The sequence below is a fragment of the Lytechinus pictus genome, chromosome 5 (assembly GCF_037042905.1).
Source record: "Lytechinus pictus isolate F3 Inbred chromosome 5, Lp3.0, whole genome shotgun sequence".
NCBI classification, from domain to species: Eukaryota; Metazoa; Echinodermata; class Echinoidea; order Temnopleuroida; family Toxopneustidae; genus Lytechinus; species Lytechinus pictus.
In genome coordinates, this window is record NC_087249.1 from 429,154 (window position 1) to 480,441 (window position 51,288).

Consider the following 51,288-nt stretch of genomic DNA (forward strand, 5'->3'; position numbering starts at 1 on the left):
AAGGACTGCAGCAGGGTAAGGTGAAAACATGTCACTGGCCTTGACCTTTGACCTTTTGATCTCAAAATCAATAGGCTTTCTGTGATCCATGCTCGTATCATACAAACCAAATTTTATGAGCCTAGGTTAAGTTAAACTGAAGTTATCGCGTTTACAAGGACTTCAGAAGTGTACGATGCAAATACGTCACTGTGACCTTGACCTTTGACCTTTTGACCTCAAAATCAATAGGCTTCATGGGATCTATGCTAGTATCATACACACCAAATTATATGAGCCTAGGTTAAGTTAAACTGAAGTTATCGCGTTTACAAAGAAAAGTTAAGGGACGGACGGACGGACACCGAGCGTGATATCATAAAACGTCCCATCGAGACGGTCGTATAATAAAAAAGGAAAAGGGAAAGTAAGGTCATACTGTAAATAATTGCTTAATGATATGCAAACATGTACATTCCTTTCATCTACATGTAAATACGAAATTCAAATTCCTTACATAATTTTTGTTTTGTATCAGATTTAGATGAAATTCATGTTGCTGTGCTTGTTTATTTATTTTTTCTTTCTTTCTTTTAAATTATATCAATTGTGGAAAGTTGTTGCATTTAAGTTCCTCTGTATCCACTTTACCAGGATACCTGTATAGTAAGGAATCCATTAACTGTGTTTTTATGATTTACAAGGAAATTGAAAAATGGGGTTAATACAAATTTTCAACAAAATGAAAAAAGAAACCTTCATGGAGCTCACACAAATGTGAAAAAAGACAGGATTAAAACATTGTATATAAAACAAACTAAACATACAGTATTACAATATTCAAGTAAATAACAAGCAAAATGTATATCAATAACATTTCCTTTTAAAAATCCTCTTTTGATCTTGGAAATTACATGGCAGATACAACAAAATTATATTATCCTTCATGTACTTATTACATTTAATAAATGTACCATTTTGTCTACCTAAAAATAAGTTTGATATCACAATAAAGAGCATTTCTTTAGTAAAATATACATTCTTTATTTTCAAAGTGCTTGCCACCTTTTCAAATTTCTGCATAGTATACATGGATGAGAAAAACTATATTGTATACCTGCAGGCTGTACAAAACTAAACAAGTAATTTACTGGAAATAAACGTACCTGTCCACATTTCAGAGAGAAAAAAAATAAGATTCTAATTATACATAGAGCTTTCTCACCCCCTGGTAATTGCTTGCCAACCAATATCCATTTATTAAACATAAACAAAATACAGTATATACATGAACATTGTAGTGTTGCTGGGGTGATAAACCTGATTATCAAAATTTAAACAAAAACATGGAGGACTGCTCAGGAAAAAAAAATGTAAATGACATCAGCAGCAAGCTTCTTCTACCTAGAAAAATTTATCTGCAGGAAATGAGAGGGGGTTTTTCCAGACAATATTAGGCTCCACATCTGCCATATTAAAAAAATACAGCCTCTTTCTGAGCTAAATGTACATGTACCCTTATTTTTGTTTATGAATTTGAGATACAAGGTTTTTAACAACTCAGCAACGATATGTTCTTTTGTGCTTCATGCAAACAAAAATAAACACTCGTGTCCATGGTATGATTTTTCTAAGTATTACTCTTAGTCCCACATTAACAAATTTTCAATGAATTTGTAACAATATCCGAGTGATAAATCAATACAATGGTACAATGTACAGTTGTGCTCAAAAATTGGTGAACCTAACCACAAAAGGCACGCCTTCAAGCTTTAGTGTTGAATGAAGACAACACTACAATGTTTGGCATGCCAAGAGAAACAGACTTAAGTTTATTGAATGTAATAATATCACCTGACTTCACAACATGACAGAACTTTGACAATTCCAATATGTTAATTTTCTGGTTGGATTCACTAACATTTGAGTACCCAGGGCTTGACATTAGCAGTGGCCCAGGGCAACCTAAAATGAGAGTCAGGCCACAAAATTTCTGTAAAAGCTCACACTTGGTGGCCCGGTCGCTGAATGAACAACGTTGTTATATTGGATTGTGCGGGATTTTCATTATATTCATTGTATATTTTCATAATTTTTGGCCTGAATGCTTGCATGTTCTGGGAAATTCTGAGAATACCGGGATTTGTCTTTTTCTGTTTTGCAAAACCTGGGGAGATTAATAAAAGGTATCAAAATTATGCTTTAAATAAAGCATTTATAGTAGAACAGATAGTTTAGCATCCTTTGTACAGCTATATCAAAAACAATATTAAAATAAAGGACAATTATCTAGACATCTCCATATACTGTATATGACTTTGTTATACTACATGTATGTTTTTTAAAGATCTGAAAAACCCCAGATATATCCACATACTGAGAGCAACTGGATGATTTGAAAGGAAATGTGTTAGATTATTTACATGTACATAGAAAATGTGGGATTTCCAAAATATCACACCCATATCTGAAGGAAGATAAAAGACTCAAATTACCCAAGGCTTGAACCTTGCACCTTTGAAGTACTTTATTTCAATTTCAATTAGAACCAAGGTAAAATGTATCTTGATGTACATGTAAGTATAGAGTGCACCAACAAATTATGAATGTACATTGTACACTTCACATTAGCCCAGGGCTGGCCTGAATGTTATTCCCTTTTTCAATAGAAATGTGTAAATATAATATTCAATTCAATTCAATTTATTTTCCATATATTGAACTTGTTAACTCCATATGAAACCAAGTCTTTTTATCTTTAGTAATTCAACAAATCTGTATGGAGATTATGGGACAAGGCAGGCAACTTTCAACCTTCTATAAAATATGAAGCTTAGCAGAAACATTTTCCAGTGTTCATTGACATTTGTATGTACATGTATAATACACAAGGCAGTATGCAATGTACAGAGGTCGCCAGTAAAGGAGTTGAAGACAAGTAAAATAGGTTGTCATCTGCACATTGTACTTAATCATGTACTTGAAAAGTACATGTAAATTTGACTGACTTGAATAAAATGGTGGATAGTTTGTGCTGCTGATGGAAAAAAAAAGGTTCAGTGTGTGAAGTCTGGCCAAGAAGTCAAACAAGGAAAATTAACTATAGAAACAACTACAGGTGAATCTTATGTACAGAGGTCTACAAAACTGTATTCATATTTTACCTTTCTCCTTCACAAAAGAAATAAATGGAAAATTACTTGGAATAATGTGCTGCTGTTATATGATCCTTCAAAGTTCATTTGCGGTCATCCGAACCGTTGTATCACACATACAACGGTGCAAACCCATTTCACAGAGAAAATCGACTTCAAAGTATACCATAATTTTCACACTTAGTTCCCCAGCCTGACCACATATTCATTGCTTGAAAAATACATGGTTGGAAAGACCAAGAAACTTGCTTGACATTGGTATCTTTATTTTTACACAAAAGGATCCAAGAAAATATGGCAAAAGAGCTACATGCTTGTAATTTCGGTTTCAGCGACTTAGATTTTCCCTACACAAAAACGCCATAGGGAAAACGCGATACGTTTTGACTGACCGCGATTTCAATGTGCACGATCAGTCAAAACGTCGTATCGCTTTTCACATGCAAAGTCAATGCAGTGCCCAGTGCCGATATGACGGTTTGGTTGACCGCGCGCATCGATATTGTGGTCAGTCATAACGTCGTATCTTATTTTACCAATGGGATTTGTGCATTTTATTAAAAATTTGTATGGCATCGCCGTGAAAATCCTCTAATATCTCAGAAAAGAAAATAAATTGCTGTCTAAAAATTTAGTTATGAATAGAGTTGGACTTGTACTTTCATTTTCTGCAAAAACCTAAAAATTGATTTTTGTTTAAAACCAAAATTGACTGATAGTCGGTTCTGATGACCGCCGACGATATAGGTGATCACTGACACATGACAGCTTCAACAACAAATAAAGGGAAAAGCTTTCATTAAGTGCCTTTCATACACCCTATCTTCCCATTTCATTTTCAAAATATTCTATTTACACATACAGGTATCTCCATTCTTCCATGTCATAATGTGGCTTGGTAAGATAGCTTCAGTGGTATATGATTGCATCTTCCCTGTTAGACGGCTAGTTTGCTGATCTCTGATGACTGCTTTCTATGATGAATAGAGTCTGGTGTTGGGATAGCCTCACCGGTTGGTTTAGGAGCAGAAGGGATCCCACCAGGTTTACCACTCAATGGGCGCCTACCCAGCTTACCAGACTGCTTCGCCATGTTGTAATCACCAGAATCAAAGTACTTCATCTGCAGGTGGTCAAAGACCAAACAACCAAAATAGAAATTTTTAAAGAATCAAATACCAAGAGTGATGGATAGAAAAAGATTCAGCAATAAATTGGTGTTTCCTTCAGCAATAATCAGTAACATACACGTAGAGGGCTCATAAATTCTAAAGCTTCTTCTAAGTTTGTAATATCTCTTGAAATTGATCACAGGATGCACCTGAAAAGTAATAAACAAATGCCAGGGAACAATTTTGCTTAATAAATTTGAATAGCATTTTTGGTCATAAGAGAAAAGCCCTCTATGAAAAATATGACTTTATGCATTGCAGTCTTTCAATTGCGATGCGATACCAGGTAAATGATTGCCTGAATGCAAATCCATATAAGTCCTAAAACTGTAATGTCGTACATGATATGATATAAAAACAAGTATTTACCCACAAATACTAGTCCTAATTATAAATTTGACTCAGCAACGCTTTAAGACGATTTAGGCTGCGTTTATGCGACCTCAAGCCAGAATCATGATTTGAATCATGATTCGAATCATGATTCAAAACACAAACATGAATCACAATATCACAGAATCAGCGTTTAGACGACCTTCATTCCAATGCTGTTTCTCCTCAGATTCGGGCCAATCCAGTGCGCATCACTAGTGCGCAGTTTGACAGAGGAAGTTTTTTTCGCACGTGTTTCGGCTCTCGAAAAATCTTTTGCTTCCAGAATTCAGTCTATACCTCATTTTGTTTACTTCTATCATATAGGGTCCATATGCTTCTATTCATCTTGTTAGTTTATCCAAAATGGTGTTCGGAAATGAATTTCAGCGTAGATTCAATTTAATATTGGTACTGTATACTCAACAACTGGGATCATTGTCTGTCCAGTTAATTCATTTACTAGAACTTGAAGTTGAAGACATGACCAAAAAATGAAAAGTAGTGGACGATGCGATGACCAACACAGAACTTGAACACGACAAGAAATGCATGCGTAGTACCTAATCATGTGCATACAATGAGCATGTAGAGTGCCTTGAGCTTGGCAAGAGTCAAACCGAAAGTAGCCCGACACAACAGTGAGGTCATAGAATCATGATTGTAATCACGATATCGTTTATTCGAACATTTTCGTACGTGATTCTGCAGAAACGTCTTTCCAAACGCCCCTTTTTTCGTGTTTCATGTTTGTGATTCTAATCATGATTATATTCAATTTCGACTAAACGCAATCGTGATTCTGCAGAATCATGATTTGAATCATGATTCTAGGGTAAAAAAGTGGCGGATAAACGCACCCTTATACTCTGATACTCAACCACAAGCATAATTTTTGGAGCTCCTCGATCATCATGTTGTAGAGCATGATCGGTTAAGGGTTAGCATTGAGGTGAAATTTTTTTTTTTAGATATTTCTATCAAAATTGCTTTTAAGATAATCTTTGATATCTCAGGTTTCAAAGAACTCAGTTTCATGAAGATTGATAAATCCGAAAGTACTGGAATAGTCCATTTTATTCGTGGGGGTGTTATTACCTCTCATCACGGACGGACATTTTTACTTAAATTAAATTCTCTCTAGTTTTATTGTTTTTAAAGTTATTCTAATTTGGTTTGGATGTTCTTGCACTTTGAACATTAATCTATTATCAAACATAAATTAGTAGAAAAAAAATATTGAGAAGTACTTTTTTTTGGTAGGTGTGAACATTTCCATTTTGAAATTTCCGTCCGTGATGAAAAAAAATATAAAAAGTTTTTTTATTTTTTATCAGAATAGAAATAAAAAATAAAAAGGTGTAGAGGTATCTCACTAAACACTGTACATCATTTTATTTGAACATAGCTGAAATCCATACATTTTATCCATATCATAATCTCAATCAAAAATGATCACGGACGGACATTAATTTCATCACGGACGGACAATGTAAATTCACTCAAATTCAATTCACTCTAGTTTTATTGTTTTCAAAGTAATTCCAATTTGGTTTGGATTTTCTTGTACTCTGAAGATTAATCTATCATCAAACATAAATTAGTAGAAAAATATGGGAGGTAAACTTTTCTGGTAGATCTTAACATTCCATTTTGAAATTTCCATCCGTGATGAAATTAATTTCCGTCCGTGATCATTTTTATTGAGTTTATGATATGGATAATATGTATGGATTCAGCTTTTTATTCTTTATCAGAATAGAAACAAAAATAAAAGTGTGTAGAAGCATCTCACAAGACACTGTACATCATTTCATAATTTATATAGCTAAAATCCATACATTTTATCCATATTATAAATCAATCAAAATAATCGCAGATGGACATTAAATTCATCACGGACAGACAATGAGCAAATACTGAGCAGATTATGAATTTAATTTTAGTTCCAATTTGCAGTGAAAAATCATACTGAGAATTATTCAGAACTCAAAAGGATGGAAACCTAAAACTCTTTACAATTTTTGTGAAGTCCTTCTTTGGCTGTTATTGGGGCTTAATTGTTGTAAGGAATTTTTTTTAAAAACATAATTGGAATGCAGATAGAGTTGGAAGCTACATGTATGCCAAAAAGCAGGAAATGAAATACAGCAAGAATAGGTCAAAAGCTACATATTTCATCAACTGAAGCTTGCAGAAAGTGATGGAAAAGAAGAAAGTAGAATGCATATTCTGATAAGCAGAAAAAAAAAATCATTTTTTCCATGTACAAACCTATGGATTCACAATGCTTCTAATACCCTTTTCATAAACCCATCCTCCAATTAGCCGCCTAAGAGTAATGCGGATAATTCAATAAAAATTGCGTTCACAAACTCCAAAAATTATCCGCATTATTTTTACGAGGCCCGTCCTGAAAAAGGCGGATTATCGTCATGGCAACCACACACACCCCCTCCGATGCAGCTGTGTTGGAAAAGGGTGACCTTGTGACCGCACCATGGCAATCATCCGCATTACTTTGGAATGCGTTCATAAAGTCAAAATCTTGTCCAGATGCCGCTATTATGCGGATAATAGCAGCATCAAAATAATGCGGATAACTCTGGTCCTCCTACGATTTTACGACCAAATTATGCTGCCATTAGCCGCATAATTGTGTTTATGAAAGGAGTATAACAGAACATGGCATCATGTCCTTGAGGCTTGTGAAAAGTACAAGAATTCCTTTTTTTTAAGTCCATTTTGGAGCTAATTGCTGATCTGGTAATCTGAAAATGCATACAATTCATATAAAGCTTGCACTGCAGTGTTTAGAAGTTTAATTGGTATTTGATTTCAATTTTGGATTCGGTCAGGGCCTAAATACATGAGGACTGTTGATGTGAAGGGGTGTCTCCACTTTAATATGGACAAAAGATGAATTTGAAGAGAGCCTGGACAAGTGTTGTGGTCGTACTTGATCCACCAAACAAGCATAATGATCAGCAACCTGTGAATCTTATGGATTTACTTAATGGACATAAAAAAAATATGTGCTCTTCGAAAATGAATGCCTAAAAATGTATGAACATGTATCATAATGATATATCATAAAAAGTATCAACATGATCATTGATCCACTGGATGTTGATTTGGTACCAACTATTCTCTAAATTGAAAAGAAGACAATGTGCATTAGGATATTTGATTTTGAAAAGAACTGTGTTTAAAAGCAATCATATGCCTTATTTTGTGTGTCTAGCATAGAAACAATGTTGCTACAACTTAAATCAAGTTGTAGCAACTTGATTGTGCAACTAATATTATTTAATCATATATAAAAATGTACAAATCATCAATACAATAGCATTTGTTCCCCCAAACAAGTAATAAGAACTTCTTACAAGGTACTTCCAATGTATTTTAATTGTGTCCGTCCGTGATGTCCGTCCGAGATGTCCGTCCGAGATGGAAAATATTTGCAATTCTCTCAGAAGTTTGATATTGGTTAAGAATTCAATATGCTGAACATAGAAGCTAACATACCTGAGTATAAGTTGCATTAACAATTATTGGTCAAAGTTAAGCTATTTAGATAGAAACAATAAAAATGTTCAAAAATTCTGAAAACCACATTTCTATCATGTCCGTCCGTGATATGGCACATTTAGTGGCTACCTATGTTTGTAGGTAACCATGGCAACAAACTTTTTTCATCATTCAGCATACTTTGTCCTACCCTTCACTATAAAACACAAAGGAACCATGTTCATCTTATTCTTCATTTGTTACAAGCCTTCAAAGTTTTCAAAATCTATCAAATGTCCGTCCGTGATGAACCGATCATGCTCTGTACAGCTTTGACATTAATGATTTTGACGTTGATGTTTAATATTGCCAAATAAAGTCAATTCAATATCAAATAATACTTACATGTAATAATAATATAATAATTATAACAAACATTACACACAATGTAGAAATCATACAAATGGTTTTAATACTTACGCCTTTATTAAGCCTCTTTTGGAGAAACTGAGACCCTCCTGGCTTTGACAGTCCTCCAAACTTTGCTTTCAGCTTGGCTTCCTCCATTTGTTCTATGGACTATAACAAAAAAAGATATAAGAAACTTAAAATTAATGGAAATCTCTTCTGAATGTATTGGTCAACTTCTCATCCGGTAGTACACATATGTATGTCATAAGGTGGTATAATTTTGTTTCATAGTCTAAATGGGCAAAATTCATATTTTTATATATATGTACATGTAGGCAGTGTTAGTGCGTCACCCTCTTTTCCATTCAAACAAGTTTTATGTACTAATTAGTGATCAGGTTTTCCATAGGCACCCATGTATGATGTAAATATCAAATTTTAAACAGGTTTTCTCAAAATAACCCTTTTGCACAAAATCATGAGTGAAATTTGATATTGCAGAAGTTACAAGAGATTTAGATGGAATAAATACCACTAGAAAACTGACTATCAATTACATTCACATTTTCAAATACTGTTGGGGAGAGTGGGGTAAATAAGGCCACCTTTTTTATAATTCCAATTGTATCTTTTTAATGTCAAGCAGTAGTAACATGTCTATTTACTCTAGAGTAGACCACATTTTCTATCAGAAATTTAAAAAACTAATCAGCCTAATTTGCATATTAATGAGCCATAGATTTTTGTCAGGTGGCCTTATTGGCCCCACCGAAATGGAGCAATTGAGGCCGCCTGATTTAAACCTATTTTATGTAGCTACAGAAAGTAAAAATAGTTAATTTGATACAATCACTTAACATTTACTAGTAATTATTAACATTTACTTATTTACCAAAACAGAAAACACCCCCATTTTACGATTTATTTATTAATCCTATCCAATCTTATAGAAAGAAAAAAGATTCTAGGATGGTGTTTTCTACTGTCAGTTATATCATTATATCTACATGTTTTATTGGTAGTGGACACATACATTCGATATACATGTAACCAAATGTGGTGATGTCTACACTGAATTTTAAAGTTTTAACAGATCTATGTACATGTACATGTAACCATAGAGCCTAATGTATTAATCCCAGTGGCCTCATTTGCCCCCATGCCATGTTGAGTTCATAAGCATCCAGTCAGAAAAAAGAAGAAAAGTAGTTCTCTGGCATGCACAATAAATACCTAAAGTAAACTAAGATAAAAGTTAATACACATTACTAGGTATATGTACAGTACATGTACTTTGCTCTCTTAAGTGGCAATGCTACTTTCAAACTATTGCAAAGAAGGGTTCACATCTTTAGTAAATCATACTGTGAATAGTTCCCTATTTAAATGAGAATTCATTGTTAAATTCAGAAAAAGATTATAGGATGAGCATTTACTCACAGATGTAATTGTCACCATCTTGTCTTTGTTATTGTAGCCTACCTACAAGACGCATATACATGTAGAGGGCAGCAACTGGTAGAGCGTGCGGGATATTTTAGCATCAAGGTGAAATTGATATTTATCGGCCAATGTACATATTTTTCATCTAGCTCAGGATGTTGTTGCCATTTACACGTCTCGTAGGTGTAGCTACTGTAGGCTACAATAACAAAGACGACAAGATGGCGATAATAACATCTGTGAGTATAATAACATGCTCATCTTCTTATAATCTTTTTTTCGAATTGAACGAAGAAATTTCATTAAATAAGGGAACTATTACATATGTACATGTAGTGCCTAACGGGGATGAACTTTGTAGCCCATTTACATAAATTAGGGCTAGAAATCATAAGTTGAGATTTTGAGGAGGCTTAATCATGGGAATAACGGTGTGTGTACATGAATGAGGTGCAATCCTTGGCTCCGTGGATATTAAGCACATATCAACTTTAATAATCTCTTAACGTTAGGATCCTCCTGGCTTCTCTAGACTACATCTTACTTACAACATGTAGATAAACATGTGGCAGAGGCTATTTCTCTTTTTATCTATTTTTTTTTGAGAAACCTCATGTCACTGGCGGATCCAGGGGGGGGGGGGGGGCAAAGCCAGCCCTACCTCGGGCGATGTTCGTGCAGGCTCCACTCCACTTCACTACCGCTACACTCCGCTCCACCTACCCGGACATCGGGACCGTGAACCATTTCGGATATACCGAGTCACAAAGGTGGGATGGCAATCATGATAATCGTAAAAATTAAACAAAAAAATATAACGAAAAAGATGATTGACTTAATATCTTACTCTACACACGTATTTCACTCTGTTTCCATCCTCCGGTTATCTTCAAAATTTGTGATTTTGGAAAGTATCTTTTTCCTCACACTTATTATTCATGGCCGATTTCAAAACATCGCATGCGATCGGTTTGACCTGCGACCAATCGCGATCGCATGCGATGTTTTGAAATCGGCCGTGAATAATACGTGAGGAAAAAGATACTGGCCCAAAATCACCAATTTTGAGGATAACCGGAGGATGGAAACGGAGTGAAATACGGGTGAAGAGTAAGATGTTAAGTCAATCATCTTTTTTGTTATATTTTTTTGGTTTAATTTTTACCATTACCATGATTGCCATCCCACCTTTGTGACTCGGTATATCCGAAATGGTTCACGGTCCCGATGTTTGGGTAGGTGGAGCGGTGGTGAAGTGGAGCCTGCACGAACATCGCCCGAGGTAAGCCAGCCCATCCCCCCCCCCCCTTTTGAGAGGCACAATTAAAGTAGTGTACGTACTGCAAAAATGCCGTTAACCCCCCCCCCCCCCCCCCTTTTGATAGTGAAGACAGCCGAAGGCCTTTTTTTTTTTCCTTGTCAAATTTTTCCTTTGGAAAATGTGCCCCCCCCCCCCCTTGGAAAATCCTGGTCTGGATCCGCCCTTGCCTCATGTTTATCATTTCTCTTTCCAAAAATTCCAGCTCCATTCATCTCAAGACAGTTTAACTTTAGGCCTAGGCCTACTTTATCTTTTTTGTTTTATAGTTTTAACCGACATACAGGCAGCAGGGTGCAGTTTTAACGTTAAAGTTTAGGTTAAGTTGTTTTCACTGTAATTATTTTTTTAACTTTAAGACAATTCAGTTTACCTGTTTTGATGGTCTGTCTGTCTGAATTGTTTTTGGAACAGGAGGCTTGATAACTGGTTGAGCTGGCCTGATAAATTTTCCAGTGTCTGTCTTTGGAATATTTTGATTTGATTCTGTCATTACAGGCTGCGATGGTGTTGTTTCTGCTGTTGGTGTGGTTTCTGGTGGTGGTGTAGTTGTCTGCGAAGGAGCAGATTCCGTTGTGTCGGTGGCGGCAGGTGCCGCAGGCGTAGTGTCCATGCACTCTTCCTCAGCAAGAGCTTGCACTTCCGTCCCCGGAGCTTCGGCGGGAGTAGACTGCGTTTCCTCCGCTGAAGACATCTTTCTGTCCGTTCGGTAGTTGAGTAGACTCTGTCTCTGACTGTAGAGATCGATTCAGGTCACCTTAAATGTTGTTGAGGCACATAAAATAGCTTAGCTACATACAATTTGATACACTGGAATGTATTATAATGACATGGAATTACCGTGTCTGTAATTTGCAACCATCTGCGAGTAATTAACTAAATGTGTTTTTTTTCTGTGAAAACCGAGGATTCTGAAACACGGCTCAGCTGAATAATGGCGGTGTATGACGTCATGAGAAGTTATGTTTACAACGAGCTCCGCGAGAGGGGGCTCTCGACAACGTGATTTCACGTTTTGCTCACGCCAGCTGCCATGGCTGCTAGAGATGAATTTGTTTTTCAGCTCTCTCGAATTTCGGGTTGTGTCGAAGACAGAGGCGGTGAAACCGGGGCAGGCCAGGAGGTCCCCCCCCCCCGAAAAAAATTTATCGTAGGAAATAATCCCTATTTTTCAAAATGCCCTATTTTCAAAATGGAATGTGCCCTTTTTCAAAATGATACAATACCCTTTTTCAGGGGCGGATCCAGCCTTCGCCAATAAGGGGGGGGGGGCGGAATTTTTCAGCCATATTTTCCCCGATCGGCCGCTCGAAGATGATTTTTTTGGTTTATTTGAAGGGGAATCTTGAAAAAGATGTGTCTGCAACTAAATGATTACAACGAACCGAAACGCGAGCAGCAATGAATTGATGGAAAGGGTACCTGCGCGTTAAAGACTGCGTGCAGTTAGCCATGAAGACGTATATATTTTTAAAATCAAATAATGCGAGCGCGAAGCGCGAGCTTATATTTTTTAACATTTTTACCTAAACAATGGAAATTCTAAGCACTTTTTGTAACTTAAACAGAATAGGTATATAACTAAACAATTGATGCGAGCGGAAAATTTCGAGATTTAGACCTACTGAACGAGACACTTTATTCATGTTTTGTAAATCATGAAAAGGACGAGTAATTGGGGATCATCCTTACATTAATAATGTGAGCGCAAAGCGCGAGCAGAAATTTTTTATGTACGTTTTGAACTGATCGAAACGGGTACCTGTTAAGGACTGCTTGCACTTAGCCATGAAGACGTTACATATTTCAACAATCAATGCGAGTGCGAAGCGCGAGCTGAAAAATTATGACATTTCTACATAAAGAGTCGAAAATTTTAATCAATTTTTTGTAATCGTTAGCAGGATAACTATATAACTAAACAATTGATGCGAACGCGAAGCGCGAAAAAAATCAAGATTTAGACCTAACAATGGGACACTCTATTCATGTTTCGTAAATCATGAAAAGAATGAGTAATAGGGAATCTTCCTACGAGAACAGAGCGCGAGCAGAACATTTTTTATATTGTGATCTGAAACTGGATAATGATTTAAAAAGAGAACAAGTTGAGTGTATGAGTAAGCATGCGCGCGCGTGTTTCATATTTAGACAAGAATCTATAGGCATTCTAAATACATCTTTTATCATAAAAATCAAAACGAGCGCGAAGCGCGAGCTTAAATTATTTTGGTATCAGCTCTATATTTGAGCACCCATATTGTGAGGTAAATATGGATCTTAATAAAGAGCTGATATTTTTCATTATAATTACTTTGAGTTTTGACATAGGACCGGGACATCCTTTCATGTATATGAAAATGATGGCTGTCTTCCTATAAATCTTGCTAAGCGCGAGATGAAACAAAAGGGAGAATTTAATTATTAAATTAATATCTTAATATTCATTAATGCCTAATGAGGGTGCGAAAACTGATGATATTATAGCCTGAAAACTGGACATTTCAAGCACTTTTGTAATTATAAAGTAGGATGCATCAGTTAATATATTTTAACCATTAATGCGAGCGGAAATTGCGAGCCTAAATTTTTTATACACTGTCATGAAAAGAGAATTTTAAAATGAGTTTGTTGTTTAATCAATATTGAGAAATACATAACTCGCCAATCAAAATGCGAGCGTGCAGCGCTAGCTGATACGTTTTGACAATCCGACCTGAAAAGGGATATTTTGAAAACTTTATGAAATACACGAAAATAATAGGTATCTGATAAATCAAAATTTGCGAGCGCGCAGCGCGAGCAGAAAATGTTAATATTCAGACCATAAAACTGACATTTTTACAGAGCACTTTTTAAAAATCAATTTGTAAATCACACAAAATAATGAAAGTTCGATTTCCGAGATGAAATATGTTTTGTATATTGACTTTCAAACTTGATATTTAAAATCGATATTGAACAAGATATGAAGATCACCTAGCAGGCAATGCGACCGCGAGCGAAAATTTTATATAGTGACATAAAAAAAGTTTTTTTTATTTTCCAAGTCTTCCCCTCATCTTATTTTATTCACTCGACTTCCTCCTCTTCTTTCTTCTCCTCTCTTTTCCCTCCCTTTTTTCCCCTTTCTTTCCTTTTTTCATTTTTTTGCTCCGCCAATAGGGGGGGGGGGGGCGGGCCCCCCTGGTCGAAGTCTATATTGGTTTTGCGTGTGGTATTAAATGAAAATTTAATTGAGCAAATACAAAGATAAACATAATTCAACTAATTATTACAAATACGATCATGAAAGTTCATCTGTGTTGGTAAAAGATAACGATTTTGTTGAACTTTGGTTCACAACTCAAAAAACAGAAAATAACGAAGAGTTACCTCGAATTTCGAGGTAACTCTTCGTTATTTTCTGTTTTTTGTGTTGTGAACCAAAGTTCAACAAAATCGTTAATTATTACAAATTTCAATATCACCCCCAATTTAAGGTCATTTCGACGAAAATGAATTTGACAAGCCAAAAAATAGCAAAAAAAAGGTCATCACTCCAAAATTAAGGTCATTTCGACGAAAATGAATTTGACAAATAGTAGGGGGGACATTTGATATTGTGTCCCCCCTACTATTTTGAGTAGGGGGACACGTCCCCCTGTCCCCCCTGGGATTTCCGCCCATGTCTCATACAATAGAATTCAACAAAATAGTGAGTGGTTGATTTCATCGGCCCCTAGTTTGCATACTGACCAGCATGTGCATGTAACTGATTTGTGAAATTAAAAAAGAAAACTTTAGCATCTGATTTTGATGAAGTTTTTCAGTGTTATGCTTGCAGTGTGTGATTTCTCTCTTTTTATTCAAGTCAAGTTTATGCTGGGGGAGAACTTTTCCTTTTAACCATTTTGTCCAATTTCCAGTTATGCTATGCTAGTTTCATATTATCATCAAAGACACTTACCCCTTGAAGTGTATTTGATGATATCCACTTGGTCTAACACTGCTTACTGTAGTCTATATACAGTGTAGTTGGATGAACTGTTTAAAAAACAGGAGTTTCAGTTTACAAATTACAAATAATAAGCAGATGAAGTGAAAATTTGAAAAAAGACGAAATGGCATTTGGGCTAAAAGTGGTATGTCTAGAAAGAAAACAAATTGCTTTAAAGACCATAAAATATCCCCCAGAAAAAAAACAACTTGCAAGAGTATGCAAACAAACAAACAATGATTCAAGAAAATGTTACTTAAGTGTTGATATATTTCAAAACCAACATGTATAGCATCAACAATACAAATGTATCATTGTACATAATTCATTATTCTTACATAAAGCATGGAGCAAGTCTCCATTCTCATCACCCATATTATCGACTGATATTCCAAATAAAATAAGACAAAAAACCAAAAAACAATCAAACCTTGGCATTTGATCTGATCTCATAGTTCACCAGAAATATATCCCTCATTAATCTTTTTCACTTTTTATGGGGACACTGTGCATTTGTTTGTGTCCATTTGGTTGAAAAACATTCCAAAGAACAAACAATGATTTCATCGTTTCCCCATGACATAAACGTCACTAATGATGGCTTGCTTTTGTTGACAAGAGTCAACACTCCACACGAACAAGAGTAAAATACTGATTTAATTGTTATGATCTTATCCATGTTCTGATCTAAAAGATTGGTTACACTTACAGTGTATTCTTTAGTACAGCCACATTTAATTTCTTGCTCTTTGAATTTATACAATTTTCAAAGTAAATCACCATCAATTCATGACAACCACAGTAGCAGTCTTTAGCTTCAAAATAAACAGGGTGGACATTTTTAGGACGGGTTGTTTTGTCCTTAATCTAACTGTATATTTTTGATAACTTTGTATTTATTTTGTGAGTATTTCCCTCTCAGTTATTGAATTTTTTCTCATTTGATTATCTGTATTTATACTTTGCTATTTTGTTATTTGTTGTGTTATCTATTTTTTGAGGGGCCCACATTGTACAAGCATTGCTTTTTAGTGGGTCCCTCCATTTCCATCTTAATTTAATTTCTATTGAAAAATAGTATACTTATTTAAAACCTACAATGTGTTGCCCAAATTGTCTAAGTGTTTTTTTTTTTTTTTCACAACATATGTATCATTATTTTCTTTTTTTGCAACGTATACAAATATTTATGTTTATATATGGTATACAATTCATGTATGTACAATTGATGGAAGTGAAATAAATAAATTTGAATTTGAAATTTGAATTTGAAACAGGACAATAAGTTAAAAACCAGTTAAAAGCTACTGAAATCATTCAATTTGATTGGCTGATAGTACACTTACATGCATTTGTTATCATAACAAGTCTTCGTGAAACAAGACCTACATCAAATATACAAAATGTGTTTTTTACATTTCATGTTTTTTTTACCTTTTACGAGTAGAATTAATCCACAAATTCAGATTCATTTCTCTATGAGAAAAGAATAATAATATGCAACATTTAGATAACACATCATAAAATGTTTCTAGGCGCTGCATACTATTTCCCAGTTCTTAGCAGGGCTACCCTAATTGGACGCTCGAGCATTCAATTAATTCCCTCCTACCAGGAACCAGGGTTGACTGATTAAATTGTGATTTCAATCACTTCCAATGATAGATGTACAAATGATTGATTTGTTGTTGTTGCTGTGGCAGTTTATAATTTTCTTACTCAAAAGAAAAAGATCTCATCAACTTAATATCATCAAACATTAATAAACCCTTCATATCTACTCAGAGCAATTGAAATCAAGTCAATGAAATCAAGTTAATTTTGCAAAACCAAAGATGTACATATAGCCTTTATGCGGTTAACACTTAGACCCCTACTCCACTTTTATAGGTGGACTTACAAAATTATTCCTGTAAAAATTTTCTTTGATAGTTAACAAAGTCCTTGTTTCTTACATGTATTTAAATACATACACTCTAGTGATGTAGCTCTAGAACCCATATCATAAGATTTTCTCATTTTTAGCAAAAATGCTAAGAACTGCCAAATACTACTATTTAGGTTTGTTGAAATTATTCAGATCAACTTGCAGCTTTTGAAACAGTCAAAGAGTTCCAACTATGGCTCAAAGAACAAAGGAGGTTTAACTTTAAACAAACGAAAAATGAATGCAGTTTTCTTTAACATATTATCTTCAATCCTTGGCTTGAATATTAAAAAAAATGTTCCTCTTTGGGAATGTGAGTCTCAGAGTAATGAAATTCTTTCAAAGAAACTGATCCTCATTTCATGTTAAGAGTTTTGAATAGGACCATCAACTATGCAGCATTAGCTGTACCAAGACTGTTCATCAAGTTGGATTGAAGCAGTCAGTAGGAGCTCCCTACAGTAGACCCAGCAGAAATTGTCAGCATCTTCATGACGTTAATATTTTCTATACATTCTATTTTGACTTGATTTAATTATTACTATTATTATTATCATTTATTCGGCACATAAAGGCCAAGTCCACCCCAGAAGAATGTTGATTTGAATAAATAGAGAAATATCAAACTAGCATAACACTGAAAATGTCATCAAAATCGGATGTAAAATAAGAAAGTTATGACATTTTAAAGTTTTGCTTATTTTTTGCAAAACAGTGATATGCACAACTCAGTGACATGCAAACGAGATGGTCGATGACGTCCCTCCCTCACTATTTCTTTTGTTTTCTATTGTTTGAAATTTGAATTATACAATATTTCGTTTTTTACAGATTTGACAATAAGGACCAACATGACTGAACCATATGGTTTTAAACAATGCTAATTCCACATGTTCATTGAGGAATTAATCGTTGTTTCACTGGACATTGAGAAAATTAGAATATTTCATATAATAAAATACAAAAGAAATAGTGAGTGGATGACGTCATCAGTCTCCTCTTTGCTTTCCGACCACAATGTGCATATAACTGTTTTGTGAAATTAAGCGAAACTTAAAAATGTCATAACTTTCTTAATTTACATAATGATTTTGATGACATTTTCAGTGTTATGCTTGCTTGATTTTTCTCTTTTTATTCAAATCAACTTATTGTTGGGGGTGGACTTGTCCTTGAAAAATACATGAATTATACAATACAAATTAAATAATCAATGGGATATACGTGACATAATACAAAAGACCTGGAATAGAGATGAAGGGGCTGCCTGGGTTTGGAAAGGGTTAACTAATACCTTGGTCACATTTGTTCTACGGCGGCCGTACGGCGAGTCGAAAACAGTCGTTTTATTCATTTTTATTCAACCACCTATATGTAGCTGGTACAAAAAAAATGTTAAAACGGCTGTTTTCGACTCGCCGTACGGCCGCCGTAGAACAAATGTGACCAAGGTATAAATAACCATGACCCACAGGTCTTCCTCCACACCCCTTTACCTCCATCCAGGTCAGTATAAGAATATAAAAAGAAACATATGAATTAAAAGTATACAACTGAAACTGGCAACAGTTAATTTGGGGAAAAATATGTAACATGGACCCATGAAATAAAAAGCTAAGAATGACTTTAGTAGTGAAATGTATGATTTTAAAGTTTATGTCAGGGTAAAGTATTATATTTTTGGTGTTTGCACATTGTTTTAAGAATTAAAAATATTTTTAAAAAATCTGAGTTAAATCAAATGGAAAAAAAATCACTTTTTTTTTCCAAAATATACAAATTGCCACCCCTGCCAGGAAGCCACTTTACACATGGGTGGAGAGTAGCAAATATATTGCCAAAGTGCCGCAGTAGGATATGAACCTTGGATCTTGTGGTTCAAAGTCTGGAGACTTGTATCCACAGAGAGTCAAATCACCTCCACAAGTAATTTGTTGCTGCTTTTATATAAAGGCCATACACACATTAAACACGGGACCCAGGGAGTACTTTCCATTTAGACACAGGAAAATTGAAAAATGACCCCAAAATATAAAGTGTGCAGGAGTCTAAATTCAGCCTTAACCCATCCCCCCCCCCCCCAATTAAAAAAATCCTTTGTATATCTGTACGCCTGAAATAACCTGTAACATAAAGCTTCAACACATTGTACAGTGAAGCATACATGTAGCTGTAAGTAAAAAGGTTACAATCAATTGTTGTTGTTGTTGTCGTTTTAGCTGATACAGCACGTTTCATTCAGCAGTGAATATTTGTACCTGGATCTGCATTAGCCTTTTGCTAAGGCACTTGGTGCTTTTATTTCCATAAACAGAGCCTGAACTCACCTGAAAACACAGACTAATCATGCAATAAATGGGAATTAGTGAAAATTACTTGACCAACTGGTCAAACCCTAATTATTCAGCTACTTTCAAAACCAAAATATTGTCAGGATGATTTTCCATTTTAACTGCCTGATTTCTACAGTATCAATAAATCTACATGTATGTAAATGATTTCAGTAAAGGTACAGAAATCAACTCATTCCTGTCATATCCGTGTGCCATCAATGGAAAATGTTCAAATTACTATGATGCAAGAAAGATATCTTGAGGGGGATAAACAACAAGAAAATTGTAGAGTAGAGATTGATATCACACTAGATTGAATACAAACCATTCACAATTGTGGCAAGCATTATTCAATCTGGAGGTTTGAAAATGTTGATTGATAAACAAGATCACCAATGAAAGGGGTATGTGAAATTAAAAGCACTCTATGTAGTGTCAACTGCTTGTGACATGCTGGATTAGAGTCTGGATATTTGACTGTTGAGAGTTCAAACCATCACACAGGTCTTTTTTTTTCCTAATTCATGAACATACATGTATAGAAGTGCAGATGTTTTTTTTCAATGAATAAAGATGTTAGGTATTTCAAACAAGTCACTGCTAATAGTAACAATCAAGCCAGAATAAAATATGTATTATTTTTTTTCAGAAATCTGTATCTACATGTAAACTTGATGTAGAAAATTATGTAATATTCCAGAGGCCCAATTATTCAATGTGTTCTCAGTTCAAGGCATTTCTTGAAAAAAAAAAGTTTTCACCGACTGTTGATATAAGCCCCTGCACATCAGATGAGTAAATGAGTCAGTCTCCCTGATAATTAGCTCTTCATGAAGAGCACACGTGGTCCGGAAAAATAATTCTCAGAACATGCTCACTCATGCACAACCAAGTACTTCCTTAGAACAAACTTGTTTGGCTGTACTGCTATAAAGGGTTCCTTGCTGTGGGCATCATAACAGAGCTGGAGACATTGAAGTGGCTTGCTTCATATCACTACATTGTATGCTCCATAAACACATACTACAGTGTATGTAGCAGGTGGATTAGATTCCCTACTGATCATTAAAGACTTTTACCTCTGCTTCTATCAGAAATGGTCTTTGTATCTGACATAGTCTTTGACAATGTTTGCAATGGGTAAGACATTGATATGATGAAGTCTTTTCTGGCCAAGTCTGCGGCGGATAACAAGACGACAATGATCCTGAAGGTTTCTCGGGGCTTCTGAAAGTGTTTTTTAAGAAAGAAAAGCAAAAAAAAAATTAGGTTATAAATCTGATAAAATCTAAACACAAGACACAATTTAATTTTATCATCTTCAAACATGTATCTCCCCCCCCCCAAAAAAAAAAAAAAATAGAAATCAGGGTCCAGGTGGTTACATGTATATCATTCCATTCCTTATTCTTTTATTTTTTAGAAATGTGGGATTGGACATGTTCAAAGGAATACAAGTAACAAGAATTCACTGACCAGTATGTTTTAAATTGATAATTTGGCACAAAACAGGTTGATGTTTTACTTGTACATGAATTCAGATTGTGTGCTATTTGTAAAATTAGCACCCATTTCTACCTTTCTGTATCAAGCTTAACCCTATAAAAGAGCCAGTTTATTTGGACCCCTTCCCCCCCCCCCCCAAGATCTCGGCCTTCGATTGAGTGAGCACTGCGAACATTTGCAGTGGCAGTGTGCAATAAAATCTACAAGGCTGTATGGATTATTTTTTTCTGAAATAATTAAATTTTTCATTTAATGAATGATTTATGCTATAAATTTATGTAAGAAATAAAACATTTGCTCTAATCAACTATCATACGGCCCTAAAACTGCTATTTTTATTCACAGACTCTTTGCAGGGTCCTGGTCAAATTTCTATGTAAAAAAAATTGGTATCGCAATTTCTTTTTTGTATTTGATAGTTTTGTTTAATTTTCTTATGTATTTCTTTGTTTTTTAATGTTTTTCCAATGGAAATTATTGCAGACTCAATTCTGATCATAAACAAGACAAAATTAATAACCACAAGTTTAAAGATAAATGCCAGTTGTGGTAACGATTTCAAAATGAGTTCGTACAGAATTCAATGAAATGACCATCAAAGTGTCTGTTTGTATAAATAAAAAATATGTGCCAAAGGATTCTGGAAGAAATTGTGTAATTGCTGAGAAATTAGCAAATAAGCACGGGATTCGGGTCAAGCGTTGGGCCGACATTCAGAGCAATAATAAGACACTGTCCCACGTGCGCTTATCTGTGTTGGTGATCTTCAGTGTGGACATTTTTCAGCGTAGATTTCAAGATTTCACAAAGTTCAGTTAATGTAAGTATGTAACTGTACCAGATCTAGATCCTCGATGATATAGTGACAATTAAGCTTGGTTTCAAACACTTTCTCGTGAAATCAGTGTTTGCTGCAACTACGTTCATTTATCTTTAAGTAGAAATAATGATACATTTATGAATTTTGGCTGAATATACACACTTGGCATTGGATTTTTACATGATTTCCTGTGGCTAGTAAAGTAAAGAGAATCATGAATGACCCCACCCATCCACTCCTTCATAACTATAACTACAATAGGTCGGGTTTCCGCCTTTGCGTACTGAGATCTGCTCGAGCAAGGACGAGACAATTTTTCACCCCAAACTCGGTCCACCTCTTCAACGTTACTGCACAAAGATACTGATCAATTTGACAATTAGCCACTGAATGAATGTATGCCCGGATTCTTGATTCTTTATACTTTAATCTCTATTCGAACGTTATAATTATTGTTACAAGATTTTGACCATGTAAACCCTATATTTAAATTAAGTTTATTATTCCTGCTGACCTGTCGATGTATTCATATTTGTCATCTCATTTGTAAACTTCATTTCCTTGTAAGCATTATTTTGTATTTGTAATGCACCAGTGAAAAGCAAATTTCCCGTCATGGGATAATTTAGTTATGAATTCAATTCAATTCAAGATTTTGAGCAGTTATGGGTCTGCACTTTCATAATGTTGCGTAATTTCGTAACCGTGTACCTGGGCATCACGAATTTGGTCTCAAAAGTTGTGCGAGATTTGAAAGTAAAATGTCAGTGAGCAATGCGGTTAAAAAATTTGCGCGGCGGATTTCTCATGAAAAATGTAGAGGGGGGGACTGAATCTGCCCCCCCCCTTGGCCTTTTAGGATTAACCATAAAGGGCTCGGATATTTGGGATGTATTGAGGACTGGGGGGGGGGCATCAAGGCCCTCCCCCCTTCTACATGTATCTCCGCCGCCGTTCACGAGATTGCGCCGAAATTTGGTACGCACATTCTTTACCACATAAAATACAAGCCAGTATAAAAAAATTCTGAAAAATAATAATTTTTTATTTATTATGAATAAAATATACAAATTTATTTGTGAAAAAACCTTAAATTGCATATTTGACACCCAATTTCACTTCAAATCTTCCTCTTTTTTTTCCAGATGTCATCTTTGTAATCTAATTTAAAGGTTTCCAAAAAGAAAAATTGCAAACGCCAATTTTATCCTTATAAATGTATATCTTTGTTTATTAGAATTTCTTATGTATTTCTCTGTTTTTTCATCTTGTGATTTTTATTGTTTTTTTCAATGGAAATTATTAAAGACCATTTAACAATTAAAATCAAACCCTAAATCAATTAAGCAGAGCAATCAGAACGAAAAATAATCATCCTTTTATGAATTTCATCTCCCATAGACTTTGTACACAAAGTACATGTATTGTATAAAAATGAGTCATTTTCGGCATGACATTGTCTCGTAAAAAGTCATGTGGCGTACCGATGAGCTATACCCATTCAGTGTATGTCATGAATTTGGTCTCAAAAGTTGCGCGTGACTTACGAGAAAACATAATAACATTTTGTGGCATTATCTTTTTGCCTTTCAGAAATATCGCGCAAAGTATTCAGGGGGGGGCATCATGTCCCTCCCAGTCCTTTTAGGGTTACGAGACATCGAATATAACTTGTATGAATTATTTTTCTGTTTTTACATAGCAATCCATCTTACTTATTGCCCCCTAAATCACTACTAGTGGTTACTGGAAGCCATCAAGTTGTTAGAAATACATGTACAGGCAAGCTAGAAAATGTACGATTGGAATTCAATCTTTTCCCCTTACAATCAATACTTATGAAATTAAAAGTTGAAGAAACAGTTTTATTTATGCATTTGTTGCATTGCAGCAAGCATGATTGCTGATGTAGGAATTCATAATGGGGTTGTACAATCATAGGAATGAAATCGGCTATGACCAAGATCTCAAGATTGCAACTCTTGCAGCATAACTCCAGAACCTTAAAAAAACAGGAAGTTTAATGATTGAAGAATATGTTCCCAATGTACCATTCACCAATCTAATCAATCTTTTTAGTAAAGGTAAGCTAAACATTTCATCTACCGGTACAAGTACATCAAACAAGAACACTTACTTGATGATGTAGTAAGTACTGACAGACTAAGACCTGTTCCTCCTTCATTTAAAGATTTGTACATCTCAAGAGGAGTCTTGTCATCATCATTAACTGCATGGCTATCAGCACCAAAGGTACAAAGCAACGAACAACAAACTACATCGTCCTTCATTGCTGACAGGTGTAAGGGTGTCTGGCCATCTTCTGATCTACCAAGGTTAGGATCAGCACCGTTCAACAGAAGTAGTCTCGCTAAAAACATATTTCCTTTCAAGATGGTATACCTCAGTGGGAACCCCGTCTGGATATCAATGTCAGAACCATAGTCTAGGAGTAACTTGACACAAGGAACCTTTTCCCTGATGATTGCAAGCTGTAAGGGACTTGTACCTTTAGTGCTAAAAGCATCCACTCTGGCTCCTTGTTGTAGGAGCATCCTGACAAAGGACTCCCTGCCGTAGTGAGCTGCTACATGGAGAGGTGTCCAACCATCAGAACTTGGAGAGTTCACCAGGTCATATTTATTGTCTTTGTCGTATTCCAGGAGAAGCTGAGCTAGACGTGTTCTTCCGTGCATGGCAGCATAGTGCAAACAAGTGAATCCTCCTATCCCGTCTCTAGCACAAGGCGAGCCTAAGTGGGGAAGTTAGTACAGAAAAATAAACATTAACCAAGAGGTCAAATATATCTTATGATGGAATGCTGTAATACGGAATGAAATGATGGGAGGACTCAATATTGCTTTTAATCCATTTCAAATTGAATAGAACCAAGATGCCACAAGGTGTCATCCAAATTTCATGACCATTCTATAAACAGTTTACTCTTGCCAGTGGCGTACCTAGGATTTTCCAAAGGGGGGGGGGGGGGAATTTGTCCGCCAAAAAATTGGACAAGCAAAAAAAAAAGGGTCTTCAACCACAAATAAGGGATTTTGTAAAAAAAATTGACAAGCCAAAAAAAAAAAAAAAAAGGTCATCAACCACAAATTAAGGATTTTGTACCAGAAAAAAATTTGACAAGCCCCCCCCCCCCCAAAAAAGGTCATCAAGTCATCATCAAAGGAGCCACTTCTGGCTCGTCAGGGATCAGTTGTAACTCGTCAGGGGGGGGGGGGCAGGGATACGTCCCTTGCATGGGTTGTGACTCGTCAGGGGGGGGTCTGCCCTCCCCCCCCCCCCCCCCCCCCCCCCCGTAGGTACGCTAATGACTCTTGCCCAAGGCACATTGTGGTAGAGAACAGAATCTTGGCCGGATGGGGATTTCGACAGATCTAGGGAATATTTTTTCTTCCTGTTTGTTTAAAATTTACTTACATACAATTCATATTAAAAATCTGTGTTATATTTGTTCAATTGTACCCAATGACTTTTAAGAGTATAATGCATCAAGCAGATACCTTGATGTTCTAAGAGTTCTCTTAGCACTCTTTCCCTTCCTCTTGATGATGCAAGATGAAGCAATGTCCAACCATTGCAGTCAGCTTCATTGGGGGATAGTCCTATAGATAAAAGCTCTTTGACACGCTTCACGTTACCAACAGCAACAGCTTGTCTTGCCTCCTGATTCATAGGATCAACACAGCTGAATCTCCTACTTCTCTTCCTGCTTTGACCTCTCAACATCATCTTGAGTCTGATAAAAGATAGAGAAAATACAAGAGTTGGACAGCTATTAATTGGAGTGGATTTTCATGGCGACAATATCCAAACTACGGTTGAGCGGTATTGCATTTGGGTTGATTATCAGTCCAATGACCATGACATTTCACTTTGCTAGAAATTCAACACACTAATCAAATGACTAATTTCAACCCTTTAATCAATTCTATACCCTACCCTAAACCTTCTAACATAAAACCCATTTGCAACCATAACCCTAACCCTACATCTCAGATGAAATAAAGCCAGGATCAATTGTCACAATTCTAAATAAATATTGGTCACCTGATTATCATCAGCTGAAATTTTGCCAGACAATAAAAAGCGTAAGAGTTTGTTGAGGCAGACTGTGACACATAATGGGTGATTTCAAGTCTGGTGTTGGTGCTGGAAGCACAATTTGGATCGATTTCCTAGCTCCAAAACCTATTCTGAGTTTACACAAATCATCCAGATCACAAAATTGATAGCTAAACACCTAGTGAGTGACTTTCAGCATATTATATTTTAGTGCTATGCTTAAATGTAACAATCTACCTAACACCAACACCAAAAGGTCAACTGAATTTGAAATTGCCCATTAATCCTCGTTATTCATGGGTATTGTACGTATGCAGATCTGTGAATAAGCCTCATAGAATGTTATGACCTGGGTCCCGTAACACAAAGGTTACAATTAGTTGTACGATTGATTTTCACAATTAATTGTACAGTGTAGTCAATGCAAACAATCTTAGAAAAATGTTCTAAGATTGTTTGCTAAGTTTTGTGTTACGGGCCCCTAGTCTCTGACCGTACTATTATCTGTTGATCTGGGAGAAAAAATTACATGGGGGCTGAGGGCGATTTTGCCCCAAAATGCTAGTTAAAGGAGCCCTGAAAATTAAAAAAGTGTGAGAACTTGGAAGTTGGTTTAATCCTTTCTTATTTTCAGTGGTCTTTCTCTGCCATTTTGTGACTTTTATCCTCTCTGTGATTGAATAACAGAAATTATGCACTTAATATAATAATAGCCAATTTTTATATAGCGCTTTTCCCAGAATGGCTCAAAACGCGTTAAAGCATATTAATTATGATTACCTATACAAGGCATTTTAGGAGATAAATAAAAGTCATATTTCGCTCGCTACTTTCACTCCGAGACCAACGAGTGTAAAATTTGCCATGTTGCCCTCCCCGGGCTTTGCCCATAGGTATCCTGTACAAAATATTGGCCATATTTCTGCTAATGCGATTGCGCAGTAGGAGCCGATTTTGATCGCTAATATCAGTATTTCAGAAATCTGGCTGGAAGCAGTTTATGAAACAAAGTACAACGCATTGTAGACAATGCGCGGCACGGCCAGTGCATACACAAACGTAACCCAAGCGCGAGATTTCTACGCGTTGATTTTATGTGCGCGCCATGCATGATGCGCGACTGCAAGGTAACAGTTACGTCACAATTGCTTATTAAAGGTTACTTCGCCAATAAAGGTCATGAATAACCTGAAATCAGAAGTAGTGATAAGCAAACAGGCATATAAATTGTTCCGAATAGTAGCTTGAATTACACATTGTACAGCTTTAGGTAATAATAATATTGACTAGCTCTTCTTAAAAGAACCATATTGCCCTCGTCTAAAGACTCGGGCCAATATGATTCTGTTGCGGGCGACAAATTTGATGTTCCCCTTGGATAGGACGTTAAATGGAGGCCCCATGTAGAGGAGAGTCACCACCTTTGCACGTTAAGAACCCACTGCACTTTTCGTATAAGAGTAGGGGAAAACCCCGGTGTAGTGGTCCACCTGCATTCCCCCAATCAGTTATATCGGGAGGAGAGACCTGCGGGTCATAGTGATTCAGTTCGCTTTTCGCCTCCCAGGCACAGGTGACGCCAAAACAAAATAATAATAACTCAAGGCCAGTCGATATGATATAATTATTACCCCCAATATTGGGGCACTTACCACGATTATATCAGTAGTGGTGCACGTCAAAATATTGGAGACTGTCTCCAATGTGGGAGATTATCTCCAATATCAGAGACTTTTGTAAACAATTTGGGTATCCAATTTCAGAGACAGTCTCCAGTTTTGGAGATCAATTTCCTTTGTTTACATTTGCTGCAAAAGGATTACCTTGGCGGCAAATAAAAATGTGATAAGCAGATTCCTCATGAAAAATTACCCCTTTTCACCGTCTACTTTAAAATTTCACCGTCTACTTTTGTATTGATAAGGATTTTTGTTGTCAATCACACACAAAACAAATGAGCTTCTGACCTCAGTGAGACAAAATTTTGGGTGGAAAAAATCATGTTTTTGTTGGTGTTTCTTTTGTCCTTTTGCAAAGCAAGTCTCCAATGTGGGAGATTGTCTCCCCTATTGGAGAGTCTCCCATATTGGCCGTGCGCCTCTACTGTATATGGATCAAGGTCTATCGTGACACACAATGCAATCTTGACATCGAGGCACAGACTGGAACCTCAAAAAAACAAAAAGTTCTGTCGCGATACCTCTCCTTCTTTCAAAATTCAAAACAAAATGGCCGATTGAGACTATATTTTGATTTTTGTTTTTTGAGGTTCCAGTCTGTGCCTCGATGTCAGGATTTGTGTGTCACGATAGACCTTCAGTTCATCATCCATATAATCGTGGTAAGTGCATAATTTCTGTTTCCACATTTTATTGAGATTACTATTGAGACCCCAATCTAGCCCAGTCCCGTGTCCTGTAGGATGGGGGGTCGGGTGTCCGGACACTTTATATTTTTGAAGCCTTCTTTTTTGTCTTTGGATTACACTAAAAATATGAATTCAATAGTTGTAATCATCTTCCAATTCCATTTTGTTCTCTATAATATTTCCTTACATTTTGCACTAAAAATTGATGAAACTTCGCTTGTAAATTTTTCCAAATGACTTTCTAAAATTGATCGTCCGGACACACAACAACTATACTGTCTCCCTCGTTTTGTACGGTCGACCCCTGGGCTCCGGTCCGCTTCGCGGGCCGGAGCTCCCTGGGTCGGGTTAGCTCTCCAGGAAACTCCAGGCTACGTTACGTACATCATGTACCAGATTAATCTAGAGCCCAACAATTTGTTACAACATCAACATTTCAAGTATCGAGCTTTTGTCTCATTATTATAGATACTATTGAAATTATCATACATGATACAAACACTCCAAGAAACTTTATTTCATACTCACTATTGTTTCCACCCCAATCTGAGCATCGATGAGGGGATGATGTTTACTGCGCTGCTTTGTCAGTTTGTCCCAAACAATTCGGCCTGTTTCGCAAATCGCTGAAATATGTCGGCCAGAGCATGCATCGGCCTCTCTTTTCGTAACCATGGCCTCAGTAGGATGGGGGGTCGGGTGTCCGGACAGTTTATATTTTTGAGGCCTTCTTTTTTGTCTTTGGATTGCACTAAAAATATGAATTCGATAGTCGTAATCATCTTCTATTTTGTTCTCTATAATATTTCCTAACATTTTGTAATAAAAATTGATGAAAGTTCACTTGTAAATTTTTCCAAATGACTTTCTAAATTGATCGTCCGGACACACAACAACTGGGTATACTATGTTCTAAAAGCTAAAGCGACTCATCAGCTTCTGAGCGAAATTATGAGGTCGAGGAGGGCAGGGGCAGCGGAAGGGTTTTCAAAGTGGGGGGGGGGGGGCTGAGCCAAAAGTGGGGGGCTGACCATGCCAAAAATCACAATCATATGGTCATTTTTACGTTATTGTACACGGTTTTGGAAAAAAGTGGGTAGCTGAAGCCCGGCCCAGCCCCCCGCTTCCGCGGCCCGGGAGCGGGGGGGGGGGGGGGGGGTATTGGGTAACATTCGTAATTCCAAAGGTTCGTTATTCCGAATGTTTGGAATTCCGAAGATTGGTAATTCCGAAGGTTCGTTAATCCGAAAACAAATGAAGCCCGGGAGCCAGTCAAAATAATGTATTGGTGCATGGACCTGGGAAGCGGGGGTGCTGCGGTGCTGAAGCACCCCCAATATTTTCCCAGGGTTATTCTTCGTATGCAGCACCCCCTGGAATTCTGGTAGGTGTGTCAAATTAGTTAAGGGAAGGAAAATGACAAAATTTCGCGTTGAAACCCTTTTTTTTTTTTTCTACAACCTTCATGTAGTGAACCTCCCCCCCTTTTTTTTTACTGTCAAATTTACTTCAGCACCCTGCCTAGCTCCCCGTATAAATTCGGGAAGTGGAAAAATGAAATAAAATTGTATAATGTTACACACAAATCGGCAAATTAACCAAATACAATATAAAATTTGGTTTCTAAATCTATAGTACAGTACAAAATTATGATTTCTCCTCGCGCACACCGCGGAAATTATTCCATCTATCATTGGAGCTTTTGTTAAAGTACATTTACACGGTAATTTCAATATGTAGGTCTATAGGCATAAACAAATTTTATGCCCATGCCCAACAAGAAAATGGCGAACCTTTTTTTCATAGGCGGAAGCAGGTGAGTTATAATACCTCTATTAATTCCAACTTAATACACTCAAAGTCCCCTTTTCATGACAGTTTCGGCTATCGATTTTGTGCACTTGCGTAAAATGTTTAAAATAGTCTTGCATATCCTATTCATGATTACAAAAGTGCTTAAAATATCCAGTTTTCAGGCCTTAATTTCAACAAATTTCACGATCTTATTGGGCATATAGATTAATAGACAAGATAATAACACATTCATGAATTCCTAATGTTTAAATTTTCGGCTTAGAAGGAGGAATAAGAAGATAGTCATAATTTTCAAATGATGACAACATGTCCTTAAAACGTTCCGGTCCTAGGTCAAAATAATGATTAAAAAATCAGCTCGCGCTTCGCAATCCTGTTATTCATGAAGTGCGATCCACATCCACTTTACAATTTTCATACACGGTGCTTTAAATAATCCTTAAATTTACCCTTCTCCGGAACGGAATATCATTTTATTCAGCTCGCGCTTCGCGCTCGCATTAGTGATTGTTATAATAACAGAAATGTATTTAGAATTCTTTGTTTGTGTGATCGAGCGCCTTTAGAAAGTTGATTCATAATTTTTCCCCCCAATCTGGTCGACGCCCCTGTTCAGCACCCCCAGCGAAAAAAAAATTGTTCCCAGTGCCCTGTATTGATGTACACATGCGTGACCAAATTATTTCCAAACACCCTTTAAACATTTTTTTTCTCTGTGTGCAAAATAACCCCGTACACAAGTTTATCGCGAGCTTTATTTACACATATTGGGCCCTAAACGGTGTTTTTGATACCCTTAACGAGTGCACGCGCGGCCCGGCCGCGCCCAAAACTGAAAAAAAACCTTTTAAACAAGTTTTTTCGTCACGCATGTGTACAGCAATATATTTGTCTGCCCCCCCCCCCCCGGGAAATTGGTTCGTTAAATTTTGAAAATTCGTTAGTCCGAAAACGCAATAAGTTTCGTCATTCCGAAGGTTCGTTAGTCCGAAAACGAAATAGGCCTAATAAGGTTCATTAATCCGAAAACGAAATAAGGTTCGTTAATCCGAAGGTTCGTTAGTCCGAAATTAAATAAGGTTCGTTTTTCCAAAAATTTAATAAATCTAATTATTATTTAAAAAATAACAGGATAGTTTCAACGAAAGATTATTATGCCGTGGCTAAAGAATGTATTGCATCACCTTCGATGGAGCGTTGTGGCCCAGTGGATTAATCTCCGGACTTTGAAACAGAGGGTCGTGGGTCGAATCCCGGCCATGGCGTAATTTCCTTCGGCAAGAAATGTATCCACCTTGTGCTGCACTCGACCCTGGTGAGGTGAATGGGTACCCGGTAGGATTTTTCCTGAAAGCTTTAGCGCCTATATGGCGGCACAGCTACAGCCGGGGTAATGAAGTATCGAAGTGCAGTTGAGTATTATTATGCAGTTACTGCGCTATAACTGCGCAGTAACTGCGGTGTTGGCTCAGTCGGTAACGCGTCTGCCCGTCGAACCAAAGATCGTGGGTTCGAATCCTCCCCGGGCGGATGACTGAAGTCAGTGCGCTGTGTGTAAACGTCTCTCCCATGTTTCATAGATGCAGGCTATGTTACAATGGAAAACGTTAAATGGAGGCCCCGTGTAGAGGAGAGTCACCACCTTTGCTGTGCTGTATATTTTTATCTTGCTAGAAAACTATGTGCGCTCGAAGCGTGAGTTGAAATTTTCTTGATATTCCAACCTGAAATCGGACAATTATAAACAGTAATCATTTCGCTCTCGGTAATTGAGCTCACAGGGGGACCTAACTGTTGTCCCCATCCAGAAGTTTGTCATAAAAACCTAGGCCTCCAAAAAAGAAAGAAGAACAAGAAAAAGAGAAGATGATTATGAAGGAAAAGAAGAAGGAGAAGGAGAAGAAAAAAAGAAGAAGAGGAAGAAGAAGTTAAAAAGAAGAAGGAGAAAAAGATTGACGAACAAGAAGAAGAAGAAGACGAAGAAATAAAAAGAAAGAGAGAGAGAAGGAGAAAAAAAACTTACCTGCTAACGCACACACGCGATTGTACGATAAAATAAATCAATAAGGTTACCACAAACTATGATATTTTGATACTCAATAAATATCATTAGCGCTCGCGTATTAATTCTTAAATGCTTTGGGGAAAAAGATAGGTCCTTTAGAGGCTGAATTAAACAACCCTAGCGTACCTAAGGGGGGGGGGCAGGGGGGCAGACTGCCCCCCTGACGAGTCACAAGCAAAAAAAAAAGGAAGCGAAAAAGGGAAAAGAAAAAAAAGAGGAAAAAGGAAGGAGGGAAAAAAGGGGGAAGGGGAAAACGAAGAAAGAGTTTAAAAGAGAAAGGGGAAAGCAAAAAACGGAACTGGAGACTGTCGGAAAAATGATTCGTTTTTTTTTTTACCCTAACCCACCATCTTTGTCGGTAAATTGTGATTTTTACGCAATGCGAATTTTAGAGCTCTCTATGACCGATAGTGAGGACGGACTGGGCTGACCAGGGACAGGAAAAAGGTAGAGAACAACTTATAGGTAATATAATTATAACAATAAAAATTTCGCGCGTAGCGTTCGCATCAATTTTGTAGTAGGATACCTAAAATAAATGTCTATTTTTTAGGTTGTTTTTTGATTAGTTATATAGAAACCAATTTGTTCCCGGTTACAAAAAGTGCTTAATATACAGTTCTTAGGCCGGAATATCAAAAATTTCAGCTCGCGCTTCGTGCTCATTCACATATAACCTATATCCTGTTTATAGTTAAATGAAGTGCTTAGAATGTCCGGTTTTCAGGTCGGAATATAAAAAATCAAAAATATATCATTAGAAACCAATTTGTTCACGGTTACATAAATTGCTTAGAATATCAAGTTCTTTGGTCGGCCGATATCAAAAATTTCAGCACAAGCTTCGCACTCGCATAAAATTCCATCCTGTTCATAATTAAATGAAGTGCTCAGAATGTAAAGTTTTCAGGTCGAAATATGAAAAAAAATTAGCTCGCGCTTCGCGCTCACACAATGTTTTTTGTTTTTAACTACCATCTTGTTCATAGTTTTAAAAAAGGTGCTTAGAATGTCCACTTTTCAGGGGGGAATATCTCAAATTTTCAGCTCGCATCAATTAATTTTTCAGTTAGAAACCATTTGTTCATGGTTACTAAAATTGCTTAGAATATCCAGTTCTTAAGTCGGAATATCAAAAGTTTTAGCTCGTGCTTCGCGCCCGCACGACTGTTTAGAAACCCATCCTGTAAAACTGCTTAGAATGTCTAGTGTCCAGTTAGGAATATCAAATTTTTTAGCTCGCGCTTCGCGCTCGCATAATTCATTAGGGAAGATACCCAACCTAATTATAATTAAGTGCACAAAATGTATAATTTTAGATCTAAATTTTTAGAAAATATTCAGCTCGCGCTTCGCGCTCGCATTTATTACTTTTAACTGATTTCAATGTCAAATACCTCTTTTATAACGTCTCCAAATGAGCAGAATTGGGAACATAATGTAGCACCTTTAAAGAGAAACCGTTGCAATACCACTTGATTAGAAATATATCAATCACGATCCAATACATTTCATTTCTGGAATGATATACAAAAAAAATAAAGTGCAATCGCCCGATAGCAAATATCAGTAGTAGCAAGATCCCAACTGTTTTATTGGGCACCCCCTGGGTAACCTTTCCCACCTTCAGTGCCACTTCCAGACCTACACATCCAAACGTGTATGGGGGAATGGGCTGCAAAATGCAGGGCAAAGAGGACTGCGAGGTGCCCAAATATCCTCGTGTATTGGTAATTTTATGACCGAATGTATAATTTCTGCACGTTTCACATCATGCAAAAAGGCTAAATAATAATTGATTTTTTTTTCGCTCGCTTCGCTCGCTCGGAAAATTAAAAACTGTAAAGTTGATATTTGGGCAATGATTATAAGCTCCCCTTGAAAAATTGTGCCTATATACGTCCGTGCCTACTACCCCCCCCCCCCACCTTGCTCATCCTTGTCTTTAATTATTTCAAAAACTCGATGTATGAACAAATCAGATCAAAGATAATTTCTTTGTCGTATTTCGTAGTCTAAAACAGGGACAAGTTTTATCATTACTCTGAAATTCTGTGTTATCTTATATAACAACTTATTCACTATACAATTAAGTAGAGGATTTTGCATTTTCTAATACCCCGACTGACATTGGTTTAGAGTCATCATGGTCACTCCATCGTAGAGCGGAAACAAACAAAAAACTTTTCAACACAAATCATCATTATAATCATGTCATTCTACTTTCTGCTTTCTGAAAAAAACCCACCCGATTTCCCCTGAAAATGTTCATCATAGAAACAATCCTATTATTTTATCATGTTATTAACAGGAATACATACCATGCAGACAAGACTCTTTATATATTATGGCATATATGCAACGCCATTCGATATAGTTTCAATAAACATGTAATACCAAAAGCTATGGAATCTATTATTCCAGAAGCACTGCTTTTGATAATTAAAGCAAAAAAAGGTTGTGCTCACATTTACATTTTTTTTTTAAGTGTAAGTTGAAAGATTGCAAAAGTCTCATCAGATGGAAACAAACGTTTGACTTTGACAACACTATATGGAGGTTTTACTATCAAATACCTTTTTATTCAACTGCAGATGTCAACATGAGGTGGTTTCAGTTCAAAATAGTGAATAGAATTATTTATATGAAAGATGCTTTGTTACGATTTAAATTAGTTACAGATAACTTATGTACTTTTTGTGATAATAATAAAGAAACTATTATGCATATGTTTTGTTGTTGTGCCCACACAAACGAAATATTGTCTCAACTCGAAATTTGGTTTTCTCGTAACAATTTGCATATCAAAATTTTAAACCAGAATAAACTATTCGGTTTTTACGGAAACAGTAATGGTGCTCGTAATTGTATTTTCATAATCGTTAGAAAAGAAATTTTTGCAGCAAAATGCAAACACTGTCTTCCAGTTTTCGACCATATTTTGTCTGAAATAAAATCTTATTATGGTATGGAAAAGTATATATATAAAACAAATCTGAAAAAGAAGAAATTCATAAAAAGGTGGTCATCTTTAACTTTATTACATTGAGTCTCTCATTTATCATTCTAAAATACATATAAATTTATATATATCTTGTATGGATTATTTTTTTCATTTGCACTTTGATTTGTCTTTTTTTATACAAATATTACGACAATTTCATAGAATATTGTATTGTACATATTCGACTTGTGTGTCATATACTGTGTTAATTATTCAATTATGTATTGTTGAACAATATATATTATAGTGATGTCTATAACGAAACCATGTGGAAGGGTTGAAAAGAAAAAAAAGACTCTTTATACATGCGAGAATAATGTTTATCTAAACTTTCAATTTTTGCCTTGATGCTTATGAATTATGGTCAATATATCTATATTTCATATACTTTATGGGCCGCAAAAAATGAAAAAAAATGAACAGAACAGAATATTAAACAAAAAGAAACCCATGACTTTAAAATCAAATGTGATATCCACATGTAAAGAGATTTGCATATCTTCATTATTAGACTCATTAATTTTTCACCCTAATTTTCAATACCTACACAATAAAAGTTTCAAGGAATTCATTTCTGTTGGCAATCTCGATGATGTTCACAACTAGATTGTGAACAATAGTTCAAGCACACGGAATATAATTTGTAATGCTACAGTTCACAAATATTTTTCATTTAACATGGTTGTTTATGCAATAATGTTTATCTAAAACTTCAATTTTTGCCTTGATGATTATAAATCATTGTCAATCATTTTTTTTTTAGAAGTGAATCAGTATATATGCCATGGAGAAAAACCTACAAATATATATTTATATTTTACATACTCTTTGGGCTACAAAAATGAACAACAAATGAACAAAACAGAATATAAAAAAGAAACCCATGACTTTGAAATCAAATACGATATCCAAATGAAAGGAGATTGGTATATCTTATTTTCACCATAATTTTCAATACCTACACTAACATTTTCAAACAATTTATTTCTTCTTTTTGCCATGATGGTCACAACTCGATTGTTCACAATAAATAATTCAAGCACGCTGAAAAAAAATAATGCTAAAATTCATATATATTTCATTTCAAATCTATGTACTTTTCGATGAAAGTTCAACCAATTCCTGATGGTGTTGGTATAAACATGTCAATGGTATAAACTAGTGTAATCTCCGCAAAGTGTATATAAAGTTAATCGAGTTCTCTCCAATCAGAATCTGAACCTTTATATTCATTCATATTCTGATAAGAGACTCGTTTTATCAGACCATGAATTTATCTTTCACTTTCGATACCACTTGTCATCATTGACTGCGATCTACCCTCCAAAGCTGCATTGAGAAAGTGAACATGAACTGGTTGTCCATCTGATCGCATACTTTCACTCTTAGGTTCTTGAACCGAATAGTCGTATTTCTTGTTCCTCATAATCCCTCCTCGCTCCAATGGCTTCTTAGATGTTACGTCCAGAGTATGAGCGGTTCCTGACCACTGCCTCTGGAATACTGTACCTCCAAACAATTTCACCCTTCTACGGAGGGCCAGTAGAGACATCTCATAGTCATGTGGTGTTGATTGATCAATGTGGAGTATTATAGCGCCATCTTGGTCCGTGAGCTGGCCCGATCGCTTGTCGTAGTTGCCATGCAAGCCGTGTTCGACGACGTCAGCGCCGATGAGTTCTTCGTGGAGGGAGACACGGAGTCCGATAGTGACCTTGAGGACGAAGAGGAATATGAAGGATGTGACGACCGTCCATATTATCAGACAAACCACGGATAGGAGCTGGACACCTAACAACCAAAAACCTCCACCGTGAATCAAACCTGAAAACAAATCAAAACAGCACTGCAATATACTTATTTACAATTTTACACATTCCCTTTACGCAACCACAACCTCCATTTTATTCATGATAAAATAATCCGTCATACATTTCTCCGAAAAGAATGGTCGCATTAATTAAATATTATGAATAAGAATAATAATGGCTTTCCTCCTCCATGGGGTGGATACGACATTCACATCTAAAGTAGATAGAAAGCATTACAATGCTGCATCACAATGAGCGCACCTGAAGCGCTTTATATACCTAGTACTCTATGCAATGGAGAGAATGCATACCGCTGTATTATTATAATCACTATTATTATTTTATCATTTTATTTAGTATTTCAAAACACAGAGAATACAGAGTTACAAACAAATCAAAGAGAAGTTCAATTACAATTTTGCAAGATAAAGAAAATAAGACCTGGATGAGAGTTTGGAAGGTTGCCTAGGTATGGAAAAGGTTAACTCAATAACCATATAAACCCGCAGCTCTTCCTACCCAAACCTCTCCAACTCCATCCAGGTCAGATAAGGTAACAAAAGCTTATCATGAATTTTTTTTTTTCAAATGTTCCTGTTAGTCGATATACCCCTCCATCATTATGCCTCCGCACCTCGATGCAAATGGGAAATTGCTATAACTCACCATTGTGACGATTGAACTCTCCAAGGGTATCGATCTGACCAAAGATTCCTACTGCCATCAAACCCCAGATAGCTGGGAAGAAATGAACAGAGATGACACTAGCCGGATCATCAATCTTCAACCATGATACAAGAGGTTCAGAGACACACCCTAGGATACCACCCACTGTACCTATGATGATCGCTTCCCATGGGTGGGCTAGAGCGCAGTAAGCTGTCAGAGATAAACAAAGCGTTATACTTTAGGACCCATCTAGCGAAATGCAAATCAAGTTTGTAAATACTTTAGGAAAGCATAAAACCTAGTACTTCCACTATTATATGTGTCTGTTTTGTATTTTAAAGAAATGTTATATCGTCAGTGACATGTAGGTGTACAATATTTGTTCGAATACGGTGATAGTTAAAATTAGGTTATTTCATATAACATGTCAAATAATACAATATCAGGTTATTTTAGCTGCTACATAGGCCTATTCTGATAACGAAAAATAATTGATAGGATAAGTACACTTATACAGAATTCATGAAATATTCATAACATCGAAAGGATAACTCAGAAACAAGATTGGTTTCATAAAATGTCATGATTTTTAGGTAACTCCGAATTATATTTTAAGCTTCTTTTAACAACTACGTGGATACAATATTACCTGTCTTGATTTTTTACCATTCCTTGATATAGATAATGGGGGATACTAAATCGTCAAAGAAAACATATACTAGTAATTCTTTTATAACTTGAGGTCACGTGCTGATACACTGTCTTCTCGGTAATATTTTCTTTTTACTGTCCAAAAGTTTCACATCCAGCACGTACATGTATACCACCCGTTTATTTAGCATGACCAGGAATAATTTGGCAATGAAATTGAACGAACTCTTTATGAATCTATAGTATAGAGGATTTTCGAACGATCCATCCATCCAAAACCATCTATATTGTATATCTTACAAAGGATATTTATATATGGCTCCAAAAATATAAACTAGAGGATTGGTTCTGTGTAGGTCATATCGTAATTGTTCATTTTGTTTCGAAATAGGATCACGACGTTAAACTGTTGTTATATTTCCACACAATGAAATTCCTCTACTGCACGAAAAACAAGATTTTTTTCAACATCTTTTGCCAGATTAACGGAATTAATTGGATCAGTTCGCTGTCATATCCATTTGATAATGGGGTTTCGTAACTCGCAGATATTATTCATTTCTCGGAACGAACGCATTTTATACTATGGCGGCTGCTTACAATGTTTACAACTTTTCCAAGTGGTATATAATTATACACCACGTGACGTTATAACAGCAACCCTCTTGTCACGGCTATAAATGAATCGAAGAAGTAGTACGATATGAATACAGATTATCAATTTTCTGGAACGCGATATATATGCACTACAAAAAAAGACGTCTCAAATACCATCACGTAATGAATGAGATAGCCGTTCTCGTTTCCCCTTCCCACACATTTCCGTATTCCTTTCATAACTTCACCCATTCACTGATTGCTTACTGTAAAATGGCATCAAAATTTCGGAATGAAAAAAAAAATGCTCATGTTATTAAAAATTGCGTCGGGGACTTACTTAACTAGCTTTCAAAAATGAGGCATATCCTAATCAAAGTAGAAATAGGTTTATTATAAAAGACTGGTTCTTTATATTACTACAGTGTAATCATGGTCATGTATGGTAGAATCACGTGGAGAACATTGCATACATTAATGTGATTAAATGAATATAATGTCAATGGGCTTTGTAGATTTAAATTGGAATGATAATTTGCGATGCCCCAAAGCTGAGGGATAGAAAGTATGGTAAGTGAATCATTTCTGAACTTCCCTTTGGACAAAGAGCTTGAGGCTGAATGCAACTATAGGATGAAACTTGACGAACTTATTCTAGATTTTCATTCATTAATTTTTTTTTAAAGAAAGGAATAGACCATAGTAGCTTATCATAATTATGTAATGCTAGAGTCACACCATAACGAAACCCACTTCAACCCGATTGATGATCTGTCAATTAAAACTGCTAATCGGTGCCATTGCTAACAGTTACTGCCCTCCTATCCCCTCCCCATTTTCTTTCTCACTTTGTGTTTGTTTGTCTGTATGGGGGGGGGGGGTGTGTTTGGGTATTCGTTTGGGTGGAGAGTGATTCCTTCTTTTTATTATAATTTCATTCAGTTTCATTAATCATTGAGCAATGCCATGATTTTTTAAAACATAACTGCTGAAACACACCTTTTTTGAATTTTTATTGGTTATTATTGGCTAATTTTTATATTTCATGAATAGCGCCTGTAATATGAAATATGCCAAATTCTGTACAATATCTTCAATATATGAACGGTGTTTTGTTTGACTTATATTGTAACATTTGCAATGTACCATTATTTGTGCGATTTGAACTGAAGGTATTCAATAAATACTATCGCAAAACAAAAACTGTTTCGATCGGTTTGGAGTTGGATTCTGTGGTGTGTCTGGTGATGCTGCAGACACACGCAATGAAACCAATCCCCAAACCTGCCGATGTATGTCATTGAAAACGACGTAGTAGGTGTGATCGGGAGAGCGTTTCATCAACATTTTGTCTAACAAGTTGTCAGATCTGACATCTACTTTGATTTTGATTGGCTGAGAAGCAATGTTACTATGGTAACTGTCGGATAAAATGGAATTTGTCGGATAAAACCTCCGACAAGTCCTTTCATGAAACGCTCCCCTGTCAGGGCTCGGTAACACAAAGGTTAGCGATTAATCGTTAATTTGAAAGACGTCTATTCTGATTGGTTCCCATTTAGTTTACTGAACAAAATGCGCATGCAAAGATGATTGTAATAGGCCATTTCATTTAGCGATTAATCGCGTGACTTTGTGTTACGGGTCCCTGGAGTTGATAATTTATAGTTGATATAAATGTATCAATGACAGAGAATAAATGGTATGGAGTACTATACCTGTAATAGACACCAATGATGCTAACACAGAATTTATAAGCCAAGGGATGTGAAATCGGCGAGAGCGAAAAAGGTAACTGGAGAGAAAACAAACATAAAAATTTGCTTTGAATATAATTAAATTGCAATCATAGTCACGATGTGGGTACTGGATAAGCGGTTTCATTTTTTTTGTTTATATATTCATAAACTTGTTGAATCAGCGTCGTCCGTGTTTTATATTTGTTGGAATATAAAAAAACTAATATTAAAACTATTTCAATAAAATTATTACTATTCATCCATGAAAATATGAAATCATTAATGTTATAAACTTTCTGTTGACAGGAAAGAATGAGTATATTTGATACTGTGCAATGCATACTCATGTAGTATATCAAATTCATGAAAATAATGTCAGCTTATCAACATAATCAAAGAAAACTGTTATTTGCGTAAATACTCCTTTCCAGTTGAACATTATTTCCGAAGAAAGACATAATTTATACAAAGCTCAGCAGGTCAGTAATCGAAAAAAATGAAGGTTATCTTTCAAGTGGAATAAGTACAAAAATGATTGGATTTAATACAAAAAATGCAGCTTTTCAAATCAAAATTCGAATCCTCATAAACGGGATAAACGGAAATTTGACTTCACCCCGGCTGCTATGAGAGCAAATCAACCTCTTTTGAATCGGAGTCTTCCTTGATATTCAATTCGTAATGGCTGTATTACGAATACGAATACGTCTTTTTTTTACAGTATTTTATGTGGATTCGATGATAATGGTTGCCGTGGTTACCTGAGTGTAATTCCTGTTATACCACCAGCAATAGATGACAGGATAGTCGAAACAGCTGACCTGAAATATAACAAAAGGGAGATTAATCATGTCATAATTTCGATTCACGGTATGTACTTTCTGCATGTTCTGATGTTTTTAAAGGCTTTTCATTGTATGGTCATCCCATTTTCTTCTTCCCTTTTTTCAGTTCCTCTTCGTTGTGTGTTACGAGGTCCATAAAGATACAGCACAAATAAAAGGTTCCTACAAACGATTTATTCGTACATGCCGTATATAAATCTCACTGTTCGTGCAAATAGCTTTTCGCGGCCTGCCAAAGAAAAGCCTGTCTTAATAAAAAAAAAACTTCAGTTGTTCTTTCGTCAGACTTACGGCCATCTTACGATTTTTGTTGTCACAGGATGGTCAAAACACGAGTACTGAGTCTATTATGAACGCCTTTTTTTAAGTCGTTGATGAGAGCACATAAGAGATAATGAAAAAAAAACGAAGAAGAAAGAAAGGGGAGGGAGGGCATGGAGGGTGGGCTTACTAGGCTAACAGAGTAAATATTATTAAGAAGTATAATAATGATTATTGGGATTGTAAATATACCTTATTGTCAGTATCCATTTTTGGCCAGCGACTCCATAAGTACTGCCGCAATTAAAACCGAGCCAACCCCACCTGCAACAAACGAAATAAACTACAGATTGAAACAGATATTAAGTGAGAAAGAGAGCGAGAAGAGTTTGAGAGAGGATAGAAAGGGAAGAAAAGAAGAGATGCCTCAAAAAAAGAGAAAGAAATGAAAAATAAACGAGATAGAGAGAATCTTAATATTGTTTTCTTCGTTTCATATTTTGTTTTTGTTTTGCCATAATGATCTAATAAGATTTATAGGTAATTTGGGTATTTGTGGCAGAGGTTCTATTGGAGGTTTACTTTTTTATTAATAATTATGTACAAAGTATATCTTGCCATGTAGTCTGAAAATCCCGAAAATAAAAGACACAGTTAAATAAATGAGATGCATGAATAAACTGCTTATTGTTACAGACATAATACCAAGTAACCAACTCCAAACCGATCATTCATTTGAAATAACAAAGTATCATTGGTCATGTTGATCAGACTGAAGTCAAGTTCTTCTATAAAAGTCACCGTGACATTATACGCAGGCGGCACTCGTGCCTTGATTATAGGCATAATATACATACAAAGAGATAATGTCAGATTTCATTCGCATTAACCTTTAAATATTTAAAAGACTCAGAAAAATGGGTCGTTAATAAACCCCATTTTATTAAAATCAGGTAAGTGGGATTGACACTAATAGGAATTAGTAGCAGTTACTTCGGACTATAATGGAAAAAAACTTTCAGATTTGAAGGACGATACAACCTCAATATTTGAAGAGAAAAAAGTTAAATGAATATTAGCAAATATCGCCACGTTTTTTTCGTTGTCATTGTTAGCCATCTGACATGTCTAACTAAACTGACAAGCTTTCTAAAAGCCAAAGTTCGTATATAATTCTGCTTTTAATCATGTTCAGGGGCAGTCCTATATACCGGGAAGAGGGGGGGGGGAGACAAAGGACGACGTCCATGATTTTTCAAGTAAGGGGGGTTAAAACGAAGAAAGGGGTGTAAAAGAGAATAGAGAAGATAAAAAAGAGTGGTTTAGGTCGTTTATCTGTATAATTCGATTAGAAAAGTATGACGTTACCATGGTTACCATTAGACCATCTTGCAGCCCCTATATTAAAATAACCCCCCCCCCCCCGCCCTGAACGTGTTAAGCAGATCGGAATATGTGGGTTTGGAGGTTATCTTAGGTTTGGGGGAATAAAATTAATTTTAGCGCCCCGGGACAAGCATATTTTGATATTGCCCCTTTATTTTCATTTCATTTTCTTAATTTTTTTCGCTTTATAGGGGGTAAAGGATACAAAATTGTTTTGTATAATTTCTAAAAATGTCAAGCTGCTCTCTTTTGGTTATTTTATTATCCCTTTTCTTTGCGTGATGATTATATTAAAGTATGAAAAAATGGTTAGAATATACATAAACTATTCTAAATTTTAAATTCAAACATTTACAAAAGAGTATCGTCTCCAGAGGCAAATTTAAATATCTTCTTTTTTTAAAGTTTTGATGTTGAAAAAGATCTTGAGAAAAATACAATTTCCACAGTTCAAGAATTATTCAAAAGCAAACTAACAAACGCTATATTCTGTGGCATCGAAAATTAATCCTATTCAATATTCCCAAATGGACTTCCCTTAGGAATGAAGAGCATTATGTAGAGTAACGATAGCAACTACATTGTTGTCGTCTTTTATTTTGCTATTCTCTTGTGAAATATCCTTACGATCACTTTCTTTCTCGTCCTCCTCTGCTCGAGTTTTCGAAATACATGGTGGAAATGTATATATATGTATATATATATGTTTATTGTTGGATTCTATAAAATGCAAACGTTGAATAAACTATACTGATCATGTTATAATCTTAAGATATCTTTCCATCCACAGTAAGTGACATCAATGTTTCGTGTTCAATCGGCCTATAGTACGTTGTATAAAGCAGGCTGAAATCCAGAGAGGTATGTTTTACAAGTAAAATATATTAAGAAATAAAGTAAGTAATGAAAACAAACACTAAAATGGGGAGTATAATATATTTTACTTCATGGGTTGAGCTATTGCCCATTTGATACAAAAAATAACAAAAACTGGAAATAGAAAACTTCTCCTCATTTTTCACAAATGAAAACTTTGAGAAACAAAACCATCTCTTTTCAGTCAATATCATAGGAAAAAATGCAAAACAGAGTAACGTGACAACTTCGTAATCGTATGCAATTAGCAACATCTTAACAACCATTTTTTGTTTGCTAACAAGTAATGAATCCATGCTTAAAGTTGAATTAAGAAGGGGGTGAGTTTCCATAAATATAGGTTCTACATACAATATATAGTATATATAAGTTGTTCAAACAGATAGCATGTCACAAAAATCCTCTGCCTTCTCGATATTTTGCTTTGAAAGTCTATGAAATTAGCCACCTATCAGAGCCCGAGAGACGAGTGTACAGAAAAGTCACTCGGAGTGTGGCGTCACCGGGGGAATTTAGTATAAGAGGTGCCTGAATGTCATACAGAAATGCTATGCAGAGAGAGAAAGATATTTTACAATTTTTTTTCAAAGCAACTCAAATCAAACAAATAGGACTGATATGTACAAATCTTTACTTTCCCTGTATAAAAAACAGTATGAATAACCACCATGAACTCTTCAATCATGATGTAAGATAGCAAACAGTGAGTTATTGAATGATATTTTCACTATTTCTCATTTATTTTATCACGATGTTCAATCAAGTGAGTAGCTGGAAAGTAATTCCGGCGGCTAGCTCAGCGCGCGCTGAACGCATAATACTAGTACACACAACACCCGGGCATTGAGTGTACTGTTATGGTCTGGTATGTCGACTTAGTTCATGGCCGTGCAGCGATCCCCTGGCGTTTTTTCTTCTTTTCTTTTGTCTTTGACTCCACTTTTATATCCTCTGGATCATTTCCACTCATAGCTCATTCCACAGAACAATCTTGAACCAAACGTATAGTATTCTTTCTCGGCCTTCTGAGTTGTTTTCTAGATTTAATTACGCTAGGGGTCACCGTCACACACACTGGCGTAAATCCGTGTTGATGGGTGGGGGGATGACTGAAATATTTTGGCATTTTTTTTGCAATCATGTTTTTAGATATGCAAGGAATTGTCATTGATATGTCCACAGTGGCGTACCGTGGGTCACGGCATTGGGGGGGGGGGGGCACCAGCAAAAATTTTTAATCACTGAGTGAGCGCGCTCAGTTGCCAGTTATTCTGACCTAATAGAGACATTTTAAGGGCAATGTCATTAAACAGGTATGTATCTCACTGATCAAATAATGCGAGCGCGAAGCGCGAGCTGAAATTTGTTTATATTCACACCTAAAAACACATGAAACACTTTTTGTAGTCATTACAATAATGATTATCATGACGCATCTCACTAATCAAATATTGCGAGCGCGAAGCGCGAGCTGAAAATTTAGATAATTCAGACCTGAAGTGGGGCATTCTAAGGTTTCTTTGTAGGAATTAACTAGGACCATACGTATTTCATTAACCAAATGATGCGAGCGCGAAGCGCAAGCTGAAAATTTTTGATAATCAGATCAGAAGAAGGGACATTTTAAGGACTGATTTTAGGAATTCGTGTTGAGCAGACATATCTCACCAATCCACTAATGCGAACGTAATCACGGACAGTAAATGTTTCATATATATAGGAAGACCTTAACATGGGGCAATCACTTATTGAGTCATGAAAAAGAAGCATATGTCACTACATAAAACAATGATAACTCAAGTGCTAAGAAATATATTTGGTTTATATTGACTTGAAAACGGGATGTTTTAGTACAACAGGATTATATATCTCGTTAAACAGACAATGCGAGCACCAGGAACAATGAAGACGTAGGCCCTGGGCAAATTATGTTTCATAAAGTTATGATAAAAATGTTTCTTATGTAATGTAACATAACATAGTTATAATATATTATAACATTATAATGAATAATATTACTTCTTTCCCACTACGTTTCTCTTCCTTTCTCCCCCTTTTTCTCCTTTTCCCCGGGTTTTTTTGTGTCAGCCGATTGGGGGGGGGGGGCACGTGCCCCCCATGCCCCCCCCCCCCCCCCGTAGTTACGCCACTGTATGTCCATATGGCAAATATCCCTCCAATATTATTATCTTTTTTTACCCCATGATGGTTTAATGGTTTTATTAGAGATTACATTCAAACATTTGTGACATTCCATATAATTCCTTTCCAAAGACCCCAACATTGATGAATTGGAAGAAACGGGGATTTCTCTTCAATGTTATAATAAGGACATAAGTATTTCGTTTGGAAATGGTGAACTGGCTCTTTATTTGCATTTTATGATTCAATAATATTGTTTTATTTGGGTTAAGCGGTATTTCAGGAAGAATTTTCACCAATAAAACAATTATCTCTTGTGATTTTTTTCTTCATTTCTTTCGTAAAAAGTGGGGGGGGGGATGTTTGTACAGGCCATCCCCCCCCTCCTCGAAAAGTGGGGGGGATATATCCCCCCAATCCCCCCCCGGGATTTACGCCAGTGGTCACACATACAAACGCAATTCGCAAGTGAGTTGAAGACAGAAAGATATATAGTAATTAGTATACATCTCTATGGTTGAAGACAACAAGAACGGTACGGTAGCTCGACAGCTAGCTGCGCCGGAGCGGGCGGCCGGTCGGCACAAAGCAATTCCGCAACCAACTGTGTTTTTTTGCAAGAGCCGCGTCACACGCGGATAAATATGTCATAATAACACGTCTGCTACGTTATCGACTGGTGAGAAGATCTCGATCAAATTTCATATTATTCATCTTGAAATTATTCCTTTAGGGTCTATGGTATCATTCTGAGGGAATTCACATATTTGGAATAATAGTACGGCCACAAATATTTTAATCATTTCCTCTTTGCAAGTTCTATGGCTCGCAGATACAACTTCAACTGCAGTTATTCCATATGAAGGAGTACGTGCATAGTACACAAAACGGCACTGCCTTGTTTACTACACCGGGACCGAATACCCCCCGGTGACGTCACACTCAAAGAACACCCGTCTCGGTAGGCATTGCAGGAGCGAACTCAGGGAAAATGGGTAGGGATAAATCGTTCAAATTCACTATTTTGAAAAAAGAAAATGGGGGGTCGAATCACCTATTAGTGTTTGGGGGGGTTGTAAGGTTGCTATTAATGTAAATATCTCAATATTTGGAATCGTCTTCTTAATTCAACTTTAAGATTTTCGAAACGCAAGTAGCAGGGAGTGAAATATAACGTATATAAAACAACAGTATGACATTTTATTTGGGTTCGTTACTGATGGGAGGTCTTCCTTTATAAGGCTGTTTTCCTTTTAAAGTGTTTGTAATATAGATCTTCCGGTTTTTAAAGGGATATCCCAGGATGAAAATTATATAATTTTAACAGAAAAAATAGACCAACAAATTATTGAAAGTTTGATCAGAATCGGCCAAGGAATAACAAAGTTATGCCATTTTAAAGATTTGCATTATTCCGGTGAAACAGGTGATCTAGGCATGACTCCGTTAATATTCAATTAACAAACTGATGATGTCATATCCCCACGTTTTTGTGTATTTCCTTATACATGTTATATGAAATTAAGTTTGTTCAAATTTATACCTCTAAGAACAAAAAAATGGATTAACAATTGATTTAGTGCCTTAGATATTAATTGCTGCACCTTAATTCATTGTGAGGATGACATATCATTCAAACATGTATGAAAAATATTAAACAATTATGACTTCATGTACTAACATAAAAGGGAAAGTGGGGATGTGACAGCATCAGCCCTTCTAATGAATAAATGTTTTTACAAAATATTGCTAAGATCATGAAGATTAAAAACAAAATAACTTCGTTATTTGTTTTCAGATTTTGATGACCTTTTTACCATTTTTGCTTTGTGAATTTTAATCTATTTAATGAGATATATAATATTTTCATCCAGGAGTACCGCTTTTATGCCTTTAAAGTACAAGTCCAAGCACAGCATGAAGTTGATTTTAATAATTTCAATTTTCTGTAAATTATAATGTCCTGAAAAAATGAAAGTGTCGTGATTGTATTCAATGAAAATTCTCCCAATAAGATATTATATCATCGAAACGATAAAATATAAACATAAATAAATAATGGGTAAATGTCGCCCTCTCTCATTTTGTATATCACTGTGCTGCTGTGTACACTCTTAAAAGATATTGGGTAAACTGCTCCATGGGGGTCCAACCAACATTGGGCATTTCTGTTGGTCATTTTTATTTATCCAGTGTGATGAAAAAGTTTCGCATTCTTAAGTAATTGCTGCTTATCTTAATACCGGACAATATGCTTCCGCATTGGGTAAAATACTGCACCAAATTAGTTGGACACATAATTACCCTCGTGCTGGTTAAAAATTTACCCAATATATTTTATCGTGTATAGTGTTTTGCCAAACTTACCAAATTCCCAAAATGTCTTATACTCTTCTTATTTTACATTCAACATGTTCAATTTGGACGACATTTTTAGTGTTATGCTTTTTCTTTCTTCTCTTAGTCAACTCTTTGTTTGGGGACTTGCTCTTTGAAAAGAACACTACGCTGATAGTTAAAAATAAAAATCATCCGAAGAGAAAGAACCTAGTACAAATTTTGGTTGCTTTTTATACGATCTACTGTAGGTCTGTTTACGATGAACTTCGTAATAAACTATAGTTTTATTTTTAGTAATATTATCCTATTATTATTATTGTTATCATTTGCATCATTATTAATATTATTACTATTATTCGTATTATTACTATTATAATGCTGTTGTTGTTGATATTATTATCGTCTATGTTATGTTTTATCAAAAACATAGTTTACTAGATAGATGACGCAAAATAAATGCTGTATTTATTATTATCAAAACTATCAATACTGCATTCATATGTCTCTGCATATCGCGATGATTGAAGTAGATTTCTAGGAAGAGAAAGATACAGTATTTGGATTGAAGTTAAAGAAGCTAAACATAGTCAAGATAAATTCTTAAGATGAGGAAAAAATATAGAGGGCAGAGATGTTCTTGACAAGACACATGTGACGACTGAAGATGGTGTGTCAATGTTAAGTAATAAGTTTGGATTATTATAAGACAATCCTGGAGCTAGGATTATCTGTGCTTTCCTCTGTATCATCTCTAACCCATTCGTCTGTCAAACCTCCTGCGATACTTGACATGCATAATCAAGTTTGATATTTTGCAGGCTTCATAATATTCGCACATAGCTGTTTAGATTGTCATTACATGAGTTTCCTAGTTCAACTTGTTACTGTTCAGTTTCTTTATTTCTTCAATTCTCTCTATAAAGTTACATGTAATTTGTATTCGAATTATCATGTTTCTTCTCTCTCTTTTGCACACATTCTATACGACTTTTATATATCGACGAAAATTCAGTAGATTAAACGTGGAATCTTATTTTATCGTATATTTTGAAAATTTCTGAAAACTAGTCTGTTTATTATAATAAACTGAAGTATCGGTAATATTTATTGGGCGACTCTACTCTGCATTCAATTAAGTGACTGGATAACCTATTATAATGATTGCTTTGTCCATTTCCATGTTCAGAGCTAACCAAATAGATAATTTTCATTTATATTTCTTTCTTTCCTTCCTTTCTTTCTCTCTCTCTCTCTCTTTCTTTCTTTCTTTCTTTTTTTCTATCTTTCTTACTTTCTTTCTGAATTTAATTTTCTCTGTATTTCTCTCTCTATACACACACACACACACAAATATTTCTTTTGTTAATCAGTCACCTTCAATTCAAACACTTTTCCTTCTGTAAATCAGTCATCCTTAAATCACATTTGTCTGCTATTATCCAAGTCATGATTGCAGATTATCAACATCCCTATATTATTATTATCATTATTATCCTTACCCCAAATCAATAAAACAATCATAAACTCACCATAACATAAATAAACCGAGAAGAGTATTGATGGGGCTACTCTGTATTGGTCGCTCATGTATTTCTCCGAATCTTCCATCTCGAGGGCCTAGCATGAGTGTTGCCACTAACCCAGTTACCCCTCCGAGCAGGTGCACTGGTCCTGCACCAGAGATATCGACCACGCCCATCTCATGGAGCCATCCTTTAGGTGCCCATATCCAATGAGCTGGTAGTGCATATACGAAGGTATTGACGAAAGAAAAGATGATGTAGGCTTCGAGTTTTGTTCTCTCCGCCATCGCCCCACTAACGATCGTGGTTGCCGTGGTCGCAAAGGAGGCATGAAAGAAGAAATGTGCGAAGAGATGACCCATCTCAGCATCGACCCTCGTACTATCAACAAAGAAATCCCCAATACCAATGAAGGCATTTGATCCCTTATTGACACCGAAGCTCAACCCGTAGCCGAACATCCAGAACGAGATTCCACCAAAGAGGACATCGACAGCGTTTTTTACCATGATATTGACTTCGTTCTTGAGGGTCACGCTACCTGATTCCAGAAGGCCAAATCCTGATTGCATAGTAAAGATCAGGAAGGCACTTGTCAGAATCCATGTCGCATCATCCCACGTCGCTGCCCTGTACGCTGTTGGGCTCTCCGTGGTCGTGTTACCTTCTTCCCACATCATCGTCGAACTCATCGTCGTACTCATTGTCGAACTCATTGTTGAACTCAATATCACTACTTGTCGTCGAAGCAATCAAACAGTAATCGTACGAAGATATTAAACTAGGGTGAAATCATTCTCAACTGCACCCGGTGACCAAGAGAGAATGTTAAGTGATGAGGCGATGCGGAATAATGACGTGATTGGTCGATTCAACTGGAATTTAGCTGAGCTATATGAAATACTATACCTAAAACATAGAGGTACAATAGATCTCGCATTGTGCATTTCTAAGCGGCTCAAATGGCCTGGTCTTTTTATTAGTATGCTGTACAGCCATTGTGGTCCAGTTTACTCTAAATACATTCAATCTCTTTGATTTAATTTGTTAGCAAGTGTTGCGAACAAGAAAAGGGGATCGATATTGCGTGTGAAATAAGCATATCCTTTTAGTTTTACATTAGTATGGTCAATATGAGAATAATAGTTGTTTTTACAAAGGATTGGTTTCATGTTAAGGTTGGAAATCAAG

At 36.0% G+C, this 51,288-nt stretch overlaps 3 protein-coding genes across 4 annotated transcripts; all 3 read right to left on the reverse strand.

Annotated features, from left to right (window-relative positions):
- Positions 1–543: 543 nt before the first annotated feature.
- LOC129262618 (cAMP-regulated phosphoprotein 19-like) lies at positions 544–12,331 on the reverse strand. 2 transcript variants are annotated; one of them, XM_064099570.1, is made up of 4 exons: positions 12,201–12,331; positions 11,734–12,084; positions 8,669–8,767; positions 544–4,257 (listed from the first exon to the last, which is right to left on the reverse strand). In XM_064099570.1, exons 2-4 carry the CDS (start codon positions 12,052–12,054, stop codon positions 4,072–4,074), a joined length of 606 nt encoding a protein of 201 aa, XP_063955640.1. In that variant the 5' UTR covers positions 12,055–12,084; positions 12,201–12,331; the 3' UTR covers positions 544–4,071. The 2 variants fall into 2 exon arrangements, with proteins under 2 accessions (XP_063955640.1, XP_054756730.1); XM_054900755.2 differs by having other exon boundaries at positions 11,734–12,331.
- Positions 12,332–18,812: 6,481 nt separating this feature from the next.
- Positions 18,813–29,276, reverse strand: LOC129262617 (ankyrin repeat and SOCS box protein 7-like). Its single transcript, XM_054900754.2, has 4 exons — positions 28,902–29,276; positions 25,444–25,679; positions 24,063–24,677; positions 18,813–20,826 (listed from the first exon to the last, which is right to left on the reverse strand). The coding sequence occupies exons 2-4, from the start codon at positions 25,670–25,672 to the stop codon at positions 20,690–20,692; spliced, it is 981 nt and encodes a 326-aa protein (XP_054756729.2). The 5' UTR covers positions 25,673–25,679; positions 28,902–29,276; the 3' UTR covers positions 18,813–20,689.
- Positions 29,277–36,253: 6,977 nt separating this feature from the next.
- Positions 36,254–50,858, reverse strand: LOC129260628 (putative ammonium transporter 3). Its single transcript, XM_054898586.2, has 6 exons — positions 50,104–50,858; positions 42,083–42,154; positions 41,486–41,545; positions 40,704–40,780; positions 37,735–37,947; positions 36,254–37,081 (listed from the first exon to the last, which is right to left on the reverse strand). The coding sequence occupies exons 1-6, from the start codon at positions 50,811–50,813 to the stop codon at positions 36,531–36,533; spliced, it is 1,683 nt and encodes a 560-aa protein (XP_054754561.2). The 5' UTR covers positions 50,814–50,858; the 3' UTR covers positions 36,254–36,530.
- Positions 50,859–51,288: the final 430 nt, after the last annotated feature.

Coding starts and splice junctions, on each gene's coding strand:
- LOC129262618 (XM_064099570.1), bottom strand. CDS start 12,054: ATGTCTTCAGCGGAGGAAACGCAGTCTACTCCCGCCGAAGCTCCGGGG. Junction 8,768..11,733: donor CAGACAGACCATCAAAACAG/GTAAACTGAATT, acceptor TTTTTGTTATAG/TCCATAGAACAAATGGAGGA. Junction 4,258..8,668: donor AAAAGAGGCTTAATAAAGGC/GTAAGTATTAAA, acceptor GACCACCTGCAG/ATGAAGTACTTTGATTCTGG.
- LOC129260628 (XM_054898586.2), bottom strand. CDS start 50,813: ATGAGTTCGACAATGAGTACGACGATGAGTTCGACGATGATGTGGGAA. Junction 42,155..50,103: donor CTCGGTTTATTTATGTTATG/GTGAGTTTATGA, acceptor CGTTTGTTGCAG/GTGGGGTTGGCTCGGTTTTA. Junction 40,781..41,485: donor ATAACAGGAATTACACTCAG/GTAACCACGGCA, acceptor TTTTCTCTCCAG/TTACCTTTTTCGCTCTCGCC.
- LOC129262617 (XM_054900754.2), bottom strand. CDS start 25,672: ATGATGTTGAGAGGTCAAAGCAGGAAGAGAAGTAGGAGATTCAGCTGT. Junction 24,678..25,443: donor AGAACTCTTAGAACATCAAG/GTATCTGCTTGA, acceptor TTCCCCACTTAG/GCTCGCCTTGTGCTAGAGAC. Junction 20,827..24,062: donor AGTACTTACTACATCATCAA/GTAAGTGTTCTT, acceptor AAACACTTTCAG/AAGCCCCGAGAAACCTTCAG.